We start from the raw sequence: 72,089 nt of genomic DNA on the forward strand, positions 1-72,089 counted from the left end.
TGATGTTGAGCATTTTTTCATGTGTCTGTTGGCCATCTGTAAGTCTTTGCAGAAATGTCTGTTTATTTCTTCTGCCCATTTCTTGATTAGATTATTTGTTTTTTGGGTGTTGAATTTGATAAGTTCTCTATAGATTTTGGATACTAGCCCTTTATCTGATAAGACATTTGCAAATATGTTCTTCCATTCTATAGGTTGCCTTTTGGTTTTGTCTACTGTTTCCTTGCTGTGCAAAAGCTTTTTATTTTGATGAAGTTGCCCCACACTTTTTTAAGGCTTTTTCATTTTGCTTTATTCTTTTTGTCTTTCTCTTTTTCAGACTGGATAGTCTAAAAACAAATTATCTTCAAGTTTGCTGATGATTTTTTCAGCCAGCTCAAATCTTCTGGTGAGCCCTTCTAGTGAATTTTCTATTTCAGTGATTGTACTTTCAACACCCAAATTTCTGGGGTGCCTGGGTGGCTCAGTTGGTTAAGCATGTGACTCTTGGTTTCAGCTCAGGTCATGACCTCAGGGTCATGGGATTGAGCCCTGCGTCAGGCTCTGCGTTCAGCATAGAGTCTGCTTGGAATTCTCTCTCTCCCTCTGCCCTTCCCGCTCATGCTCCCTCTCTCTCTAAAATAAATAAATGAATTTTTAAAAATAAACACCCAGTTTTCTATCTTTTTAAAATAATTTCTCTTTATTGATATTATCTATTTGGCGAGGTATTATTCTCATGCTTTCCTTTTTTTCTGAAGACATAGTTTCCTTTAGTTCTTTGAACATATCTATAATAGCTAATTTAAAGTCCTTGTCTACAAAGTCCAATGTCTGGGTTTCCTCAGGGGCAGTTTCTATTGACTGCTTTCCCCATGGCTGCATATGGGCCATACTTTCCCATTTCTTTGCTTATCTCATAATTTTGGTTGAAACTAGACTTAAATTAGATTCTCCCCTGCTCAGCATTTATTGTCATTTCTGTTTGTTTAGCGACTCTACTGAACGGATTCTATAAAGTGTGTATTCTTTGCCATCTGTGGCCACTGAATACTCTGTTCAGTCAGCTTCATGGTCTGTTCATGACTGGTCTGAGATTTTCTTAAATGCCTTGAACCAGCAAGTCTCTGAGCTTATGCTAAAGGGCTCTGTGTTTATGTGGGGGCATGTTTTCAGTGTTTTAAACAGTCTTTTTTTTTTTTTTTAAAGATTTTATTTATTTCTTCATGAGAGACAGAGAGAGAGAGAGAGAGAGAGAGAGAGAGAAGCAGGCTCCCAAGGAGCAGGGAGCCCGATGTGGGACACGATCCCAGGACCCTGGGATCATGACCTGAGCCGAAGGCAGACGCTTAACCATCTGAGCCACCCAGGCGCCCTGTTTTCAGTGTTTTAGAAGGCAATTTACAATTCTGGATTGTGCAGAGCATCAACATTATCTGGAAGTGAGAGACCAGGGCCTTCTCAGTCTTTCCTGAGCATGCACACAATTCTGCACAGGCATGTGGCCTTTTAGATTCCCAAGAATATGCTGGAGGTTTTCAGAGTCCCTATGGACATTTTATTCTCCAGCTTTTCAAGGGTTTTCTCATTTGCCCCAACTGTTAATACCATCTCAGGTAACTGAGAAGTTAAAAAAATAGCTGATTATTTTTTTTTCCATCTTCTTTTTTTAATTTTATTTTACTATGTTATGTTAGTCACCATACAGTACATCATTAGTTTTTGATGTAGTGATCCATGATTGTTTTCATATAACACCCAGTGCTCCTTTCAGTACGTGCCCTCCTTAATACCCATCACCATGCTAACCCATCCCCCCACCCCCCTCCCCACTAGAACCCTCAGTTTGTTTCTGAGTCCATAGTCTCTTACAGTTCATCTTCCCCTTCGATTCCCCCCCTTCATTTTTCCCTTCCTTCTCCTAATGTCCTCCATGCTATTCCTTATGTTCCACAATAAGTGAAACCATATGATAATTGACTTTCTCTGCTTGACTCATTTCACTTAGCATAATCTCCTCCAGTCCCATCCATGTTGATGTAAAAGTTGGGTATTCATCCTTTCTGATGGCTGAGTAATATTCCATTGTATATAGGGACCACATCTTCTTTATCCATTCATCTGTTGAAGGGCATCTCGGCTCTTTCCACAGTTTGCCTATTGCGGACATTGCTGCTAATTTTTAATAAAGGCCCTGGGAAAAGGCTGTTCTCACTGAACAAGCTCTGAATAAGGTAATGACTTTTAATAGAGGAGGGTAAGACTGCCCAACAGCCAATATTTTTAACTTATTCACTTAAAATATGTATTGGAAGATACTGTGTCCTAGGGCCGTACTACTCCAAGTGTGGACTGTGTCTGGTGCTGGTCAGTGAATTGCTTGTTAATGGTCCGACATGAGACAAAGAGCTTGTACCAGAGTGTATGTAAATCAATGTACTGTTTCCTTTATAGTAAAAGTCTTGATACAAAAAGAAAAAATTTCAGCTAAACTGGGCAACATGCTTAACGATGTGGACCATACTTTGACACCGTGGGGCACTGGATGAGGGAATGCAAAAAGAAAGATAAGCTTCCTTACGACTGAGTAGTGGAGATAAGATGTTCCTATTCCTATGCGCTGTTACTAGGTAAACTGTAGTAGGTGCCATAAGAAGCAGCCATCAATAGTGAGAGAGCTTCCAAGGAGAAAAATCTGGCGATGCTTTACTGACGCAGGGAATTTGAACTAAACTTTAAAGGATGGCTAAGATTTTCTTAGGGATAAAAGTAATTTTTTCCAGTTTTATTGAGGTATAACTGACAAAAATTGTATATGTTTAAGGTATACAATGTGACAGTTCGATTTACTCATAGATTGTGAAATGATTACACAATCAAGTTAACACACCAATCACCTCAAGTAATTTTGTTTGTGTGTGGTGAGAACTCCTCTAAGATTTACGCTCTTAGCACCACGAGAGACTATGGACTCTGAGAAACAAACTGAGGGTTCTAGAGAAAGGGGGGTGGGGGCATGGGTTAGCCTGGTGATGAGTATTAAAGAGGGCACGTTCTGCATGGAGCACTGGGTGTTATACGCAAACAATGAATCATGGAACACTACATCAAAAACTAATGATGTAATGTATGGTGATTAACATAACATAATAATAAAAATAAATTAAAAAAAAAAAGAAAAAAAAAAGATTTACGCTCTTAGCAAGTTTCAAGTATACCATACAGTATCACTGTACGTTAGCTCCCCAGAACTTGTCCCTCTTATAACGGCAAGTTTGTGTTCTTTGACTAGCATATCCTCATTCCCCCCAACCCCTAGCAACTATCACTCCACTCTGCTTGCATGAGTTCAACTGTTTTAGATTTCACATGTAAGTGATATCATACAGTATTTATCTTTTGGTGTCTGGCTTATTTCACTTAGCATAATGCCATGTTGTCCCAAATGGCGGGCTTTCCTTCTTTCTAAATGGCTGAATTTTATCTCTCTCTCTCTCCATATATATAATTCACATATATGATTGATATATATGATATATGATTTTTATACATAATGTGTGTAATATTTTCTTTATCCATTCATTCATTGACACTTAGGTTGTTTCCATACCCTATATTTCCATATATAACTAGCAATGGGATTGCTGGGTGATATGGTAGTTCTAGTTTTAATTTTTGAGAAACCTCCATACCATTTCCCATAGTAGCTAGTTTATACTCCCACCAACAGGGTTCCCTTTTCTCCACATCCCCACCAACACTTGTCTTTGGGGTATTAGCTATTCTAACAGGTGTGAGGTGATATCTCATTGTGGTTTGAATTTGTGTTTCCCTGATGATTAGCAATACTGAGCATCTTTTCAAGTGCCCTCTGACCATTTTTATGTCTCCCTGGAAAAATGTCTATCAAGGTCCTCTGCCCATTGCTTTATTGGGTTATGAATGATGGTTATGAATGGGGTGGGTAGGGTGAAAAGATAAGGCATTTGAGGTAGGACACAGTAAAAGAAAAAGTTTGGAAGTGGGAAAAATGAGGGTTGTGTTTGGAGACTAGTAAGTAGCGAATTTTGAATGGAAAATAAGGTATAGAAGTTAGAGTGAGGTAAGGTCAGAAAGTATTATTTGAGGCCTCATTAGAAAGGACTTGGATTCCACACCATGGGGTTTGTCCTCTTGGTGGACAATAGGGACCCACTGACATTTTGTGAACCAGGAAATGACATGGTTCCACTTTGATTTAAAAGACTGACCTCATATCTTTGAGGAGTAAGTATCTAAAGAGTGAGAGACTAGAGTGAGGGAAAATAATTAAGATGCTATTTAATAAGAGACCAATAATGAGGGACAGAAGCAGGGTGGTGGTAGTGGGATCTGCCAGGGCTATGATTGAGGCAGCATTTACAGGTCTTAAAACTGCTCAAATATGAACAACATGGGAAAGAAAAGGTGCTTGAAAGAATGATGGTGCCAAACCAAGGCAGAGAGGCAGCAGGTAGAACTGGTTTGGTGGGAAGATAATGAATTGGCTTGGATTGAGTTTGAGGTTCCTGGCAAGCCATCCAAGTAGAAATATGCAGGGACAATGTAGGTCAGCAACTTGAGAGAAAGGAGAGGTCTAGCGATCCTAATTTGAGAGGTAACAGCACCGAGATGATTAGGGAGCTATGAGGATTGAGATGCTCACAAAGAAAACTACTTGCAGAGAGAAGGTAGAAAACTTTGGGGGTATGTTCTCTACCTTTAGCCAAGCAAGAACCTTAGGGGAAGAAGGAATGGTGGTTGGCAAGGGCAAGAGAATGAAGAAGAGACACTGAAAGTGGCAGATAAATGTTTAGATTTCTGAAGACCACCGGGAGCCTGAGTCTAAATCCAAGAATTAGCAGAAGTAGGTGTCATGATCACCCATGTGGGGTCCACGGAGGGCAAAGTGAAGAAAACAGTGGGGTCTTCCAGATATATGTTCTAGTCAGTTATCTATATATTTTACATTATCACTGCAAGTGAAGAGCAGGTTCATACCTTACTTGGCATTGTAGTCCCAATACCCAGTACCATTACCATGTTCATATTTAAGAGTTTATTGAATATAAGGGTTTATGTTCATGTTCATATACAGGTTTACTGACTGCATAAACCGACTATGCAGCAAGATTAAAATTCTCATTAACTGGCTACCATAGAGCAGAAGGAGAGGATGGAAAGTGATAAACAGTGTTATTACTAAGGCTGAGTCAGTGCCCCATCAGCAGCTGCCCATCTCCACATGCCAGAGAGAAGATGCCAGAATCTTGGATCCCTCTTCCATGTAGAAGCTCAGCACGCCCACCAGTGGTGCAGAAGAGATCCATAAAGCCTCCCCCACAGCCTCCTTTCCTTGGTCACCATGCTTACCTTGCAGCTTTGATCTCTAATTCTGCTGCCTCAGATCTATGAGGTCTAATATCAAAGCCACATCGTGGCTTACTACAAAGATTGTATCTTCTTTAACATTAATAAATTAGCATGATGGCTTATAAACCAGTCTTGTGTGAATTTGATTCATGAGAGGCATATTAATTCATGGGTGAATTAATAGAACAAATTCAAAAGTTGCAAAGCTGGGCATCAGCATCATGATCACAGGCAATTTTACTGTAATTATACTTTTGCATTGCTACGATTGAAGTAAAGAAATATAGAATTTAGTGCTCTCTTCAACTAGGCATATATATATTTTAGCCAAGGACATGGGCTTTTCTTAAAAAAAAAAATCAGAAACCTCACGAGGAAGGTATAAGACAAAATGAATAATCATTTAGACCTAGATAGTCAACAGACCTAGATTCTCAGAATTTCATAGGCACAGATGACCATGAGCCTGCTGTGGCCCTACAGTGAATCTCATTGACCTCAAACGGCAGGGGTGTAACTGACCGCTGCTACTGGCCTACTCCCAGCCAGTGACTGGGTGCTTCAGCCAGGGAGGTGGAGGCATCCACATTGTTGGAAGACATGGATCTCTTCTGATGGCCAACTTTGGTTGGAAGGCTCTCTCCTTTGGCAGAACCTTCCTTACATCACACAGAGGTCTAGGATACCTCCAGCCAGTCTTTCTTCCCTGTCTTCTTCACTCAGGGTCAAATTTGCATGGGTATTAATGTTGCTTCCAGACTTTCCCAGTTCCCTCCCCTTTATCTCAGGGTTGGCTTCTTGGAGGACCTGGACTGACGCAGAACCTTTGCATCAGGATCCAGAGGCCAAGAGGGACTGATGGCAGGTGAGAGTTTCCATAGCATTGCTCTAGCCACTGAAGAGGCTCATGGTATTATAAGAAATATAGATTTTGGTCTTTGTCCTTGGAAACTGATAGCCCCAATCTGAGTTCAAAAGCTTGAGGATTAGGGGGCTGACAGTATTAAGTCCTGGTCTGAGTCCAAAGGCCTGAGAAACAGGAGCACCAATGTTCAAGGACAGGAGAAGGTGGATGTCCTAGATCAAGCAAAAGAGAAAATTCACTCTTCCTCTTCTTTTGTTCTTTTCAGACCCTGAATGGATGGGGTGATGCCCAGTTGCATGGGCAAGGACTATCTTCTTTACTCAGTCTAGTGATTCAAATGTTAATCTCTTGGGAAATATTCTCACAGACACACTCAGAAATGATGTGTAAGTAGCTATCTGGCCATCCCCTAACCCAGTCAAATCAACACATGAAATTAGCCATCACATGCAGGTTTCTTCTCCTTTTAACTGGTAAGAAGACAAAGGGACAGTGTCAGTGAATTAAGATTTGATTGGCAAACATATTTCTGTGACCAAATCACTGAGCTAAGTGTAGTGGACATCTGTTGGGTGTGCCTGCCCAGAGCCCAACTCCTGTTCTTCTGCTAGGAGCACCACTGCTTTGTTTTGTGGAAATAGGCTTCTACATTGGATACAGTCTTTTTTTTTTTTTTTAAAGATTTTATTTATTTGAGAGAGAGAGAATGAGAGAGAGCACATGAGAGGGGGGAGGGTCAGAGGGAGAAGCAGACTCCCTGCCAAGCAGGGAGCCCGATGCGGGACTCGATCCCGGGACTCCAGGATCATGACCTGAGCTGAAGGCAGTCGCTTAACCAACTGAGCCACCCAGGTGCCCTACATTGGATACAGTCTTGATAGGAGTGTCACTCAAGATGCTTTCCCTCCCTCACTCAAGTATTGGCAGGTAACTCAAAGAGGGGCTCTCTCCCAGAACCTGAATTAGAGCAGTACAAAACTGGAGATGGTTAGAGAAGATTCATTCAGAGGCCAGGACTCTGAAGAGCCTTCCCTGGGCTCCTGAACCAGACCTCTAGAAACCAGGAACTTTGGCTTTCTTTCAAGTCTGTGGCCATCCCCAAAGCATCCCAAGACTTTCCTTTGCTTAAATTAGGCAGAGGTGGTTCTCACGGGTTGTACTGTATTCCATCTTTCAAGAAAGTCCTTTCAAGACAAAATCAGAAAGGAATAGCAAGGAAACACTGAAGTTTCTCCCCTCACAAGTAGGATCACCTTTCTCTTTAAAGGCGCCATCATATTCAGTGTCTCAGTGGAACCTCTCAAGATCCTCCTCCTTTTCCTCATGGGTTAATAGAGCCTGCCCAGAGTTATATAATTATGGAGCAATGGGGTTGGCACATATATTTAGTTATCTGACTCAATGATGCTATGCTGGGATCTCTCAAGTCACACTTTGGAGTGCCCACCTTGGTCTCAGGTTGTGATGTGGGCCCCACCACTGTTACCCTGAGGGGCCTCTTCTGGGCCTCCATTTCTGTGTCTCTAATGTGAAGATTGGATTGTCTGCCCCATAAGGCTCCTTCCCCACTCTCAAATTTTCTCTCTTTCTGTGTGACATTATGGGTAGAAAAAGGAATGTAAGAAAAAACATTTCCTCTGTGCTTAACATATGTCAGGTCCTATTCTATGTACTTTGTATGTATTAACTCACCTAATTGTCACATTGCCTGCCTCTGTGACAGAGGCTCTGTGAGGGCATGGGCTTTGTTTTGTTCACTGTTGTAGCCACTCTGTGCTTGGCATAAAAGAGACGATCAATAAATGTTACAACAGATGAATAAACAAGTTGAAAAATAAGAAAAAAATCGATGGATGAATGAGTAGAAAGGAGAAAGAGAGCAGTTTTCTCCCCCCCAAATCTAGTTCTGTGGTCTTTTGGCTTTCTTGAAGCTCAGTTTGGGTTCTCATTATTTCTCCAGTAGGCTCAAGGTGTCTTGAGGAAATTCCTGAAATAGTTCTTTTTTTTAGCTGCTGTGAAGATAATTCTGCATCTGCTTCATTTCTCTTTTTCTTCTTTCAAGTAGAACCAATAACTGAGCCCAATGGTGCAAGTACTTAGCTGAAGAATGGGTATCATTTATTTTACCAGGTTCTAGATAAGAAAGGCTCTTCCGTTTCTGAGATGGCAGGTGACAGCCCACATAACCTAGTTCCAAAGGGGAGTTTTCTATGACCAGATCACTGAGAAAAAACTTAAGCTTAGTTTTTTTGTTTTGTTTTTTTTTTTTTAAGAGAGAGAGCATGTGTGCTCATGAGCAGGGTGGGGAACATGGGGGGAGGGACAGAGGATAGAGAGAGACAATCTTAAGCAGACTCCCTACTCAGATTGAGCTGGATGTGGGGCTCAACATTCACGACCCTGAGATCATGACCTGAGCCAAAATCAAGAGTCAGACACTTAGCTGACTGAGCCACCCACACACCCCTTAAGCTCAGTTTATGATATGTGGCTGTCAGTCAGAAGTGGACAGCTGCAATGTTGTGGCTTCACCCAGGAGGGTGTCTGAAAGACGACACGGAAGACTAATCCTGGGCGGGACTGCCTGGATGGGGAGACAGCCAAAGAGATGGTCTATAGTGTTAATGATTTGGCTAGATAGCCAGGGACCTGGAAAATAAAAGACTGGGGACAAGGAGGTCTGAGAAGGGGAAACGTGCGTTGACACCTTGGAATGGGCAAAAGTTGGGAAAATATCTAACACCCCATGTGAATGTGCACCAAAGAGCAGAGGAGGACCCTAACAATCAGAAGAACAACATGCCCTATTCTGTGGATGTCACTTAGCCTCTTTTCCCTATCACCCCTGCCCTTGCCCAGTGCAGACAAAGGGGACATGGGCAATGCTTGGACTCAACAACCTATGCTTCCTTTCACTAGAGTGGTCCTGCTACTGTGGCTACTGCATGGTGGTTCAGCCACTAACAGATATTGATGCTTGGTTCCCAGTATGGCACCATCCCCAAAGGGGTCAGCCATCCACCTGGTGGGCAGGTCCATTATGGGGACTGTCATTGACCATGAGGGCTCTTCATGCCCTTGAACCAACAGGCAGGTTGTCTGGGTGACTGATCCTGATTACCAAGGGGAAAGGGCTCCTGATACACCAAGGGAGCATGATGTGTGGAAAACCTTCTAGTAAAACATAAAGGAAGGCTACAGCAACCAATAAAGATAGGACACTAAAGAACCAGTCGTTTCAATAAAGAAGGTTGGGGTCACTCCTCTGAGTGAAGAAACTCACCTGAACTGCTACCAGAGATGAAAAGGAACATGAAATGGATAGCGGAAGAAGGAAGTTAGGCTTATCAACCATGAATTGTGACCAGTTATATAACAAGGACTTGAGCCATTGTTCTATTTTCTTCCTTATTTGTTGTTTTTATATTCATCTGTAAAAATTTCCCTCCTCCTTTTCTCTATCATTTTATATGAGGAGTGATGGTGATGATTAACTTTATAATTTGGGCAGGAATTAATATCACCCAGGGTGGGATACAATGACTGATGGGCCTTTAAATCTCTCCTTTTCAGGGAGAGAGAGAGATAATCTTTATTTGTATAATGTGTCCTTGCATCTTGTAAGGTGGAAGCACGAGGTTTCTTGGTGGTGGTGAATGGACATTTAAACAATAATCAAAGGGGTAGACTGTGCCAACTATTGACCAATTGTCTCTTATAACTGCAATGTCTCTTTTCTAGTTGGTTCTGTAATGTGAAAGCTAGGAGTCTGAAAACTCTCTTGGAGTGTGGGATCTTAGAGTCCCAGGCTGTCTTGCCCCCTGACTTCCTATCACCTTCTGCCAATAGGAGGCTCCAATGGCAGATCCAAAGGTGGGAGAAGGGGAGAAACTGCTCCTTCAGTAGGTGAAATCCTGTGAGTATTCAAGAGTGTCTATGTTCAAATTAACTGGAGAATAAGAAATCATTTTGTCAGCTTTTCCAAATATTTGGGTCTTATATTTGAAGTTGCTAATTGACTGAAAAAGTGCAAGACCAAATTACATTGCACTAAAAATTACAAACATCAGCATGGGATCATTATCGCTAATGTCATGAATACCTAACAAATTTACCCCGGAAATTATGACTGTTCTCTCTTGAAAAGCCTGTGAAACATTATCCACCCAGTTGGTCATTGGGCATTACTGACTTATTAAAATGTGTAAAGACAGCATACATTTTTTTTCTCAGCGGTAACATTAGGAACCTCTTGGATCTCTGTTGACTTTTTAGCTGAAGGGATTTGGACATCTTTGTTGGCTTCAGAAAGGACAGAGTTGTTACTGTTTGATAGCTATTTGATATTTGATCTCTTTTAGCTGAAATGATTAGAGTCTTTGTAGAAATCATGTATTAACACTTTGTGAATAATTCTGTGTCTTAAAGGTCTGTGCAAATACATAAAAAACATAATTTTTTGGTTGCACAATATTGGTGAATGTACTGTCACTGAATTGTACATTTTAAAATGGCTAATTCTAGGGCACCTGGGTGGCTCAGTCAGTTAAGCGTCCTGATTTCAGTGCAGGTCATGATCTCAGGGTCGTGGGATTGAGCCCTGTGTCGGGCTGGGTGTGGAGCCCGCTTAAGATTTTCTCTCCCATTCTCTCTCATGCCACAACCCCCTAAAAAGAAAAAAAAAAAAAAAGGCTAATTCTATGTTATGTGAATTTCGCTTAAATAAAAAACTTAACGTATCTTTTTCACATTGAAAACTTATTTGCCTATAATTTCACCTAGATTCAAGGACATTTTAAAAGGTTCTCTTTGCAACAACAACAACAACAAAAAGTTTCTCATTGCCTATTTCAGCTTATCCTTAAGCTGTAGAGCCATTTCATAGGTCTCAGATCTTGGATTTTTTTGTTTTCGGTGAAACTCATGATTTTCGATCACTTAATAGGTGAAAGAGATATGGAGGACTTGTTGCACTGGTTATTTAACCCAACTATTTCAAAAGGCTCAAAATAATCAATTGTGAAAAATACACAGAAATCCCAGGATACTTCCCTATGCATGCTCAGAAAAATCACCAATTTTAAATTTGTATGAATTTGTAGGAAATCATTAAAAAAGAATTTTGGGAAAAAAAGTAAATTGTGGGAATTTAAGAGGGTTATAATGAAATATTATGACACGAATGCAAATAGTTCTGAAGCTTGCTATTTATTAATTTTATTTTTCACAGTTTCTGTCTCTATACATAGGAGATTGTTTCTTTTTCCAAAATAAAGCCGTAGAGAGGGCTCTGCAGGAAAATCATGTCTAATGGAATTATCATTGCTCTGCTTTATATGTTGCTGACGATTTTTCTAATATCAAATTATGAGGACCATCATTCAAAATTTGTTTAGAAATTTTAACCTTACATGCGTGGGCAGATATATCCTTTGTTTATTATATATATATATATATATATATATATATATATTTTTTTTTTTTTTTTTTTTTTTTTAAGATTTTATTTATTTATTTGACAGAGAGCGACACAGCGCGAGAGGGAATACAAGCAGGGGGAGTGGGAGAGGGAGAAGCAGGCTTCCTGCCGAGCAGGGAGCCCAATGCGGGGCTTGATCCCAGGATCCTGGGATTGTGACCTGAGCCAAAGGCAGCCACTTAACCGACTGAGCCACCCAGGCGCCCCATGTTTATTATATTTTACCTTTATTCTAGGTTCCAAATTTCAAAATCTACCAGACTTAACAGTTTTTACAAAAATCGTATTTCCTTAATAGTTATACCAATTTATATTAAGAAAACCTTTTATTGTATGTATGTAGGGGCTACATTAGACTCTCTCATTTCTCCCCATTTTTACGACTTAAGTCTCTGGCATAATGAATGAGAACCAATTAGCATTATTAGTTTTTTAAAAAGTAAAAAAAAAAACTAATTTAACAGAACAGAGCAAGATCCAATCCATTCATGTGAACTGAGTTTTGGTTTTTCTTTCAAAGATTTTATTTATTTATTTGACAGAGAGAGACACAGCAAGAGAGGGAGCACAAGCAGGGGGAGTGGGAGAGGGAGAAGCAGGCTCCCTACTGAGCAGGGAGCCCGATGCGGGGCTCGATCCCAGGACCCTGGGATCATGACCTGAGCTGAAGGCAGACGCTTAAAGACTGAGCCACCCAGGCGCCCCCTGAGTTTTGTTTTTAACTGGGTCTTATCCTTCACATTTTACTCCTTTTCAATAGGAGCTAATTTGTCACAAATATGTACTACATTAGTTTCCTCTGGCTGCCGTAACAAATTATCACAAACTTAGCGGCTTAAAACAACACAAATTTATTGTCCTAAAGTTTTGGAGGTCAGAAGTAAAAATGGTTCTCAATGAACTTAAATCAAGGTGTCAGCACAACTACATTCCTTTGAGGAGGCTCTTGGGGAGAATCCATTTTCCTTGCCTTTTCCAGCGTCTAGAAGCTGCCTGCATTCCTTGGCTCATGGCCCCTTCAGTCTCAAAAGCCAGCAGTAGCTGACTGAGTCTTTCTCACATTGCATCACTCAGACTCAGACTCTCTTGCCTCCCTCTTTCACTTAGAAAGACTTGTGATGGGGTGCCTGGGTGGCTCAGTTGTTAAACGTCTGCCTTTGGCTCGGGTCATGATCCCAGGGTCCTGGGACTGAGCCCCGCATTGGGCTCCCTGCTCTGTGGAAAGCCTGCTTCTCCCTCTCCCACTCCCCCTGCTTGTGTTCCCTCTCCCGCTGTGTCTCTCTTTGTCAAATAAATAAATAAAATCTTAAAAAAAAAAAGAAAAAAAGAAAGACTTGTGATTACATTAGCCCCATCCAGATATTCCAGAATAATCTCCCCATCTCAAGATCTTTAACTTAATCACAAAGACAAAGTCCCTTTTGTGAACCCAGTCACAGATTCTGGGGATTAAGATGTGAAAACCAATGACAGGCCATTAGTCTGCCTACCACACGTACCATAAAATAAAGCATAAAAACATAATGTTACAGAAGGATACTGACAACAAGATTCAATTATATTAATTTTTAAAGCACATAAAACAATACTATATACTGTGTGGGGGGAACACATGATTTGTGTAAATGATATACTTGCCATCTGCTGGATAGCTGTGACCCTGGGGAAAGGAAGAAAAAAGGGAGAGGAAAGGATCAAGGGTATCACTTTATTTCTTTAAGAAATCTGAAGCAAAGGGTGCCTGGGTGGCTCAGTTGGTTAAGCGACTGCCTTCGGCTCAGGTCATGATCCTCGAGTCCCTGGATCGAGTCCTGCTTCGGGCTCCCTGCTCAGCTGGGAGTCTGCTTCTCTCTCTGACCCTCCCCCCTCTCATGTGCTCTCTCTCTCTCATTCTCTCTCTCTCTCTCAAATAAATAAATAAATAAAATCTTTAAAAAAAAAAAGAAATCTGAAGCAAAATGTTAACATCTTATAAATCTAGGTGGCTGTTACATAAATGGATGTCTGTTATATCCTCTTATGTGTTGTGTTGTATTACTTCATAATTGATAACTAAAAAACATTAAGATAGTATCCAGTAACATCTCAGTGCTGGATAACCTGAACTAACTCCAATTTGATTTTGTTGTCATAAAGAAACCAGTTTTCCATAACTTTTACAAAGCATACTGGAAAGTGAATAAAATTTTTTTTTTGCTTTTATGACATTTGTTATACAGTCTGCTTCTCCATACAATATTTAGGTTGCTACTTAGAACTTATATGTTTTAGCATTTAGCATTCAAATTGATATTTCAATTCAAAGTGTTGATCTTTTCTGATTCAAGCACATGACTATCTAGTTAGTTGTAGAATTTGAGTATTGATCTGATGACTGACCAGAATGGCAGGAAGAAATGAGAAAAGACCTATCCATTGTATGGCCTCACTTGGTGCTGGGGAAATTACCCCAGAGATATCAATTCTGAGACACTTCCTAATAAAACTATTAGATTTCAAAGAAAAAGATAAAATCTTTAAGGCCTGCAGGGAAAAATATCAAATAAGTTACAAAAGAAAGAAGAATTAGTCTGGCAGCAAAAGAATTAGTCTGACATCAAACTTTTTGGTCTATATACCAAGAAAGCAACAATGGACACCATTTAAAAAAACAAAACAAAACAAAACAAGAAAACCCAAGGGTTTTATACCCAACGAAGTTGCCCTTCAAATATCAAGGCTAAAGAAAAACAGTTTTAGACATAATAACATAGAGAAATCTGCACCCATCAATCCTCCTTGAGGATTTGCTACAGGATGAGTATTATTTAACCAAATGATGACTGGGAAAACTTCAGAAAACATGATGGTGAGTATTTTGAAGTATATAGACGTACCTCTAAGATTAAAACAAAAATGGGGACAAAGGTAGAAGACCAATGTACAGATGTTATATATTATGACAAACTTGAAATACAGAAAGGAGCAATAGGAGAAGGGAGCAAGAAAGTAGAAAGTAGAATAAGCTTATTAGTTATTGTAGACAATAGGTGGGCTTTAAAGGATACTGATTTAAAAAATGAACCAGATCATAAAAATTAAATAAGAAAATAAAGGAGAGACCTAAATATGAGACTGAAACCATAAAGCTCCTAAAACAAAACATAGGCAGTAATCTCTTGGACATCAACCATAGCAACATATTTATGGATAGGTTTCTTCAGGCAATGGTAACAAAAGCAAGAATAAACTACTGGGACTACACCAAAATAAAAAGTTTTTGCACAGCAAAGGAAACTATTGACAAAACAAAAAGACCACCCACTGGATGGGACAAAATATCTGTAAATGATGCAACCAATAAGGGTTAATATCCAAAATATATCAAGAATTTTTACAACTCACCACCCAAACCCCCAAATTATCCAATTAAAAAATGGGCAGAGAATCTGAATTGACATTTTTCCAAAGAAGACATCCAGATGGCTAACGGACCATGAAAAGATGCTCAACATCACTCATCATCAGGCAAATGCAAATCAACACCGTAATGAGATATCACCTTATACCTGTCAGAATGGCTAGTACAAAAAGACAAGAAATAGCAATTGTTGATGAGGATGTGGAGGAAAAGGAACCCTATGCACAGTTGGTGGGAATGCAAACTGGTACGTTAGCCACTATGGAAAACAGTATGGAGGTACATTAAAACATTAAAAATAGAAATACCACACAATCCAGTAATCCCACTGTTGGGTATTTACCCAAAGAAAATGAAAACACTAATTCAAAGAGGTACATGCAGGCCTATGTGCATTACTTCCCATAGCCAAGATATAGAAGCAACCAAAGTGTCCATCGATAGATAAATGAATAAAAAAAGATGTAGTATGTGGTACACACACACACACACACACACAGAGGAATATTACTCAGCCATAAAAAAGAGTAAGATCTTTCCATTTGTAACAACATGGATGGGCTTGGAGAGCATCATGCTAAGTGAAATAAGTCAGTTGGAGAAAGACAAATACCACGTGATTTCACTTATATGTGGAATCTAAAAAGCAAAGCAAAACAAACAAACAAACAATAAAAGACTCTTAAATACAGAGAACAAACTGGTGGTTACCAGAAAGAAGGTGGGTGGGGGAGATGGGTGAGATCGAGGAAAAGGATTGAGATATACAAACTTCCAGTTATGAAATACAGAAAAAAAAAAAAGGAAAAAAGAAAAAATAGGGGAGAAAGGGCATTAAAAACTTCTAAAGAACTTCTGCCTCTAGCATGACAGAGTAACAGGGACTGGATTCACTTCCCCCGCCCCCTCCCGAAATGACTAAAACAAAGACAAAATACGTGACACAATGGTTTTCAGACATTGTACCTCAGATTATGAAGAACAGGGATTCCTGAGAGAGGAAACCTACAAGGAGAGAGGAGTGAGTGCTGCCCTTGCAGTCTGGGGACGTCTCCAGGTTGTGGGGGAATGCAGCTCGAGCCCAGGGGGTTCCCTGAGTTGAGGAAATGGGATCAGGAGTTCTGGGAGGCCAAATGGCTAGAGTGTGCAGGGCAAGAGTCAGAGAGGAGACAGCTGCACCAGAAATCTGCAGAGGGTCTTTTTCTAGTCTCAGTGCATGTGTACAAGGAAAGTACTCAAAGGCTGTGGAAAGAATCAGCCTTTCAGATTAAAGGGTACAATCCTGAGAGGTCACACAGGGCTAGGAATTGTTCTTGCGCTCACGAGCTAGAGTGGGAAGCCTCACAACTCATGGTCAGTGAGTAGAGTCCTCAGAAAATTATTGCCTCAGTAACACAGTCATATTAGTCACAGACTAAACGCTGCTTTGATCCCACCTAACCAACCCAAAAAGCAAAATTGAAAGGATCAAACTGTTTCTAAATAGCTTAACTTCATCCCAGAACAAAGCTCAATGATATTGCATGAGTACAAAAACATCTAGTACTCAAAACAAGATACAATATTCAGTAAAAAAAAAAAAAAAAAATGCTGGTGTTCTGGTATTCAATAAAAAATTTCTTTTTTTTTCCCCAAACCAAATCATTTTTTTTCTTTTTTTAAATTATTATGTTATGTTAATCACCATACATTATATCATTAGTTTTTGATGCAGTGTTCCATGATTCATTGTTTGCATATAACACCCAGTGCTCCATGCAGAACGTGCCCTCTTTAACACCCATCACCAGGCTAACCCATCAATCAAAAATTTCTGAGCATACAGGGGAGCCTGGGTGGTTCAGGTTGGTAGAGCATGTGACTCTTGAGCGTGGGGTTGTGAGTTCGAGTCCCACACTGGATCTAGAGATTACTTAAAAATAAAATCTTAAAAAAATTTTTTCTGGGCACCTGGGTGGCTCAGTTGGTTAAGCAACTGTCTTCGGCTCAGGTCATGATCCTGGAGTCCCGGGATCGAGTCCCGCATCAGGCTCCCTGCTCAGCGGGGAGTCTGCTTCATCCTCTGACCCTATCCCCTCTCATGTGTTCTCTCTCTCTCATTCTCTCTCTCTCAAGTAAATAAATAAAATCTTTTAAAAAAAAATTTTTCTGAGCATGCAAAGGAGCAGGAAAATATGACCCACAGCGAGGAGAAAAGCAAATGAATAGAAACAGACCCAGAAATGACAAGATGATTAAATCAGCAGACAAAGCAAACCGTTAATAAAACTCTTACTATGTTCAAGAAGGAAAAGCTTGAATGTGTTAAATAGAGACAAGGAAGATATAAAAAAGACACAAATGAAAACTCTAGAGGGACACCTGGGTGGCTCAGTTGGTTGGGCATCTACCTTCGGCTCAGGTCATGATCCCAGGGTCCTGGGATCGAGTCCCACATTGGGCTCCCCGCTTGGCGGGGAGTCTGCTTCTCCCTCTCCCTCTGCTGCTCCCCCTGCTTGTGCTCTCTGTCTCTCTGATTAATAATAAAATATTTAAAAAAAAGAAAACTCTACAGATGAACCATACACTAGAATTAATAGCTGATTAGACACTGCAGAAGAAACAAGGCCTAAGTACAGAGGTAACCACCAGAAGAAAACATGAACTTTCCTAAATACTAAGAATGTTTTAATAAATAAGAGTAAAAAATGCACTTTTTTTTTTTTGGAGAGGGAGAGGCAGGAGGAGAGAGAGAATCTTAAGCAGGTTCCGGGCTGGATCTCACAACTCTGAGATCATGACCTGAGCGAAATCAAGAGTTAGACACTTAAAAGAGCCACCCAGGCACCCCAAGAACGCACATCTTGTAGAAAAAGAAGTATAGTAAATAAAATAGACATCATTATAAAATTTGACAGACCAAACATACCAGTTGTGAACAGGCCTAACTCACCTACTACAAGAGTAAGATTTTCACTTTGAGTCACAAAACTAGACCCAACTATATGCTGCAAACAAGACACGTACCCCAAACAAAATGATTCAGAAAGACTATGCATAAAGGTATGGACAAAGCTTTATCAGACTCACAGAGAAAGAAAAGGAAACAAAATATAGAATTTATCACAATAGAGCTTTATGCTTACCTGTACACGTTCATTAGCATTTATTAACAGAATTTTTTAACTTCTCAAATCGACCAATGGACATTAAAAATGGTTCTATGTTTGTACTTGGCTTCACTGCCTTTTTTATGCGGGACCGAATATAACTACAGCTACCACTTGAAGAATGACTGACACATCAGGCACAGCACCAAGAGGCTTTACGTACACATCTCATTCCATCTTCAGAACAACTCTATGGCATTACGTATGTATTATGTATATTACTCCCAGTTTACTAGGGAGAAAATGGAAGGTCAGAGAGGTCAAGTACTTTGCCCATGGTCATACAGGAGTCAGGGGCATAGCCAGTACTCAGCCTCAGGCTTGCCTGAGTCCCTCGCTCTGGACTCATCCAGTAGTCCACACTGCCTTATCTTTCATGAAGCCCTGATGAGTATTTAAAAAATATGGACAGGTTACCAGAATGCATGTTAAATACTAATTGAATATAAAAATATGCCACATAGAATAAATACCATTCATTTTATTGGGTTTTGTTCTTATTTTTTATTTTTTTAAAGATTTTATTTATTTATTTGACAGAGAGAGAGAGCACAAACAGGGGAAGCAGCAGGGAGAGGAAGAAGCAGGCTCCCCACTGAGAAAGCCTGATGTGGGGCTCGATCCCAGGACCCTGAGATCATGACCTGAGCCGAAGGCAGACGCTTAACCGACTGAGCCACCCAGGCGCCCTGAAATACCATTCATTTTAGAGAAGACTTTAAAATGCCCATCGTGGAGCTCCAACTCATGACCTTGAGATCAAAACTACACACTCCACCGACTGAGCCAGCCAGGCACCCCTGACTTGCTCAACTTTTGAACTGTACAATTTCCATGGGTTATGGATCCTAACACAAGCTGCATTTGTATTCCTGACCTGAGGAATGTCAATACGCTGACTGTGCATACGAAGACACACAACAATAAAGGCTTTCATAAGATTGCATTTATGCTAATGTAATTTAAGTACATAGTATCTCCATTCAATTAGGAGTAGTATCAACTTATTTTTATCTGGATTTAAATTCCCTAAGAATTCTAGCAATGTCCATAACGAGAATTCCTGGCCTCAGGAACCGTGTGACATGATAAATGTTTGTTGTGTTCAATTGCTGAGTTTGGGGGTAATTTGTTACACAGCAATAGATAACCAAAACATTGTGATACAATCTACATCAACTAAGCAGATGATATGGAAGTTATTGGTTATCATGGCAGGACATCTCAAAATTTACTGAGTGGTTCTAATTAAATCAATACTTAAATTATTGGAGACAGAATGTCTCATGGCTCACAGAACGGTGCCTTGGAATACAGCTCTGTCAGTGATATTAAGCATTTACTCATCACCATCTTCTAGGGAGCGAGCCACTAAATCTGGATTATAAGAATAATTTGGCTGCATTCTCTGTTGGGGAATAAAGACGATCTTGTTTTCCTATCTCTGAATTTAGACGAATGACCCCTTCCAATCTATTCTACTCTTTTGATCTGTTTTATGCCTGTCAAACAACTCTGAATAATAATTCAGCTTTCCTGATGGCTGGGAAGGAGGGTGGGGTGGGGTTCTTCACTGTGAGGCAAGAACATTTGGATCTGTGGATGCTGTCCTAGCCTGCTCAGCCAAAGGCCATCTGGACAAACCCCAAGTCTGACAAAGTCAGGTTTATTGGTTCAAGGAAATAGAGCCTGCCTATCAGCAGAGCCCTGGGGCATTTCACCAAAGAAAGAAAGAGATAGGTTATTATGTAATTTGGGGGAAGGGAGTTTAGGTAAAATTTAAATGAAGTAATGTTTGGATAACTTCAAGCAAATAGGGCTGTGTGTAAGGGGTCAGCTTTGGGTGTAAACTGCAAATCAGTCTCAGGGCTTTGCTTCTTGGAAATTAGCAAATGAAGATAGCTATATAAATTTCTTATCTAGAAAACCCTTATCTGGAGCCTACATTTGGGTTGAAAGGCAGGCTGTTTCTCTATGTTAAAGACATAGATCTTCCTGGCAGAGGTGGGATCTTTCATTCTCGCTGATTGGATTTTAAACAGCAAAGTTTCTGACAGCTGATTTTAGGTTTCTCACCAAGAAAACAGAAGTCACTCAAAAGGGGGTTTGTTATGACATTTTACAGCTTTAGCATGACCTTGGGAGTAATACTGTTTCCAGTTAACTTTGTAGCTGGCTTTGTGTCTGTTCTGCTAGCCAGATTCAGGGTAGGGCAGTTTTTCCTTTCTCAGTAGGGTGTCCGGAGAGAGAATTGTTTGAATCTTTATTAAAAAAAAAAAAAATCATCAGCTACTTTGCTGAATGTAGTATACCACAGATGAATACAATAAAAAATAATTGCTATGTTTCAAAACCAACTAACCAACCCCAAACAGTCATACTGTTTCCCTGTTCCCAAGTACTTTTAGGTCAACTACATCATTCTTTCACAATTATCTATAAAAAAGTAGCATTCACATCAGAGAGATCCGGAGCATGATCTTAAAAGTAACTAAAATATTGTATGACTTGGGAAACATGAGTCAAGACAAAACAAATGTTTTTTTCTTATTCCATGAGAACCTGAGAGGTCAATGCCAAGAACATGTCTTTCTTGTTAGAAGGTGTTAATCGGTGTCCAATCAGAAAAACAAACACTCTAGATAATTCTAGTAAACAGCGATTTAATGCAGGGACTTGGCTAGAAAGACGCTGTAAGGGCTGGAAGAGCCTAAGACCCAAGAAGTGGGGATTATGGCAAAAGCCCCGACTGCCTGGCTGGGGGACGTGGGTCTGTGTTACCATTCTTATCTTTTTTTTCTTTTTTAGATTTTATTTATTTATTTGTTAGAGAGAGAGTGTGTGGGCGAGAGTGAGTGAGAGTACAAGCAGGGGGAGCTGCAGGCAGAGGGAGAAGCAGGCTCCCTGCTGAGCAAGGAGCTAGATGCGGGACTCGATCCTAGGGCACTGGGATCATGACCTGAGCCGAAGGCAGTCGCTTCGACTGAGCCACCCAGGCGTCCCTACCATTCTTACCTTATTGAATCAAGATAAACATTTGAATCGCAATTTGATACTGAAAAATCCACAGATAAGCCTGTTGAGTGGTGGTTCAGAGCATGGACTCGAGCAATTCCTAGCTGCGGGACTCTGGGCAGGTTTTCTCACTTGGCAATTAGAGGAGGACCTACCTCCCACGGTTGCTGCAGTGGCTAAAGAGGGCACAGCTTGTGAACGGCTCATAGCAGGCCTGGACCGTAAATCAGTGGTCCTTCAATCTGGAAGCAGTACCTGCCTAAACCCAAGGCCATGCCAGGGACGGCCACCCACCCTTATGGAGAATGGAAGGAAAACTACATGGAAATGACGTGGATCTTCCTGAAACCCCTACAGCTTTGAGAGGAGGGAGGGGCGGTTGGTGTCTGACAGTCCTGGGTTTAGTACCCGCTGGGCTGCCTACCTGGTCGGGGCACCGGGAGTGCAGGTCTGAAGAGTTTGCTGAGCTGCAGGTTTCCCATGTGGAAAACAAGCATTTTCTTCCTTACAGGACAGATGTAAAAACTAGAAGAGATTTTTTTTTTAACGTTATGTTAAGAACCTAGCTTATAACAGTTCAACGACAGGAACTGCCGTAATTGAATAATTATATTATAAATAATTAACATGTAAATAATTAAAAATAATTGAAATAATTAAATATTTAATTAAAATCACTATCAAAATATCATAATAAAGTATTGTGTCTGTCCTGTCATCATGTGCAGGGAAAACACTTATCTGCGCTTGTTTTCAAAGGGAGAGCGTGGTCTGCATGCCTGTCCACCACGGATACTTCATTAAAGGTGGCTCGGGGCCGCACTCTCTCCGGCCTGAATCTTGCATTCCGGGTTTGGGATTCTTTGTCCCCGGATTCCAGGTTCTGGAAAAGGGGAAGTTCCCAGGTATCGCCAGCAGGGGGCGCAGCGATCCTTTGCCAGGCTATCGTGAAATATCCGCCGGGTTTGGAAGCCTGGGAAGTTTAGTCAGAAGCTCTCGTAGGGTCACCAGTTTATCTGCAAGTGGCCAGGAGGATGCACGACCTCAGTGAGGGGCAAGAAGGCTAGGGACGAGGGTCACAGCAGGAGAAGGAGTAAAGAAGATGTGTCAGTGAGAGGTACCCGTGGGACTTGGGGCGGGGCTCTGGCCCAAAGCCCACAGATAATTCATCCCTGCTTGCCAAAACATGTGTCGAGTGCTTACCGTGAGCCATAGACAGGGCACAGTGTGAAATCAGGCCCCTCAAGCAGCTCACAGTCTTGCTGAGGAGTTTGACACAGGGACAAATGGCTAATATGTAATGTGAAAATCACGGGACAGCATGCCACCATCTCTTTAACCCTTAGGACGAGCCAGGCACTTTATGATACTCTTCCTACTTCGCCCATGAAGAAACCGCTTTTAAGGGATTCACTCATTGCCCAAATTCACAAAGCTGAGAAACAACGGATTCAAGCCATGCCACTCTATTTTAAAGGCTATGGTTAGTAGCGCTTTACAAATCACTACTCCTCCACTAAAACGAAGCAAAAGAGCCCCGCTCCGATAAAGCTCACCCCTCCAGGTTAGTCTCGGCAGGTGTCGTCGCGAACAGGGCGGGCATCCCCCTCCCCCACTGGGCTCGGGTGCCCCTCTTTCCCTCCTCCCTGCTGGCACCTCCCCACCTCCTGCTCACTGTTCACTCTCTAAGGCATCTGGCTCACCTTAACCACCATCTTCCGGTCGCTTCAGCGGCCGCTCCCACAGCCACAGCCTGGCCTTGGTGATCACTGACAGATGGGCTCCAGAGAGCACTAGTTCCCACACTTCCCTGTTGGCAGCGACTTGGCCTTCCTGCTCGTTGGCTCAAGTGCCCCCTTGCAGCTGTGAAAATTGGTAGAAGGAAACCTCATTTAACTCGGGGTGAGGAGGCCAGCAGGGGGAGCGCTCACGCCCTGCCACGGGTTGTCAATTGCAGACCCAAAAGGAAGACTTGCGCAGACAGGTAATTGAGTTCGCTACTACTTCACTCTGCAGGCAGGAGGGAGAAAGGGTTCTCCCTGCTCCCACAGCCCAGCCAACGGGAGATGTCACACTCAGCCAATGAAGAGCCACTGCACTTTGAACTCCCAGTTTACACCAATGAACATTTTGTAACAGCTCCACCAACTCCCCCCATTTCCTCCAGGAAAGATCCGTCCTCCCCTTTGTTTGGGGGGCTTGCCTAGGATTTTGCCACCGCCTGCTTGTCCCAAGTTGCCATTCTCTGCTCTTCCTGAATAAACCCATTTTTGATGGAAAGATAGCGGACAGTTTTATTTTTAAGGTTAACACAGCTATTCTTTGCTTTACTGGGTCCCCTGACAGCTGGTCTAGCTTCTCCCTGCAATCATCTCTCCTGACTTCACTTCCTTCGTTCTCCAGCTTAGTTCCCAGGATGTGGCATGTCAGCTACCCTTAAAGAGCACCCGAAGCTCCTGCTTGTCCCACCCTCCTCCGTGGTGCTGGCTTCTACCTCCGATCACCTGTCCTTGCCCATGACTGCATTCCGCAGCTGTGGTGGGAAACCTTGCAGCAGGGGAGCCTGTTGGAAGACGGGGGAAGGCAATCGGCGATTCTGAACGGAGTTGAGGGAGTGCTCATCTGAAGGCTTCAGCGTGCCCTGGGAGAGGAACGAGGGTGTGGGCTCCCAGGGCTGAAGGCTGTGGAGGGGCCCTGACAGCTGCTTGAGAGAATGGGGAGCACCCAGGAGGAGGGGGGAGTTTGGTGGCGTGGAGGCCCCAGGGAGGATGTGGACCCTGGATCTAAGGTGGGACCGATTCTGTGGTTGTGGCTTTCCTCTGTTACCACTTGGTTGCAGAGATGAACAACCAATTTATCCAACACAAAACAGTGGGGATGTTGGGGATACTGGCCAAAGTGTTGGAGCAGAAGCTACAGAGATTATCAGATGACCTGGCTTAAAAACCTGATTGTTTACGGATTGTTTACAAAACAGAAGCTTTCTGAGGGCAGGGCCTTGTTCTGCATGGAGTCCTACCCTGTTGTGGGTCACTCCTTGAGCAGGTGAAGTGAGACGATGAGAAATCAAGAACCTCAGGGCTCTGGCAGCAGGAGAGAAGGCTGAGGGAGAGAGGGTGCGGCTGCAGGAGATGTCCGAAGGCACAGAGTTGGAGATGGGTCACTTCTGGAGATGACCTGCTCAGGACCCGAGGCCCTGAGGTTGAGTGCAGGTGGGTGACCAATCCATCTCTGTTTGCCCAGACCTTCCTAACTCAATCACTGAGAGCCCTGTGCCCTGGAGAACCTTCAGTCTTGGGTAAATGGGCCAAGGGGTCACTAAGTGGTAGACGGCAATATCTCTGAGAAGCCAGAATATCAGTCAGTGGTCTATGGAAGCCGCAGGATTGATCACTCTTATGGGCCTGTGTAATTTTTTTGCCACACTCAATGTGGGACTCCTTGGGCATGTTTTCTCAGCAGTGAAAGGGAGATTTTTCATAGCCCTTAGCTCTAGGAATAACAAGTATGCTAAAAATGGCAAATACTTCCAAGAGTGGGAATGCCAAAGTGTGGCTACATCAGCTTTTTCAAGTCTGTAAGTTAAGTGCTTTGTACTCAGAGCCTTAAAGAATCCTATCGACAAAGGGAAAAATGAAGGGGGGGAATCGGAGGGGGAGACGAACCATGAGACTATGGACCCTGAGAAACAAACTGAGAGTTCTAGAGGGGAGGGGGGTAGGGAGATGGGTTAGCCTGGTGATGGGTATTAAAGAGGGCACGTTCTGCATGGAGCACTGGGTGTTATACGTAAACAATGAATCATGGAACACTACATCAAAAACTAATGATGTAATGTATGGTGAGTAACATAACATAATAAAATAAAATTAAAAAAAAAAGAATCCTATCAACAAAGCTCTCCCGCTAATTCTTTTCTTTCTAGTGGAAATTTAAGTTGATTTATTATAATAGTATCTATTTTCTTTGGAATATAATAATGTCAATTTGCAATATTATATGAAAGGACTATATATAAATAATCATAATTTTATTTAATTGAGCATGAGAATCATACCAAGAATGAAATAGTCTTTGGTTAAATAGACATGACTAGTGTTGAAAATAGATTTCACACTCCACATGCATTACATAGCATAGACAAACCATAGCTTCACTATAATTCAAATTTTCTAATAACTGACTTGCTGTTATAGCAATCAAATGTGCATCAATAAATTATCCTAGAGATGTTTTATTTTCAGAACAGCATTTGATGGTTAAATCATTAAAAGTGAAATACTGACTTTCTGGAAAAATTGCAGAAATACATCTCAACCAAAAAATAACTCTTTCATAATGCATCAATACATACAAGGTATATTGAAATAACATCAGAATTGTATTCTCTATGTCAACATCATGGACATGTACAATCACTATAAATAAAAACATGGGGGTCAGGATATAGTTATTCACAGAAACAAAAGAATTATTTCCCAGAATATTTAGGAATATTCCAGGAAGATTACCGGGAATACAGTTCTTTGCTATAAACATCAGGGGAGAATCACTATGTACAGACTTGGATTCCTATATGTACCTATAGCTTACTCAACATGCTTATGTCAGAAACTTGAAGATATCCTCCCTTTCTAAGTGTCCCACATAAAATCTATATAGAGATTTGTTGAATTCTTATTAATTTGTATTCAATATTAAATTGAATACATTTAAGGAAACTTAAATCTTCTCCCTCTTTCACAAATGCATATATTAATGGTTAACCAAAGACAACTAATGTCTGTTCTGCTAGATTTTGGCATAGTTCAGTTCTTTGTTTTCATTAGGGACGAACAAGATATAGCATAAATGCCTTAGCACATAAGCTAAACCTTATATTTTGTTTGTACTAAACTTTTTACTCTAAGATAATTGCAGATTCTGAGATAATTGCAGAAATTGTCGCTTCACATGCAGTTGTAAGAAATAATACAAAGAGATCCTGTCTGCCTTTTACCCAGTTTTCCTCAAGGGTAATATCTTGTAAAACTATACCATATCCCAACCAGGATTTTGACATTGATACAGTCAAGACACAGAACGTTTCCATCGTAAGGATCCCTCGTGTTACTCACTTCTCTCCTCCACCCTCCTCCTTAGCAACCTCTAATCTGTTCTCCATTTCTAGAATTTTGCATTTCAAAATGTTGTATAAATGGAATTGTACAGCATGTAACCCTGTGGGATTGACTTTTCACTCAGCATAAATCTCTGGAGATTCATCCAAGTTGTTGCTCATGTGAGAAATTATTTTTATTGCTGAGTAGTATTCCATGGCATGGATGTTTCACATGTTTAACCAGCCACCCGTTAAAGGACATCTGGTTGTTTACAGTTCTTGAATATTATGAATAAAGCTGCTATGAACATTCATGTACAAGTTTTTGTGCGAACGTAAGTTTCCATTTCTCTGGGATAAATGCCCAACAGTGCAATTGCTGAAAGGTATGGCATCTGCATGTTTAGTTTTATAGGAAACTGCCAATGGTTTTGCAGAGTGACTGTTCCATTTTACATTCCCACCAGCTCTGTTCGACTGATCCAGTTTCTTTGCATCCTTGCTAATATTTGTTGTTGTTACTTTATCTTAGCAATTTTGTTAAGTGCACAGTGGTATCTCACCGTGGTTCTAATCTGCAGTTCCCTAATGATCAATGATGTTGAGTATCTTTTCATGGACTTATGTGCCATTTGTGTATCTTCTTCAGTGAAATGTTTGTATATATCCTCCAGTTTTGAAATGGAGTTTTTAGAAAAAAAATTGTTGAGTTTTGTGAGTTCTCCATATATTCTAGATATTAGTCATTTGTCAGATATGTGCTTGCAAATATTTTCTCTCAGTCTGTAGCCTGTCTTTTCATTCTCTTAACATGGTCTTTTTCAGAGCCAAAGTTTTAAATTCTGATGAATTTATCAAGCTTTCCTTTACGGATTGTGCTTTTTGGTGTCAAATCAAAGTACTCTTGAGGCTTAGCCCTAGGTCCCTACAATTTTCTATTTTTTTAAAAAAAGTTTTATAGTTTTACATTTTATATATAGGATTATGACCCATTTTGAGTTCATTTTCATATAAGGAATGAGGTTTAGGTTGAGGTTTTTATTTGCCTGTTGATATCTCATTCTCTAACACATTTATTGAAAAGATTATCCTCCCTCCATTGAATTACTTTTGTACCCTTATATAAAACCCAATTGAGTATATTTGTGTGGTTCTATTTCCAGATTTTCTATTCTGTTCTATTGATCTCTGTGCCTTCACCAATAAAAACCATATTGTCTTGATTACTGTAGCTACATAATAAATTTTTATATTGAATAGAGTGATTTCTCCTACTGGTTTTTCTTTTACAAGACTGTTGTTAGCTATTCCAAGGCCTGTGCCTTGGAATTTTTAGAAAAACTTGAATATGTCTACAAACTTTGCTGGGATTTTGACAGAAATTGCATTAAATCTATAGGTAAATCTGGGGAGAACTGACATCCTTGCTATTATGTGTCTTCCAATCCATGAACATGGTGTATCTCTTCATTTATTTAGGTCTTTGATTTCTTTCATTAGCATCTTTTAATTGTCAGCATATAGATCTCATACATGTTTTGATAAATTATACCTAAATATTTATTTTCTTTGGAGTGACTGTAAATGGTATTGTGCTTTTAATTTTGGTTTCCACTTTGCTCATTGTTTTTTTTTTTTTAAAGATTTTATTTATTTATTTGACAGAGAGATAGCGAGAGCAGGAACACAAACAGGGGGAGTGGGAGAGGGAGAAGCGGGCTTCCTGCCGAGCAGGGAGCCCGATGCGGGACTCGATCCCAGGACCCTGGGATCATGACCTGAGCTGAAGGCAGATGCTTAACGACTGAGCCACCCAGGCGCCCCACTTTGTTCATTGTTAATATTTAGAAATGTGATTACATTTTGTGTGCTGACCTTGTATCCTGAAACCTTGCTGAACCCACTAGTTCTTTGACTTTTTTTTTTTTAAATAGATTCTTTGGAATTTGCTATGTAGACAATCATGTCATCTGTAAACAGAGATACTTTTATTTCTTTCCAGTCACATGCATTTAATTTCTTTTCTTGTTTATTGCCATGTGCAGAATTTCCAGTACACCCTTCAACATTTTCATCAAGGTAAATTTTCAGAGATTTGCTGAAACCTACTGGCTTGAATGGGGCCAGATACACTTTGAACACTCTTATCATCCAACCTGTTTAGACCTCATTTCCTATCATTTGGATAAATAATTGATAACATTCATTAGTGGTTATAAATGGCACCCATCCTGCAAAGCCCCCTGAAGCAGCAAAGAGGGCTTTAATGAGCTGAGTGGAACCTGATTATAAAAGCAAACTTAGCATACGAACATTATTCATAAGAAAGAATCAAGAGGTAGTGATGCCCAAAGAATTAAGGTATGAGGTTGACTTATGGAGTATGTGGTTTATCCTTCTGGTTTTCCCCTCTTACCTCTAAACTGGGGGTAGCGATAATTTTTAACTCAGAAATACAAAATACCATCAAAGTGACCTTATTCTTATGTATTAGAAATTGTTATTGTTAGGAACTCTTTTGAGAATTGGCTTTTGACAAAAAAGAATTCTGTGCATCTTACCATGCTTTTTGTAACAGGCACTTAAAAATATTTTGACACCTCAAACTCTGTTCATGTCTTAATTTTTTAAAGTAAAATCATTAATAACATTTTACTTATTTTAAAAAATGTATATTTCCTATAGTGTATTTTTATGTTATACAACACACCTAACCCACCACAGAGGGTTCATAGCCATTATAAAAAGACAGAAAACTGGGTACTACTAGATCTTTACAGACTTCAGTGTAAGAGGTCTTGGATGTATACACATAGGTCCTTTATAGGCCTTAGATGTGTACTCAGGTACAATGTCGTTTCTTGAAAAACCAGGAGCTCCTGCATATAATTTGTAGAAAATTTTAAATCTGTAGTAACAATCAAATTTCAAAGACTTTTTTTTTTTTTTATAGTTAACCGTGGCAAATCAGCCTAGGCAGGTTAATCCTCACTTTACTGATTTTGCTGATTCAATGACCACCCATGCATTTCAGTGACTCTCTTGTTCTCAAGATTGGAACTTGTCTAAGTACCACTCCATCCATTGTGTGTGGTGAGTCAGGCCCTGGGACGCTGACCTAGCCTGTCTGAGCCCCAATTCTCTTGTATGTAAGTGGCAACAGTGATGTGACTCTCACTGGTTGTCAGGCTGACATGAGATAATCTTGCCAAGGCCCTGGTCCAAGGCTGGGCAGGGAGTATGCTTCCAATTACTGACTTCTTTGCTTCCTTGCTTCCTTCCCTGCTCCTCTCCTCTCCCCTGTCCTCTCTACATGCCACAGAATGAGATGCTTTTTTTTGGATGCCACTCCTCGTGCCTAAGGGACGGGAACCCTCTGTCAGAAGCATTAGCTGTGGGGATCTGGGGAGCTTGGTGCTGAAGCTGTCCCACCCGATGAAGGAGTCACCACGGCCTGCTCACACAGAACGGGGCTTCGCCCAGGACTCTGTGTTCACAGGTGGTTTGTCAGGTTGTAGTGGGACAAAGGCTTCCTACGTGACCAGGACATTCTAGCAAATGTGACTTGATCATGCATCTGCAGTCCAGTAAGTAGCATGATGAGCACTCCACAGACAACCAGTCCTGCGTGCTCACCCCAAACACAAGACCGTGGCCACGCGATGCACGTTTAGCTCCTTTGTGCTCGCGGTGAGCTCCGAACCAAGACTGCTTTGGGCACAGCAAGCAACAAAAATACTCTCACAATACAATGCAATCACATGGCACATACTTTTTTTTTTTTTGTTCTAAGGAATGGAATGGCAACGGTCTCAGCATGTCGCTTTGAGAACCATGAGGGTTCCCTAGTCGGCGAGACTGGGTGGAATACGATACAAACGGAGGCTATATATACGTGAGCACCTGCGTGAACTGGGGGCTTGCAAATGACCACTCTAATCGCCAGCCAGGCCCAGGGTTCCCCGGTCACCCTCTCTCGTTCTGCGGTGAGGGTGACAGGGCGGCCGGGAAGCTGGCAAGAGACAGACAGCCGTCAGGCACCGTGTGGCAGCGTGACGGAAAGGGGTCTCGTTTCCTGCAAACCCCGAGGACTTTCTGCTCACTGCATCAGGCCTTGCGTGGGACTGCTTTGAAGTAGTCCTCCTTTTTAATGTCGGATACGCCTCCATACCATTTCTGAAGCCAGATATGTTCTATCCTCATCTTCATAAAGAACCACTCATACTGACGAGGCCACTTCCTCATCACGGGGTGTCTGCAGAAATAAAGGAGAGGTCACGAGAGAGCTGCTCCCATCAGCAGGTGGGCCCTCCCGGGACCCCGGGCCCGCCTCCGGGGCATCGGCCAGGTCATCGGGCCTCCAGAGCCCAGGCCTCGTCTGGGCCGAAGCCAGAGGCAGAAGCCAGGGAGCCGGGGCTGGGGTCCGGGACAGCCTCGGGAAGGCAGGGAGCGGCCACCTCCACAGAGGGGCAAACCCGCCTTGTCCTAGGCGCCTTTGTTCGAGTCCCAGGTCAGCGGCGGATGAGCAAGAGGCTTTGTGGGCCATCTGCCGTCTCAAACCCTGGCCTCCTTACCCGTCATGGGGGACAAGGGTGGCGGTGCTTGGATCATGGGGCTGCGTGGGGAGCAAACAACTCTGCGCACAGGAAGCACCTGCACAGAGCAAGTGTTCAGTGAACGCCGGTTGCTGATGGCAGGAAACATCAAGAAAGGCTTTCTGCATCTTCGGATGAAAATTCAAAAGAATTGTGAGCCCCGAAATAAATCTGCTGGTGGGAAGACTGGCACCGCTGCTGCAGGCTGAGAGATGTTGGGCCACGGGGAGAGTCAGCCAGAATGCACAGGGCTCGTCACACTCCGCCTTCTACTTACCGACTTGCTTTCTCCCTCACGTGAAACCCTAGACATATGCGTCTTCTTAAGGGCAGGTGCTTGGCTCATTTCTTGTAAAGTTCAGAAACATAAAAAACTAGATTCTTACCTAAACATGTCAAAGACAAAAGTCAAAGGTCAAGTGCTGACTAGGGAGGCTATTTGCAACAATGTAGAAGCAATAATAGGCCGATGACCTTTTAAAAGAGACAATTTGTTTTGAAATAACTGTAAAAGCCCAGAGAAGTTGGAAGTACAGGGTTTTGTTTTGGGTTTTTTTGTGGGGGGGGAGGGACACTCTTTTTTTCCCTAAACCATTTGAAATGAAGTTGCTGATCTGATGCCCCAACACTCCAAATACGTGTAATGCCAAGATAATAAAAGGATTGTTGCTATTTTAAGCAAACGCAGTTTGTACTTGGAACCGGAACACATTTTGGCACCTGCAGGTGTGGCTCAGATGTTAATAAATCCTAATCCAGGGGGCACCGGCTTTGCATCCAGACAGTGAGGGGCAGGTGGAGGGAACTCCAGGAGACTCACAGTGGGGGGCTTAGAAGAAGGTAAAGATGAGGTTAGTGGAGGCGGCGGGGGGGGGGGGGGCGGCGTGTAAAGGGGCCCAAAAAACATAGTGGTGAAAATTTGGCAACACAGCACCTGCCGTGTTTCCTGCAGAAAGACACAATGGTCTACCTAAGATTCTGGCCTCTTCTCACTGCCTATTATAACACGAAAGAGGAGTGTTTAGAAGTAAAGAGGACAGCGGGGTTCAAAAATATGTCACCGGCACACACACACACGCACACAAAACCAATGTTCTTTTCTCAGCCTATGTTCTGAAAACCCTGCATTCATGTTGATGTATCCAATTGCAATCCAATTCGAGTTCATTCCCATTTTCTCTGTGCACGTGAAACCCTTTTCCACAGCAGTGGGAAACCAGGCTTCCCCTCTCCGTTCTATGCTTACTTATTTGATGGTTCCCCTGTATGGAAAAATCATCCCTTCTCCGAGGGGGTGTGGGTGCGCTCCCAGTTTACCACCTGCTGTCGTGTTAGTCTTCCACGTACTTAGACAAAGAGTTAATCTGCCTGTTTTCAACCCCTGCACCCCAGGGAGGATACCTGCCAGTCCTTGGCCCAGTTCTGACCTTGCACTCCAGGCGGTCCCCTGCGTGGACGCGTCCCTCACTCCAGCCCCCCTGGGAGACCACCCCTCCCTGCACACACCCTCCTCACACCTTTCGCAAGCTCTTGACCTCCCGCCGCCTCTCACAGGGCTGCCCTCTTGCTCTCTTTGACAGCCGTGATTCTTAAACTTCAGCATGCATGCTCATTTCCTGGGACATGCTTTTAACATTTCGAGTGAGTCTTCTCTCCCGAGGATCTGATTCAGTAAGCAGGCCGGGGCGGGATGGCGGGGGCAGAAAGCCCGTGGCCGCCAGCATCCTCAGTGGGTCAGACATAGGCAGCAGAGGACCACCCTGAGCAAGGCGCTCTTTCACTCTGCACTGTGCTTTGCTTAGAGTGGACGTTTGAAAATGTTTGTTGTGTTGCCTTCTCTGCAAAGTCCAGTTATTTCCATTTCAAGGCAGGCTGTTGTGGAAGGCAGCAAGTGCGCAGGGAAGAGTGCCTGGGGTCCCTCAATGCAGGATGCTCTCCAAAGGCAGCAGGGGGTGGGAGGGGGACTGCAAGACCACCTGCAAGGCCTCTGCTGTCCCCTCCCCCGCGCAGCCACCACGACAGCCAGCGTGAGGTTGGCAGCCCTGCCCGCCACCCAGGGCAGCTCAGACCATTACTATCATTGCTTCAGGGGCATCAAAGGGCACAGTCCTCACCTCTGCTTTTTTTTTACGGTGTATTTCTGGGCAAACCGACTTTAAAGCATATACAAACCTTGAAAACATGGCTTGCTTGGCAAATTCTACTTCTTCTGGAGACACGGCGATCATCTGGCCGGTGAGTGTCAGGCGGGCGCATCGGGGGTCTTCCGGGTCGACGATATTTTTTCTGCATACGAAGAACGTTTTTCACATGTTAAAAGGATGATAGAACGTCGGCCTGAAATACCAAGGATTTTATTAAAAATGAAAAATGGTCACGTGGCTGGTTATATCATTCAAGTTTTTACATTGTGTGTAATTCCCTTAACACACTTTGGCGTGGGCCATGTGAGGGGTGTGCTTGGGGGAGTTACATACCGGTCTGCACCCACGGGGCAGCAAACACCCGGAGTTCCCTCGTCAACGGGGCCAGTGCGAGCCTGGCCTCTGCAGGATGGCGGCCGGGAGCCACCGTCCAGAATCATGTTGCTGCTCTGCACACCTCTAGGGGGCGCCACTCGCTTAAAGACAACATGAGCAGTGCTCCTGAGGTCATGCAGTGCATCTGCCTGGATCCAGCGGTGACCGAGGTGAAGGGTTTCAGATATGTGGAGGCTCCTCGCTCAGCATAAGGGACATTGGAAATCATGAGAATGTTCGTGTGACTGCATGTGTGACTGCTTGCTGGAAGTGTTCCCGTGGTGGCAGAATGCTTCTAAGACTTGCTTTCATTGAAAGAGTCACCTGGCAGTGAGGGTGTATTTTGTATTCTGGATATCACTCTTTCTCTGGATAAATAGAATTCCTTTTTTTTTTTTTTTTGGCTGGGTACAGTATACTTTATTGATGGTACAGGACAAGGTAGGGCTCCTCTGGATAAATAGAATTCTAATAGAATATATTATGATATGGTATGACATGATCTAATATAATTCTCTTAATTAAAAATTCTCCTCATTAGGGTTGCCAGGTAAAATATTGCAGGACACAAAGTTATGTGGGAAAAATATTTGTTTATCTGAAATTTAATTTTTTACAGCTTTACTGATATATATTTACATATATATTTACTGTAATATATATATATATTTACATAAACTTCACCCTTTTAAAGTGCACCATTGAGGGTTGTTAGGATATTCAGAGTTGTGCAACCATCACCATAATCGAATTTTATTTTATTTTATTTTTTCAAATTTTTTTATTGTTATGTTAATCCCCATACATCACATCATTAGTTTTAGATGTAGTGTTCCATGATTCATTGTTTGTGCATAACACCCGGTGCTCCATGCAGAACGTGCCCTCTTTAATACCCATCACCAGGCTAACCCATCCTCCTACCCCCCTCCCCTCTAGAACCCTCAGTTTGTTTTTCGGGGTCCATAGTCTCTCGTGGTTCCTCTCCCCCTATGATTTTCCCCCCTTCATTCTTCCCCTCCTGCTATCTTCTTCTTTTTTTTTTTTCTTAACATATATTGCATTATTTGTTTCATAGGTACAGATCTGAGATTCAACAGTCTTGCACAATTCACAGCGCTTACCAGAGCACATACCCTCCCCAGTGTCTATCATCCAGTCACCCCATCCCTCCCACCCCACCCCCCACTCCAGCAACCCTCAGTTTGTTTCCTGAGATTAAGAATTCCTCATATCAGTGAGGTCATATGATACATGTCTTTCTCTGTTTGACTTATTTCGCTCAGCATAATACCCTCCAGTTCCATCCACGTCATTGCAAATGGCAAGATCTCATTCCTTTTGATGGCTGCATAATATTCCATGTATATATATACCACTTCTTTATCCATTCATCTGTCGATGGACATCTTGGCTCTTTCCACAGTTTGGCTATTGTGGACATTGCTGCTATAAACATCGGGGTGCACGTACCCTTTCTGATCCCTACTTTTGTATCTTTGGGGTAAATACCCAGTAGTGCAATTGCTGGGTCGTGCAATAGCTCTATTTTCAACTTTTTGAGGAACCTCCATACTGTTTTCCAGAGTGGCTGCACCAGCTTGCATTCCCACCAACAGCGTAGGAGGGTTCCCCTTTCTCCGCATCCCCGCCAACATCTGTCATTTCCTGACTTGTTAATTTTAGCCATTCTGACTGGTGTGAGGTGGTATCTCATTGAGGTTTTGATTTGGATTTCCCTGATGCCAAGAGATGTTGAGAATTTTTTCATGTGTCTGTTGGCCATTTGGATGTCTTCTTTGGAAAAATGTCTGTTCATGTCTTCTGTCCATTTCTTGATTTGATTCTTTGTTCTTTGGGTGTTGAGTTTGATAAGTTCTTTATAGATTTTGGATACTAGCCCTTTATTTGATATGTCATTTGCAAATATCTTCTCCCATTCTGTCAGTTGTCTTTTGGTTTTGTTGACTGTTTCTTTTGCTGTGCAAAAGCTTTTTATCTTGATGAAGTCCCAATAGTTCATTTTTGCCCTTGTTTCCCTTGCCTTTGGCGATGTTTCTAGGAAGAAGTTGCTGCGCCTGACGTCGAAGAGGTTGCTGCCTGTGTTCTCCTTTAGGATTTTGATGGACTCCTGTCTCACATTGAGGTCTTTCAACCATTTTGAGTCTATTTTTGTGTGTGGTGTAAGGAAATGGTCCAGTTTCATTCTTCTGCATGTGGCTGTCCAGTTTTCCCAGCACCATTTGTTGAAGAGACTGTCTTTTTTCCATTGGACATTCTTTCCTGCTTTGTCAAAGATGAGTTGAGGGTCCATTCCTGGGCTCTCTATTCTGTTCCATTGATCTATGTGTCTGTTTTTGTGCCAGTACCATGCTGTCTTGAGGATGACAGCTTTGTAATAGAGCTGGAAGTCCGGAATTGTGATGCCGCCAGCTTTGCTTTTCTTTTTCAACATTCCTCTGGCTATGCGGGGTCTTTTCTGGTTCCATACAAATTTTAGGATTATTTGTTCCATTTCTTTGAAAAAAGTGGATGGTATTTTGATGGGGATTGCGTTGAATGTGTAGATTGCTCTTGGTAGCATTGACATCTTCACAATATTTGTTCTTCCAATCCATGAGCATGGAACGTTTTTCCATTTCTTTGTGTCTTCCTCCATTTCTTTCATGAGTATTTTATAGTTTTCTGAGTACAGATCCTTTGCCTCTTTGGTTAGATTTATTCCTAGGTATCTTATTGTTTTGGGTGTAATTGTAAATGGGATCGACTCCTTAATTTCTCTTTCTTCTGTCTTGTTGTTGGTGTAAAGGAATGCCACTGACTTCTGTGCATTGATTTTATATCCTGCCACTTTACTGAATTCCTGTATGAGTTCTAGCAGTTTTGGGGTGGAGTCTTTGGGGTTTTCCACATAAAGTATCATATCATCTGCAAAGACTGAGAGTTTGACTTCTTCTTTGCTTATTTGGATGCCTTTGATTTCTTTTCGATGTCTGACTGCTGTGGCTAAGACTTCTAATACTATGTTGAATAGCAATGGTGATAGTGGACATCCCTGCCATGTTCCTGACCTTAGGAGGAAAGCTCTCAGTTTTTCCCCATTGAGAATGATATTCGCTGTAGGTTTTTCATAGATGGCTTTTATGATATTGAGGTATGTACCCTCTATCCCTATACTCTGAAGAGTTTTGATCAAGAAAGGATGCTGTACTTTGTCAAATGCTTTTTCCGCATCTATTGAGAGGATCATATGGTTCTTGTTCTTTCTTTTGTTAATGTATTGTATCACGTTGATTGATTTGTGGATGTTGAACCAACCTTGCAGCCCAGGGATAAATCCCACTTGGTCATGGTGAATAATCCTTTTAATGTACTGTTGGATCCTATTGGCTAGTATTTTGGTGAGAATTTTTGCATCCATGCTCATCAGGGATATTGGTCTGTAATTCTCCTTTTTGATGGGGTCTTTGTCTGGTTTTGGGATCAAGGTAATGGTGGCCTCATAAAATGAGTTTGGAAGTTTTCCTTCCATTTCTATTTTTTTGGAACAGTTTCCGAAGAATAGGTATTAATTCTTCTTGAAATGTTTGGTAGGATTCCCCTGGGAAGCCATCTGGCCCTGGGCTCTTGTTTGTTGGGAGATTTTTGATGACTGCTTCAATTTTCTTAGTGGTTATAGGTCTGTTCAGGTTTTCTGTTTCTTCCTGGTTCAGTTCTGGTAGTTGATACATCTCTAGGAATGCATCCATTTCTTCCAGGTTATCTAATTTGCTGGCATAGAGTTGCTCATAATATATTCTTATAATTGTTTGTATTTCTTTGGTGTTGGTTGTGATCTCTCCTCTTGCATTCATGATTTTGTTGATTTGGGTCATTTCTCTCTCTTTTTTTTTTTTTTTTAAGATTTTATTTATTTATTTGACAGAGAGAGAGATAGCGAGAGCAGGAACACAAGCAGGGGGAGTGGGAGAGGGAGAAGCAGGCTTCCCACGGAGCAGGGAGCCCGATGCGGGGCTCGATCCCAGGACCCTGGGATCATGACCTGAGCCGAAGGCAGATGCTTAACGACTGAGCCACCCAGGTGCCCCGGGTCATTTCTCTTTTCTTTTTGATAAGTCTAGCCAAGGGTTTATCAATCTTGTTAATTCTTTCAAAGAACCAGCTCCTAGTTTCGTTGATCTGTTCTACTGTTCTTTTGGTTTCTATTTCATTGATTTCTGCTCTGATCTTTATTATTTCTCTTCTCCTGCTGGGTTTAGGCTTTATTTGCTGTTCTTTCTCCAGCTCCTTTAGGTGTAGGGTTAGGTTGTGTACTTGAGACCTTTCTTGTTTCTTGAGAAAGGCTTGTATTGCTATATACTTTCCTTCTAGGACTGCCTTTGCTGCATCCCAAAGATTTTGAATAGTTGTGTTTTCATTTTCATTGGTTTCCATGAATTTTTTAAATTCTTCTTTAATTTCCTGGTTGACCCATTCATTCTTTAGTAGGATGCTCTTTAGCCTCCATGTATTTGAATTCTTTCCGACTTTCCTCTTGTGATTGAGTTCTAGTTTCAAAGCATTGTGGTCTGAAAATAGGCAGGGAATGATCCCAATCTTTTGGTACCGGTTGAGACCTGATTTATGACCTAGGATGTGATCGATTCTGGAGAATGTTCCATGGGCACTAGAGAAGAATGTGTATTCCATTGCTTTGGGATGGAATGTTCTGAATATGTCTGAGAAGTCCATTTGGTCCAGTGTGTCATTTAAAGCCTTTATTTCCTTGTTGATCTTTTGATTAGACGATCTGTCCATTTCAGTGAGGGGGTTGTTAAAGTCCCCCACTATTATTGTATTGTTGTCAATGTGTTTCTTTGCTTTTGTTATTAATTGCCTTATATAATTGGCTGCTCCCATGTTAGGGACATAGATATTTACAATTGTTAGATCTTCTTGTTGGATAGACCCTTTAAGTAGGATATAGTGTCCTTCCTCATCTCTTATTACAGTCTTTGGTTTAAAATCTAATTTGTCTGATATAAGGATTGCCACCCCAGCTTTCTTTTGGTGTTCATTAGCATGGTAAATGGTTTTCCACCCCCTCACTTTCAATCTGGGGGTGTCTTTGGGTCTAAAATGAGTCTCTTGCAGACAGCATATCGATGGGTCTTGTTTTTTAATCCAATCTGATAGCTTGTGTCTTTTGATTGGGGCATTTAGCCCATTTACATTCAGGGTAACTATTGAAAGATAGGAATTTAGTGCCATTGTATTGCCTGTAAGGTGACTGTTACTGTATATTGTCTGTGTTCCTTTCTGGTCTATGTTGCTTTTAGGGTCTCTCTTTGCTTAGGGCTGGTTTCGTGTTTGCAAATTCCTTTAGTTTTTGTTTTTCTTGGAAGCTTTTTATCTATTTTCAATGACAGCCTAGCTGGATATAGTATTCTTGGCTGCATATTTTTCTCATTTAGTGCTCTGAATATATCATGCCAGTCCTTTCTGGCCTGCCAAGTCTCTGTGGATAGGTCTGTTGCCAATCTAATGTTTCTACCATCGTGGGTTACATATCTCTTCTCCCGAGCTGCTTTCAGGATTTTCTCTTTCTCTCTGAGACTCGTAAGTTTTACTATTAGATGTCGGGGTGTTGACCTATTTTTATTGATTTTGAGAGGGGTTCTCTGTGCCTCCTGGATTTTGATGCCTGTTTCTTTCCCCAAATTAGGGAAGTTCTCTGCTATAATTTGCTCCATTATACCTTCTGCCCCTCTCTGTCTTTCTTCTTCTTCTGGGATCCCAATTATTCTAATGTTGTTTCGTCTTATGGTATTGCTTATCTCTCGAATTCTGCCCTCGTGATCCAGTAGTTGTTTATCTCTCTTTTTCTCAGCTTCTTTACCATAATCGAATTTTAGAACATTTTCATCACCCCCCAAAAAACCCCAGCGCCCATTAGCAGTTATTCGTCATTCCTGACCCCACACCCCATCCCGAGCAACTGCTGGTCTTCTCCCACCTCTACAGCTGTGCCTGTTTTGCCGAGACAGATGGAATTGTGCCGTTTGTGGTCTCTTGTGACTATCTTCTCTCACTTAGCATAGTGACTTCGAGGTTCATCCATGCTGGAGCCTGAATTAGTATTCATTTTTTCATGGCTGAATATTATTGCATTGTATGGGTAGACCACGTTGTTTACCCATTCATCATTCGATGGACATCTGGGTTGTTCCCGCTTTGGGGCCTTTACCAATAATGCTGCCACGCACATGTATGCACGTGTTTTTGTGTGGACATGTTCAGCGGTGGAATGGTGAGAAAGGGAATCCCCAGCTCCCATGGCAATGCGACGTATAACTTTGTGAAGAACAGCCGAACTGTCTTCCAAAGCAGCTGCACTGTTTTACCTTCCCACCAGCAGTGTGGGAGGCCAGTTCCTCAGCATCCCCACCAACACTTGTTTTAGTCTGTCCTTTTCATGCTAGCCAGCTGAGTGAATATGAAGCGGTATCTCGCTGTGGTTTTTATTTGTGTTTCCCTGATGGCTAATGATATTGGCCATCTTGTCATATGCTTGTTGGCCATGTGTATGTCTTTGGAGAAATGTCTGTTCAAATCCTATGCCTGTTTTAATTCGGACTTGATGAAAAATTTTTTTAAAAATTTTCATCAAGTCCGAATTACCTATTTTGCTTTTGTTTCCATTTGTGATTTTTTTTTAAAGCTCCCAGCAACCTAGGGCAAAGAATATTTATCAAAATCCTATACCTATGTTATATCTCATGGAACAAGATGAGCATGTCCATATTACTGGATATTGTGGTTTTTGTAGTAAGACAAGAAATAGAAATATGTATAAAGATTGGGAAATAATAAACGAAGTTATAGTTATTTGCAAATGATATGACTGTATACAAAGGAAAATGCAAGAGAATCCACACTCGGAACATTAATATTGAGGAGAAAGCTCAGCAAGATTGTTGAATTCAAGAACAATGATTCTAAAACAACTGCATTGCTACTTATAAGCAAAAAACTATTTTTAACTATTAGAAAGTATGGAAGAAAGGGACACCTGGGTACCTCAGTCGGTTAAGCGTCTGCCCTTGGCTCAGGTCATGATCCCAGGGCCCTGGGATGGAGTCCGAGTCAGGCTCCTTGCTCAGCAGGGAGGGGCTTCTCCCTCTGCCCCTCCCCCTGCTTGTGCTCTCTCTCTCTGACAAATAAATAAATAAAATCTTTTTTAAAAAAGTATATAAGATGGTAACAAAACCTATAAAATATCTAGAGATAAATTCAACAAAAATTGTGTAATATCTTGGTGGAAAAAATTATGACTTTATTGAAATACATAAATGGCCTAAAGCGAGAGTTATCCCATATACATGAATGGGAAAACCCAATTTAATGGAGATGTCAATTTTCCCAGAATTAATCGTTATAGATGATGTAATTTCAATTCAAATTCTTTTTTTTTAAAGATTTTATTTATTTGTCAGAGAGAGAGAGAACGGCAGGCAGAGGGAGAAGCAGGTTCCCCACTGAGCAGGGAGCCCGATGTGGGACTTGATCCCAGGACTCTGGGATCATGACCTGAGCCAAAGGCAGCCACTTAACGACTGAGCCACCCAGGCGTCCCTACTCTCATTCTTTTTTTTTTTTTTTAAGATTTTATTTATTTATTTCAGACAGAGAGAGAAAGAAGTGGGGGTGGGGAGGGGCAGAGAGAGAAGCAGGCTCCTAGCTAAGCAGGGAGCCTGACACGGGGCCCGATCCCAGGACCCTGGGGTCATGATGTGAGCCGAAGTCAGTCACTCAACCAAATGAGCCACCAGGCGCCCCCTACTCTCATTCTTGATTGATAGTTTGGCTGGGTAGTAAATGCTATGTTTGCAATAATTTCCGCCAAATAATGTTGAATGCATTGCTCCATTCCAGTGTGGCTATTAAACAGCCCAATGTGATCCCCTTTCTTGCTCTTTTGTATGTGATCTTCCCCTCGCTCTTTTGAAAGCTTTCATAAACTAACCTTGACCTATGAGTTCCTGAAATATCATGATGATGTACCTCAATACAGACTTTAAAAATAAAATCCACTCTTCTGGGTACTTGGTGGATAGTTTTAAATCTGGAGATGTAGGTCCTTTGGTTCTGTGGAATTTTTCTCCAATTATATCTGACAACTTTTTTCTTTTATTTTCTCAATTTACCTTTTCTGGAATTCTTTTATTTTGACTGTTGGACCTTTTGGATTAGTTCTTTAATTTTCTTATTGTTCAGCTCATATGTTTCATCTATTTCTTTTTATTCTACATTTTGGGAGATCACCTCAAATCTACCTTCTAATGCTTCAGTTGAGTTTTTTATTTCTGCTATCATAGTTCATCTTTAAGAACTCTTCTTTTTGTCCTCACTGAGCGTTTTTATTTTAAAGCCCATTCTTCTGCAATATATTGTCTTCTTTCCTGAAAAATTGCTTCCTTCTCTTTGTATTAATTTTCCCTAGTTCTTTTTATCTGTTCATTTCACATGGTAGAGATTTTCCTCAAATACTTTCCTTGGCTGTTTATTCATATTTAAAATGTGGTATCCCAGAGCCACTTAGAAATTCTGACTGCATAGGTATGGCTTTCTGACTAGTGGACTTTAAGGTGATCAGCTTTGATGGTTTTGTTGAGGGACCCTTAACTATTCAGTATCTGTGTTTTGTTTTCTCTTGGACTGTTCAGTATCCCTGGGGAAATCCTGAAAGGATTGATTCTTAGACAAAGCCTTGTTAAAGATGAGCTCAGTCCATAATTCACAGGAAGAAGCAAGAGCCAGTAGAAACAGAAATATTAGAAATAGATACCCAAGATACACTTCAATGATTATAAGATAAGGATATCTAAAATGAATAAGATCTCCCAATCTTTAAGTGAAAGATTAAAATGTAGCTCTTTGGAGGTCTGATTTTATATAGGGACTTTATTTCTAACTCTTCATCTGACCTAGCCCAAGCTATTGTTTCTTCTTTCTAGTTGTATTAAAACCTAAGCCTCTGGGCGCCTGGGTGGTTCAGTCCGTTAAGTGTCCGCCTTTGGCTCAGGTCCTGCTCCCAGGGTCCTAGGATCGAGTCCCACATCGGGCTTCCTCTCAGTGGGGAGTCTGCTTCTCCCTCTCTCAAATAAAATTAAAAAAAAATCTTTTTAAAAACCCAAAAAACCTAAGCCTCTATTTTTCTCAGACTGGTAAACCCCACTAGAGAAGTTCTGGTTTTTTGTTTCATCTTAATTTTTGACCCCTGGGGATGTCTTTTTGTTTCTTATGAGTGTGCATTTAAAAAAAGGTTTTTCTTCCTACTATTTTTTTAGATTGATGAAGTCTGTAGTTGTATTTCTTTTTTTAAGATAAAAACACTATCAGTTTCCATATAGAAGATTTGGAAACTATAAAAATATGTTAGAAAATAAAAATAAGTGTGTTTTAAAATAAGCTTGGGATTATATCATACTTAGAGCTTTTATCTTATTTTTTCCACCTAAAAATTAAATTGTGAACATTTTATTTGGAGAAGTACATGCTGTGAGGTCTATCTACTCACAGAATTCTCAAACATTTTTCTACCATTTCTGTCCACTGAGCATAGAGAAGGGGCTGGAAAACTGCAGCTCTGATGTTGAGTGATGTCACGCTGTATTGTGGGGCTGTGCGGAGCAGCTGAATCACAGGAAGTGCACGGTGTCCGCTCTCAATGCCGCCACTGACCTTGTGAGCTGCAGCCCCATGGACAGAGCCTCAGCTTCCTCTTCTGTAAAGTGAGGACATTAATTTCTTGCCCGCCTTCTTCACAGAGTTCAAAGGTGTGTAAAAGCACGAGGAGCATCATAAGGAAGTAATGAATGGTGTTCTCATATAAACGTTAATGTGGGCATGTTAAAGATAGAGCTCTTCGAGGCAGACTGAATCATTTCCCTTCCCCATCAGTCTATAGCCTTGAAAGATTTTCTGGCACCATATTTCATTATCGAAGGCTAAATGAGAAAATGGACTGTTCTCCACCACATCAAAGGAGAGAAGGAAGCGGGAGACAGCTTGCATTTCCCTTTTGCTTAAGGCCAGGTACAGTCAGAAAAAAGAGAGATAAAGTACTCTTTCCTTGTCTGTCTTGTACAGTCTGTAGGGCTGAGCATTCTGATATATGGTAAATACAGGAGGACGTGAAAAGCATATAGTGAGGTGGTTAAGAGCATGGGATCCTGGGGCACCTGGCTAGCTCAGTTGGTGGAGCGTGTGACTCTTGATCTCAGGGTTGTGGGTCGAGCCCCACGTGGGGGACAGAGATTACTGTAAGTAAGATCTTTAAAAAACAAAAAAGCGTGGGCTCCTAATCAGCCTCCTAAACTTGAATCCTGTCTGTGACTCAACCTCTTTATGCCTCAGTTTCCTCACATGTAAGAAACAGACATGAAGAGTCCCTGCCTCATAGTGGTGTTGTGAGGTGTCGGTGTGGGGAGATAGGGAGACTTGTTGGTCCTGTGATGAGGGGGGTTCCCCAGGATAACACTCTTGACTCTCTCCACTACTCAGACTTCAATTAATTGGCGAATCTGAAAGAAGATACTGGACATCTCCCTACAGGAAGTAACCATTCTATTCTACTTATCTCTGCCGTAAACTGGAAAGACCAGCCACAGCTCAGGGAGGTCTAAGGTGAAGCGTGGCAGACTTTGTAAATCTGTCAATTCGGGAGTTTCTTTGCCCACATTCTCCACATTGGCTTGATCAGTGTTAAAGGTGAGACTTTGCTTTACTCTTTTATTTCTCAATTGGTTTAGACCAGGCAAATGATTGTCTGTCACCTATTTCTGTTTGGTGTGACAGAGAAGAATGGATTTTACATTGTTAGAGGATTGAGAAAAATCAAAAGAGTACTATTTTAGGACACGTGAAATCTATATGAAATTTGGATTTCAGTCTACTTGAAAAAAGTTGTTTTGGAGGACAGTCACATTCATTTGCCCGTGGCTGTTTTCACACCCCAATGGCAGAGTTCAGGAGTCATGACAGGAACTGTACGGCCTACCACACCTACAAAATTTGCCATCCTCCCCCTACAGAAAACATTTTCCGACCCCTGGTTTAGATTGTGAGACTGTTCATCGGGTCCCCTGGAACCCCTCCATGAGGATTAAATGCACGAATTCACATAACGTAATGAGAACAGTGCCTGGCGTGTAGCAAGCCCTCAGAGAGTGTTGCTGTTGCTTCTCATCTGTCTTGGGGGCTGAAGGGATGGAGTGGCTGGAAAGTTCTGGAATTGTACAGCCTCGATTGGTAGTGGTATTGATCATGAAATATCAAGAAGATTGCTATGGACTGAACGGTGTGCCCTTCAAATTCCAATGGTGAAGCACAAACTCCCAGTGGGACTGTCTTTGAAAACAGGGTCTTAAGAGACGTAATTAAGGTTCATTAATTACTTAAGGCTAATGAGGTCATACGGGTGGTGTCCTCATCCGATGGGACTGCTGATCTTATAAGAAGAGAGCAGGGAGGGGCACACAGAGGGAAGCCCACGTGAGGACCAAGCAAGAAGGACGCCATCTTCAAACGCAGGAGAGAGGCCTCAAGGGAAACCAACCCTGCTGACACCTTAGTCTTGGACTTCCAGCCTCCCGACCTGAAAAAATGAATTTCTGTTGTTTCGGCCTCCCAGTCTGCCAGTTTGTGACGGCAGCCTGGGCTAATACAAAGATGGTAGGGACTGAACGGTGACTCTGAAATGGTGAGCACCAAAAACCTCCTCCTCTGCCTCTCGGGCCACATTTGTTGCAGAGGGAGGATATTATGGGCTGGAAGGGATTAAATTAGGACTGTAGTAAATAATATATAATGTAGATGGGAGTTAACTTATAAAATCTTAGAAGTATTTTCTTTTTTAAGCTTAAAATGGAGACCAATTATGTGTGTGGCAGATCCTCTCCCTCCATTGGGAGCCTCAGTGTCTAAGGAGCCCAGGGAGATGTGGGAAAGACACACTCTAGCTGGCTCCTAGAAGTGTATTTTTTTTTAAGATTTTATTTATTTCAGAGGGGGGGAGAGAGAGAGAGAGAGAGAGCAAGCATGAGTGGGGGCAGAGGGAGAAGCAGGCTCCCCACTGAACAGGGAGCCCGATGTGGGGCTTGATCCCTAACGCTGTGATCATGACCTGAGCTGAAGGCAGATGCTTAGCTGACTGAGCCACCCAGGCACCCCTGTTTGTGTATTTTTACCATCCTAATACTATGATATCCCCCGGCATCATGGTAAAAGCTGTCCCCACTAGAAGAACCTCGACAGTTTCTAGCCGGGCTGTGCATTTCATTTCAAATCTATCCACCTAGTTACCAATCCATTTGTTTTGTTTTATAATTGATTACTGCTTGAGAAAATGCTATCATTTCTATTTTCCTCTTTGAAATCAGGTATCATTATTTGACATTTACGTAACTTCGTTACATAACATGACCTATCTTTTAAGGCATCTGACTTGCTTAATCCTCACGATATCCATGTGATGTAGGTCCCCTTTCATGATGGCCTGGTACGTGCTAAAGAGCTAACTCAGCGGGTCGCAGCTGCCCAAACCCTGCGCATTCCACAGAGAGGCCTGCTTCAGGAGGACTGGCCCTCGACTGGCTCCTGGAAGATCACTTCTGAGCCCCTGACACATCCTCCTCCATGAGAGTGTTTTTGTATGTCCGAGGCCCTGGGCCACACAGGGTCAATTTAACCTCATGGGGCCCAGAGACTGAGTAGCTAAAATCAGTCCTGCGGACACTGTAGCACCCACGTGACTGAATTACAGGAAAAACCCTGGGTCTCAAGGCTCAGGTGAGCTTCTCTGGTGTGTTGTCATGCCCCGTTGCTGGGAGAATTAAGTGCATCTCCATGTAATTCCACGGGGAGGGACTCCTGGAAGCCTGGGCCTGCTTTCTCTTGGACTTTGCCTTTGATGACCTTGATCTGTATCCTTTCACAGTCGTCCTGTGAGTCGTCTTAGCGAATCCTCGCGCCCCGGGGAGGTTTGAGGGCTCCTGACACAGCTGGCCAAGCAGACTCTCCTAGATCCTCTTCTCCCAGATGGCTTGTATCATAAAATGGAAGCTTCGAGGCACAATTCATTAAAACTCATTCTCACCCATTAAATTGCATTAAAATCTCGAGAAAGGTACATTTGTTGAGCAAAGCATATGTTTTGCTTATATTTAAGGAACTTGTTTTCACCTGTCTGAAAGCTTTTCTCTATTACACAGCCTATTGAGTTTTAACAAGAGGAAGAGTGGGCATGCCCACATTTTCATGTCAGTTGCTTCATGTGAGAACACTGTACCATTTGAAAGTGTTATAGTCTGCTGTGTTTAGGACACTGCAAAAATGTAGCTGCTGAATTGTGAATTTCTCTTGTGGGTTAAGATGAAAGAATTTTGGGAAGCAATCCACATAATAACTACAAAAACCGAATCTATATTGAACTTTGTAAAAATACCTGCGACAGGAGAAAATAAGCAAGAACGGTAAACAGGAACTAAATCTGCATCTACTGGACAAGACTGTCATCAGTTGTACCTAATGCTTTGTTCAGTAGTAAAGCTAATTTCTTCACAGAATTGCTCTTTGATGAAAGCAACGAATTAGTATTCATAAGTAAGTCATTACCGAATTTAAATAGGGGCCATCATATTTAAATAGGGAGCGTTTTAGTTCTCCACTGGTGGTGATTACACAGAATAGAAAGGAGATTATGTAATGATGTACTCTATGTTCGCTAACTGAATATAATAAAAAAAAAGGAGATTATGTATTTAAATCAGTAAACAGAAAACTTTCCCTTTCCACAGTGGGCAACCCAGGCTAGACTCAGTATAAGTTCCTTTCCACCTGTGGTAGGGAGGATAATGCCATCCCCACCAAGATGTTTGCATCCTAACATGTGACTGTGTCACCTTACATGGCAAAGGGAAATTAAGGCGGCTAATCAGCTGGTGTTGGATAGAGAGATTATCCTGGATTATCCGGCTGGGCCCAATGCAGCACAGGGGTCCTTAAAGGTCTTGGGGAGAGACAAAACAGAGTGTCAGAGAGAAAGACAACCAGCCATTGCTGGCTTTGAAGGTAGAAGGGGCCACAAGCCAAGGAATGCAGGCAGTTTCCAGAAGCTCGAAAAGGCAAGAAAATGGGTTATAGAGTGAAATAGTGAAAAAGACCTTGCTGGTGTGAAATCTGGAATCCAGAATCTGGCCCTTGTTCTTTCTGGATTAGTCAGGGCCCTGCTGGTCCATCCCCAGACTGGGGATGTGTGGAGCACTGGCAGGAAAGGAACTGCCTCTCCTACTGGACTCCCCCACCCACGTCTGTCCGTTTACTTCTTGCTCCTGGTTATCATTTTGCACAGGGCCCCCTTCTGATACCCCATCTGCTATTTCCTGACCTCTGACTCCAGCTTCACGGCATTCCTTGGCTCCTGATGGAGCAAGACAATAAAATCACTCCTAAAGAAACAATAGCTGACTGCAGCTAGCCAGGAATTGCTGCGTCTCTGTGTGACTGGGGGAGAGGACCCGGTTGGGTGGGGAGGTGGAGGGTAGCCAGCACAGCTCAGGAAGGGCTGTTCTTCTGTTTAGGAAAGCACATGAATGAGTCTTGATGATCAGGACAAGGCAAGGCCCCCTCCCTGGTGCACCCAGGCTGGCGTGCGGGAGGGAAGAGAAGTAAATGTGTACAATCCTGTAAATGGCAGCCTCCTTGATGTTGCATTTTGGATCCTGGTACCAGCAGGAGACAGAAGAGTTTGGTTTTGTTTGCAGAGGTTGCTGAGACTCAGGGAAGAAAAGAAAAGCACAAGCAGGAGACATGGAGCTTGGAAGGGATGCCCAGCAGTGCGGTGGGAGGCTGGAGGTAAGGAGCAGAGGTGTTCTCCATGCCTGCAATGAGGGGCGGCCAGTGACTGGAGCAGGGACACCATGTGATCTTCTGAGATGGGGGCTGGGGGACCCTGGCAGCTCCTCAGCTGCAGGGCTGGCCTCTGATTGGATGCTGCCCTGAAACCACTTCCAAGATTCCACCCAAGCCCCCTCTGCCATTCTGCCCGCACCGCCGGAAGCCCGTCCTGGGCTCGCAGGGCTCGTTGCTCAGCTCGGGCGACCTGTGCTTCTTAGATCCACCACAGCTCCTGCCTCAGAAAGAGCACGGCATCTCCCTGCAGAGGCTCCACAGACCACAGGAGCCCTCAGAGTGTGCTTTGCTTTGGCCCTTATCCTGGTGTTACAATGACCTAGTCGTTGGGGCTCTAGCCTCAGAGGTCACATCCACGCTCTCTGATGACGCTGTCTGGCACTGCACGTTCAGTTGTCCTTCCCCAAGTCCTACTGTCCATCTTGCCCAGAGATGTGCAGCGAACGGTGAGTTAAGCAAGAGAAGCTGCCCGGCACTCCGACACTTCACTCACTTGAACGGGGAGAAGCGAAGAAGGCAGCTCCCGAGGAGCCGGAACCGGAGGTTGTGTGCGCTCAGTGAGGAGCAGGGCTGTCTGTCTGCACAGACCATGCATGGTGGTGGCGGTGGGGGGATGACCAAACCCTGCACCCTCCACGGCTGCCCTCCAGCTCTCAGCCCTCAGCTCCTAACCTGTAGGATGGAAGGCGGCAGCCTTGTCGCAGGCCCTCACAGGCTGTAAGTACCGCTAAGCACGCCGGAGCCCCGGCCCCTCTTACAGGGAAAGCTTTGCCGCTTCGAGAATCCCAAGTGCCCGCAGCCCGGTCAACCTCAGCGCTGCCTGCTCTGCAGACACCTCAAGGGGAACGGGGCAGGACGGCAGTGGAGAGCGAACTAGGGTCAGCAAGTGGGGAGCGGGCAAACACCCTGCTGTCCTGGCAGACCTGGGCGCAGGGGCGTGGGCCTCTCCGAGCAGGGGGTCCTGGGCCTGGGCAGTCCGCGGGGGCTGAGACCTGGGCTCCTCTCGAGGCAGAAATGAAGTGCACCCTGGGGAATGAACTAACTGGTAATTACTGGGACTAGAAAATGTGAACACAGCTTTAACATGGGAAGGAAGAGGCAAAGAAAGGAAGCGACTTTCAAGAGGTTCGTGTCTTCATTGTTTTTGTTTCTTAGGTTTATTTATTTACTTTAGAGAAAGAGAGGGAGAGACAGCGTGCGAGCGGGGGAGGGGCAGAGGGAGAGGGAGAATCTCAGGCAGACTCCGCCCCGAGCGCAGAGCCCAACCTGGGGCTCCATCTCAGGACCCTGAGACCATGACTTGAGCAGAAATCAAGAGTCCGATGCTTAATGGACTGAGCCACCCAGGCTCCTCAGTCTCTTAATTTTGAAGGACAGGTCAGGTTGGCTTGGATGAGATGAAAATGGTGGACAGATGCAAAGTGGAGATGCTAAGCTGGTGGAAACCACAGCTACCGTGTGGATTTCTATTCATCTCCCCTACTGTGGAGAGGGTGGCTTTAACAGTTAGGGGCCCTTTACGCACATGGCCATTGCCTGGCACACAGGCAGTGCTCGGTAAATGTCGTTTGAAAGAAAAACTTCCTAGTCTCATCACAATATTTAGGATGTTCCTTTGTACACAGTATGCCTAATTCAATTCATGTTTAGTTGAACTTACTGTTATCTCCCCACCGCATCCCTACATTATTAGAATAACAGCTTTCCCTCACAAATTCCTTTGTAATCCAATTAATTAAAATCTTTTTTCTTAGACATTCCTTAACATTCTACATTAGATAATTTAGGTACACTTCTGTATTATCTCAGGAAAGTTATCTCAATTATGTCCTTTTCTGATGGGGGAGACCCAGCTTATAGAAGCAAAAGGACACTACCAAGACTATATAGAATATATTTATTTAAGATCTTATTTATTTTTAAAAAGATTTTATTTATTTATTTGACAGAGAGAGAGATAGTGAGAGAGAGCACAAGCAGGGGGAGAGGGAGAAGCAGGCCCCCTGCTGAGCAGGGAACCCGATGTGGGGCTCAATCCTAGAACCCTGAGATCATGACCTGAGCCAAAGGCAGAAAGCCACCCAGGTGCCCTAGAATTTAAATGTCAATATTGAATCCTGAGTTTTTCTATTTCTTCCAATGACAAAAAGAAGAGAAAATTAGATAAAAATTATTTAGGAAAATATCTGCAAATTATACATCTGATGAGGATCATATCCAGAATACAGAAAGAACTCTGGCAACTGAATAATAAAAAGAGAAATGGCCCAATAAAAAGTGGGCAAAGGCATAAAATAGTTCTCCAAAGAAGATATACAGATAGCTAATAAGAACATGAGAAGACACTTAACATTAGTAGTCATTAGGGAAATGCATATCAAAACCACAGTGAGATACCACTCATAGCCACTAGGATGGACATCATAAACAAGTCAGACAATAACAAGTGTTGGTGAGGATGTGGAGAAACTGGACACCTCATACATTGCTGATGGGAAGATACAATGGCACAGCCGGTGAAAAAAACATTCAGTCCCTCAAAAAGTTAAACATACAGTTACCATATGACACAGCAGTTCAGTTCCACTCTTAGGTGGGTACCAAAGAGAATTGAAAAAAAAAAAAAAAGTCCATACAAAAATTTTCAAATATTCATAGTAGCATAATTCATAATAGCCAAAACATGGAAGCAAATGTCCACCAACTGATGAATAGATCAGTAAAAATAGATAAACAGAATGTGGTATATTCATACAATAAAATGGGATTTGGCCATAAAAAGGAATGAAGTATTGATACATGCTAAAACATAATGAACCCTGAAAGCTGATGAGAGAAAAACTCTCTAAAGACCCACCAGGGAAACCATTCTAGATTTCTTTCTATGTCAGCATGACTGTACATAAACTTTGTTCAACCTAAAAGCCTGATTTATGGCCCACCAGGCATGCACTGTGCATCTGCTTTGTGAAGGAGTAGTCTAAAGGAAAACCTTCTTGTCCTTGAGATATTGATCAATGTTCCTGTTCCCTGAATTCCTTGATGACAAAACTCTTGATTCCTGCCTTTATGCTAATCCATAATCTTTTGAGCTTCTACAGAATGTAAAAAGTATATAACCTTGTAAAAAGGATTCATTCTCCAGAGTACTTTCTTCCTTATGAAGAGCATATTTCCCAGCAGCTATCCTAACTTGGGCTCAGATAAAATGCTCTTTCTTCCTGTTGGAGATTCTAAAAGATTTGCTCATTTTGCATTGACAAAGCATCATGCTAAGTGAAAGAAATCAGTCATAAAAAGCATATATTATATAATTCCACTTATAGGAAATGTCCAGAATAGACACATTGAATAGATACACAAAATGGATTAGCAATTTCTTAGCTGCATGCCAAACACCTACATCAGCTTTGATGACAACAAGCTTTTAGGTTAAACCTCTCAAATTAATAAAACTGTGATATCAGTCCACTATTAAGTCAATTAGCAAAGACTCAGGCTCTCTTATCTATTTTGAGAGGGAGGCAGGCTCCCAGCTGTGCAAGGCCTCTTAGGCCATTACTGAGGATTTTGATATTTTTTCCCAGTGAAAGTATTTCAGCAGGGGAGATCCAGGATCTGATGTGGGTTCTGAAAGATCACTTTAGCTGCTGGATTGAGGATGCATTCAAGGTGACAGAGTGGACTGGGAGGGAACCAGTGGGGGTGACTGACGTATATGCCCTCAGAACAGGTAACAGTCGGATATGCGCGTCATAGCACACACACGTGCGTGCACGCAAGCACACGCACACGCACACACACCCAGCTAGCTGTCTGTGTGTGGAGCTCTACAAGCAGAGGGTCGATCAGCCTGCCTTCGCAGTAGAAACAGATGCACTGGGCTCACCCTCGGAAGGGAACCGTGTTCAGCCCTCATTCTGCGGCTGTGCCCTGTCCGTAAAAGTGGGCTCACCAGCCTGTCCCGGTGCAGACTCTGCGGGCACCAGGGCCAACCGTGATGCACGGAGAGGCAGGCTGTAGCCGAAATGCCCCATGGGCCATTCAGGAGAGGGCTGGGAAGGCACTTCTTTCCTTCAGCAGCCACGTTGCTTCCTTCCTGACTGGCCTTGATTTGTGGTTCAGTTGCTGCGGGCTCTTCACCCTTGCATGACCCTCGGGGCCTGCAGAGCCCTGGGATGCATCACACGGAAAGAACAGGTTCTGGATATGTCTGCCCACTTGGGAGGAAATGGGGTAGCCCCGGCCCCTCCCCAGGGACAGAGAGCGGCAGAAGACCACGAGCACACAGCATGCACCAAATGTGATGGTAAAAATGCTGTTGCATGTTTTCAATTCCCAAGGACACCAGCTTTAAAGAATGAAGGCAATGCTCGTTTTTGAGGATGAGCGGCCTTCTGAACGTGAAAGGATCAGGTGGCTTTGATTTATCATCATCATGAGAAATAGGAGTTGTTTTTTTGTTTGTTTGTTTTTGTTTTTGTTTTTTTAATCCCACTGCTCTGCGGGAAATGCTTTGAAGTGCTTGACAAAGAGCCCTGGTCTCACTGGCCATCCCTCTAGGCCCTGGGATCAGATAGGAGGGCCAGGCCGTTATTGTCTTGCCAGCCCGAAACCTTGAACTTCTTGCGTGTAGGAGTAGTTCTTAGCTACGGACATTTCCACCTGATGCCTTGCTATGCTCCTGTGGCCCGACGAGTTCCCGCTTGGCTTGATTATTCAGGGCTCCAGTGTTGGCCTGTCTCTCTTGTGAAGTCTCTGTGCTCGACATCCCCAAGATTCTGGAGGCAAAACCCGAAATGTAATGCTGAACTTGGACAATGAAGCTCACCCAGAGGAAACACACCTGGACGCAGGCAGTTCATATTGGGAGTAGGCGCCCTCGGGGTGACAACGAGCCCCACTGCCAGTCACCTGAGCTTCGGTGCTTCCTGTGCCTAAACTTGATTTTTGTGTGTAGTTCTTTAAGCTCTATTTTAATGCTTCAGAAGCTTAAGCAGGACGGGGGGCGGGGGGAGCAGTTCTGAGAAGTGGTTTCGCATGAGGATCTAGACACAGGGGTACCAAGGTGGCAGCTCATCCCTCCTCTTCCAGGCCAGACGTACAAGCGTGCTGAGACACCGTGGCCCTGGGGCCTGGGGGGGGGGGGGCCGCCTCGGGTCCCAAGCTGCCTCGGCCAGCTACCCTTGTGGTGCCCTGAGGTTTGCGCTTCCTGTAGGGGGTCTGCACACCTGAAGATGGTCAGCACACACGGTTCCAGGCCGCGCACACGGGCTCGCCCAGTTCTTACGGACCTGGATGCCCCGCAGCGAGGACCTCTCGAAGCCGGATTTCTCATGGGTGCCAGCTTTCAGCTCCGGCTGGCCTCCGCCGGGGACCGTCCAGTCGACAATTCCTCCCACACCCTGAGCACTGCCGCGGCTGCGCACTCTGCTCCGTGTCTCCCAGAGCAGGTGTGGCGTCAACATGCCCCAGCCTGGTGACGACTTTTAGGATGCCTGACTTAGGAACTCCCCCGATGTTTAGAAAGGTACCCTGGGAATAGACTTCTGGTGCCAGCAAGCTTGGCTGGCCAAGAACAGAGAGAATATTCCATGAAAGAGGAAACACCCCTGTTCCTGGCTTTTTGCCAGACGGTATAGGGAAGTGGGTCAGCTGAACTGTCTCCAGCCGGATGCAGTCCCTCCTTGTCAGTGTCCCAAGGGTAAGCGACGGGTCTTTTATCTGGGTGGCATTTTACAGCATGTTGTTGCTTTGATTATTAACACCCCCCAAACCCTCAAGGAACTAATCAGTTTGTTTGTTTAATATGTTTTTTATGCTTTGCATAAAGAATAATAGAATTTTGGGGCGCCTGGGTAGCTCAGTAGTTAAGCGTCTGCCTTCGGCTCGGATCCCAGCGTCCTGGGATCGAGCCCCACATCAGGCTCCCTGCTCCGCGGGAAGCCTGCTTCTCCCTCTCCCACTCCCCCTGCTTGTGTTCCCTCTCTTGCTGTGTCTCTCTCTGTCAAATAAATAAAATCTTTAAAAAAAAATGATAATAGAATTTTGGAATTGGGATGAATCCCATCCTAGTTCCTAAAGCGACGGAGTCCTGGGGGTTAAGGGACTGCTGAGGCCCCCTGCTGCATTTGCTGCTCCCCAGGGGGCTCCTGCCATGCGGCCCCCACACAAGCTTGGTGCAGACATCTCCCTGGCAGGATGCGATTTCAAGCTCTACACAATGGTGCTGGGTTAATGTTCCATCTGCACTTAAGTGTCTTTTCTTTTAGAGTTTTTGAAAAAGTGTATTAAAGAATTCGGGGTCTTTGTGCATACACATCTTGGGTGGGGGATGGAGGGTTTGAAATTAATCTGAAAAACGATAAACAGAGAGTGAACTAGGGAGCCCGCTGGGGGGCGGTAAATGGATTCCATGCTATGTGGGCCTCACAGACCAACTACTGGATCCTTCCTTCCCCAACCTCCCCTCCCTACCCCTTTTCCATCATAACAAGAGCTGCCATTTGCCCACCGGGTATTGTACAAGACCCTCAACCCTCCCAGTCACCCTATGATGTAGGGATTATTATTCCCATTTCACAGAGGAGGACGCCGAGGCTCCCAAAGTTGAAGTCACTTGCCCCCAACCACACAGCTTGGTGAGTGGCAGAATTGTATTTATCTGATTCCAAGGAGTAGAAAGCCCCTCTTTCCACTTCAGGTTGGTGAACACATCACTTTGCATCTCAGGGCCCTGCTAAAGTCCTGCGACGCAGAGAGGTCCCACCCCATAGTCTCCCTGCTTTATGCAGAGGACCTGTGCTGGCAAGACCGACCCCTTTGTCTACCTGCAGAACTCTCCTTCCGATTCCGGCAGCAGGAGGGAGGCCATGGGGTTTTTCATCAGATCGGCCACTGCAGGGTCCCTGGGTGTCACATAGAAGAAAGGAACCCCAGTGCTGTTGTTCAAGGGGCCATCGCTGATGGGCAGGCAGTTCCCAAACGGCAGTCCTGGGATCTAACAAACAGCGAAAAAGGCTTTTTCAATGCAGGGTTTTGGATTGAGCTGAGGCAGGAGCTTCCCTTGTGTCTCTGGCCAGGAAATATAGCCACGGGGATGGCATGGCATCACCATGGTTTCGACAGGTAGTAAATGAAGGCACAGTGGTTCCCAACTGACCCAGTTCACCCAGGGATGGCTCCAGAATTTCTACAGAGGAGCTGAGCAGGGGCATTCTGTTTGGAAGAACAGCTAGGGGGTTATTCTTGAAGCTCCTGCATATACATAGAAAAATGCTCCCTTTATGAAATTTAAAGTTATTTGTGGGAGGGGCGATGAAATTTATGGAGGGGTTCTAGAACTCTTTCCACAAGCTGCCGTGGAGGCCCCACTCTCGCAAGGTTTTGAAAACTTCAGGGATAGAACTTAGGTCTTAACTTTAATATCTTCTGTGATTTTTGGACTCCGGGAACTTTCTATTACTGTTTCTTTTAGAGCCACACCATTTTCTTTTTTTTTTAATTGTAATCAATATTTCATTATATAATTCAGCAACTCACCCTGAAGTCACAGAAACATGCTACACTCATTTTTGTTCATGATCATCCTGTGGAGGAGGTGAAGTTCTCAGACATATGTGCAAATATTTCTTAGGTTTCCCCAAGCCCTGCTGCGTCCTGCATCCCAATCTTCATGAGCTTTATTTACCCTTTACAGAGTGCTCTTTATTGTCACTGAGCTCAGAACTCAGGGGCTGTCTTTGCATAAAGCGTTATATGGTAGCGGTGTGTGTAGACTTGGAATAAGGGATGGCTTTCATCTTTGAAGAAGACACAATGTTCAGGAGTCTGCCAAAATGGTAATATAAGTTCAATTCACAGATTCTGTTTTTCAGCTTGTCGTAACTGCCTAGAGTCATGCTTTGCACATGTGATGTGTACATGGGAAATGTTCCCTGAATGTATTGAATTTGGATTAAATGTCAATACTGGAAAGGGGAATTCCTAACAAAGCTAAGAAAAGAGATGTTGAAAGTCAAAGTATCTTCAGTACATTGGCACTAGACTTTTAATTGCTTGTAACAACCTGTGTATTTTTTTTAAACATTCACTCTATCTTTTTTTTTTTAAGTTTATTTATTTCTTTAAGTGATCTCTACATCCAACATGGGGCTCAAACTCACAACCCCCAGATCGAGAGTCGCATGCTCTTCTGACTGAGCCACCCACGCGCCCTGAAATAATTTGTGTTTTAAACCAAGATCAGCCTCATATTTAAGCTTCATATCTGTGTAAGGTGTGTCTTAGGAGCATAATACATAACTGTGAGAAACCATTTGGATGCTAGTGGTTAAGACCACTACCATCATCAGAATAAACTTACTTATTTTTTAAGAGTAAAACAAGAACTTCAAAACTACATAGTCAACCACTAAGTTTCATATAGGAGGAAAGCAAAGTGGACAACCCAGTGACTTGGCCAGTTTCCAGAAGGGTGAGACCCCCCAGCGACCTACACATTCCAAAAAAATTGGTTTTGCATAAATTCAATAGGATTTCAAACTACCTCCCTGTAATAAAACCCTTATATGGATCTGACCAGCCCTGAAAGCTTTCTGGAGGGTGTGTAATTATGGATGGCACATCCTCATATTTACCCATGTCATTTTGGCTCAAGGTGGAAACCTGGCTAACAGGTGAGTAAAACATTTGCGAACTGAATGATAAAACTGCAGCTGAAAACAGCTCATGCCAGCATGTATACACTTTGCACCCTAAGCCTCCTTTCCAGAAAAATTCTTGAGTTCCATATTTCAAAATGTCAATTTCCACCACAGACCCCGTGGTGTCTTTCTCCCAGTGCCCAGTGTCAGTAGGTGACGGCGAAGTTCGGGTCTGTTGGGAGCCGCGGGCTGGGAGGCTGCCCGCCCCAGTCTTGATGCCGAAGGCGGGTCTGGCTTCTTCCGTGCAGGTGTCGGGTCAGGCGCTGGTTATGTGTCCGCCTCTTTGACCACCTCAAGACTGCACTTCAGGGGCCATCCACCCGGCAGGATGCCTGGCTGTCAGCACCCTCCCCCCCTTTCCCGGGTTAAGCAAAGCACAGTCTGGTTCCGTTATTTATGCGCTGTCCACCGTGCAACCCAGCCCGCCGGGCACGTCTGTGAGACCCGGGGCGGAGCACGGCTGTGGGGGGGCGGGGGGCGGCCGCCAGCGTTTCCCCGTCCCCAGGCGACCGCGAGGCACGCACCTGCAGCCGGCTCCCGGCGCGGCGGCTTACCTTCTCGTGGGCGGACACGGTGGCCAGACAGCCCCAGGCGCTGGCGTGGGCCAGGAAGCGGGCGGTGCCGGGGCGCAGCCTGGGGCCGCTCTCGCGCCGGTAGGAGAACATCCCGGGCGGCGCGGGGGGCGGCCTGGCGCGGGCGGCGCCGGGCGGGGGCGGCAGGTGCGCGTCCTCCTTGTGCGCCGAGGCCGGGAAGCTGCGCTGCCAGATGCTGCCCGAGTCCTCCAGCAGCGCGGGCAGCGCCTCCTCGGTGGAGGCGCTGTCCAGCTCCTCGTCCACCTCGTTGGTGACGGCCCAGGACACCGAGCTCACGATCACGTAGCCCGCGGCCGGCGACAGCAGGGCGCTGCAGCACAGCAGCCAGGAGAGGCGGGTGGCGGGCCGCGCGGGCCGCCGGCCGCGGCGCACCGACATCTTGCAGCGGCGCGCCCTGCCGCGGGCACCGCCTGGAGCGCGCGGGCGGCCGGCGAGAGCGGCAGCGCCCCCCTGCGGCGGGCGTGCGGAACTCCGGACTCGGCTTCCGACCGCCGCAGGATTCCCGGGCGAGGTCCTCACCCCGGGAAGCCCTCGCCGCCTCACGCCCGCCGTGAGAAGTCCAGGCTCCCGGGAAAGCGGATTCCACTCGCACGCTGCACGTCCCGCAGCCGCCGCGCGCAGAGCCCTCACCGCGTGCCAGGCCCGGGGATGGGCTCGTTTCCTGTTGGATGGCACGGGTTCTGCAGCCAGACGGTGGTGGGCGTTCAAATCCCGAATCAACACACTCCCCCAGTCACCAGCTTTGTGACCCTGCCAAGTCACTTAACCTGTCTGTGCCTCAGTTTCTTTATTAGAAAAACAAGCAAACCACAGTATCTAGCTCAGAGAGGTGATGGATGGGACAATTAAATAAGTTCACCTCTGCAGAGGCTTAGAACAGTGCGTGGCATGGAGCAGGCGTTATATTTTGGTAATAGACAAAGGGAGAGATTGTTACCATTTTAGAGAGGAGTAAACAGTGAAGGTAAGATTAGCACCGAGTCAATCTGATGCCAAAGCCGATTCCCTTGCTCTGTAAGGATAATGACCGTCTTAACGCTTTGCTCGGACAGGAATGCATTGCTGCCAGTTCATCTGAAAGCAAAATCAAATGTTTACATCATCAACCAAAGTAAAAGGGCACAGACACCCGGAGACAAAGTAGCTGGGATGGACGAGGCAGAGAACTGTATGAATGTACCACAGTTAAGCATTCTCTCATTGGTGGAAATTTGGGCTGTTTCCAATAGTACAGTTTTATAGATAACAACATAATTCTATGTCATTTACACTTTTGAACCTCTGCTTATGGTATTCCCTTATCTGCCCATAAGGAGACATATTCTGCCCTAGATTTCCTATCTAAAATCTAATAGTCCTACTTTCAATTTGTTATGGATCAAAGTTACAAGAATTAGCACCAGACTTTTTGTAGACATTTTGACAAATGTTCCATTGTGCAATAACCAGAAGAGCCGTTGTCTACCCTGCCCTCCATCTACCTCCTCCTTTTTCCTTCTCTTCAAAGCCATTTTTCTTTAAAAAGTCTTAGTCTCCTCAGTGCACATCAAGCTGGCCTCCTCCCATCCCACCCCAAAACACCCTTTCCAGGATGCCCTCTTTCTCTTGATAGTCTCAAGGGGAGTTCTGGTATTCTTCTCCCCACGATCTTGTCTCCTCCCGTGGCTCTGCCGTCCCTATATACCGCTGACTTGCCATCTCTCTCCCTCGCCCCCAGAATGATGTGTGCCACAGTCTTGCAGAGGCGGTATAAGCAAGTCGTTAAAACATGAGCTGTCTCAAATGACTTCAAATGAATTCACATCCTGTTCTATCACCTACTGGCCGTGGATGCAAAATAAGGACAGTTGCATCTATCCCAGTGGCCTAGGAGAAGCACAGAGCAGACCTGCCAGAGATGCACAGCGGTTTGCTCTTCACATGCTCCGCAGGGAGCTGGGCAAGCCTGGCGGCTGACTCCGTCCACCAAGGCTCTTGCTCTTGACGGTGAGGGGTTATGTCTTCCTTTGAGGCTCTGGTGAAGGTGGACGTTTTCCTCCGCCAGCCCCAGCACACGATGTGAAGAAGAAATGCCGGATTCTTAACTGTTCATTGCCAGCAGGAAAAAGTCTAAGCTCCTTAATCCAGTGTATAGGTCCCCTGTAGCCTGGTCCCTGCCTGTGTGTTTGTCCCTGTCTGTCCCCACTGCATCTCCCTTCCAGACTCTGCTGCAGCCATGCCAGCCTCTTTGTGGTGCTATAGTCAGCGAGCACCCGCACTTGGACCAGGTAGATAATACAATTAACATTTTGATCCATTTGTATCCTCACTCTTTATCCCTCTGTTCATTCATCAAGCTACATGATAACAATTCAAAAATATTTTAAGAGATAGGACATATGCAGCAAATACATAAAATACATATGTATAATTTAAAGAACCACTAAAAAGAAAATCTGTTAAAATCACTCAGTGAGGAAATATTACCATGACCATTATCAGTTCCCCAGAAGCTCTCCATCTGCCCCTCTCCCCAAATCACAATCCCCTGCCTCCTCTCCTGGAGGTAATTACTATCTTGACATTTGTGATACACATTTCTTTGCTTCTCTTTACAGTTTGACTTCCTATGTATGCATCCCTCCATGCTATAGATTCATCTTACCTATTTTGAACTTTATATAAATGAAATCATACTTGATGTATTTTTTTGTGTCTTTGTATATTCAGTCAAAATTCTGTTTGTGGGCATCATACTTGTTTTGTTGTTTGTGGCTATATATGGCCGTGTGGTATTGCATTGTGTAGCTATATGACCATTTATTCAAGTATTCTCAGTAGATGTTTTAATAGGTTTTCTTATTCAGATAGGGTGAGGCCAGCAGATCAAGAAATGACAGCCATGGCGAAGGTCATTTATTCTACTCATAGATCCCAAGAAAAGGGATCTTTGACCAATGAGGACAGGAGCCAAAGGATAAATAGTCCCCATTTCCAGGTCACAGGTGGACAATTCACTTCACACAGCTTCTCAGAGGGTGTCCAGCAGGATTGAGCCCCAGTTGCTCGCAGTGCTAACAACTCAATGACCCCCCTTTGAATGGCTTTCCTTCCTCCCTGGTCTAATCATTCTAGTGCACCACTCCTGTTCTTTAGGACTACATCCCAAGAGAAACTACCCGAGTGCCAAGTCCTTGTCTAGACCCAAGCTAAGGCGCTGGTACACACATTCAGGAGTTTCTCTAGAGTGTATACCTTGTTGTAGAATTGCGGCTTGTGCGGTGCAAGTATGCTTAATTTTATTACATAATGTCAAACTTATTTCCAAAGTGATCGTACCAGTTTACATTGCTGCTATCACTGTGTGAGGGTTTCTACTGCTCCACAGTCTCACCAACACAGATTATTGTTAGATTTTCTGGGTTTTGTCTCCTCCCCCCCCCCCCCGGGCTGGTGGATAAGTAATGAGTAATTTTTATTTATTTTTAAGATTTTATTTGTTTATTTGACACAGAGAGACACAGTGAGAGAGGGAACACAAGCAGGGGGAGTGGGAGAGGGAGAAGCAGGCTTCCCACGGAGCAGGGAGCCCGATGTGGGGCTTGATCCCAGGACCCTGGGATCATGACCTGAGCCGAAGGCAGATGCTCAATGACTGAGCCACCCAGGCTCCCCGAGTAATTTTTATTTTAATGACTAATGTGGTTGGTTGATCACCTTTTCATCCTTTTTTGGCCAATTGGATATCCTCCTTTGTGAAATGCCTGTTAATGTCTTTTGTCCATTTTTATTGGGTGGCCTGTGGGGTTTTTGTTTTTTTTTTTTTTGTAAGACTTAATTTTATTTTCTGTATTCCAGTCTTTTGGTGTTGAAAAGTGCCAGAGCTTGTCTTTGGGTAGTTGTTAATGCTAATATTTTTACCTATCAACTTCACGGGGCTAAGGGAGGCACAGACAGCTATGAAACATCATTTTTGGGTGTGCCTGTGAGGGTGTTTCCGGGAAGACATTAGCATTTGAGTTAGTAGATGAGGAAAGAAGATGGGTCTCACCAACAGGGGTGGCATCACTCAGTCCTTGAGGGTCTGAATAGAGCTGAGACACCCATCTTCTCCTGCGCTTGGACATCAGCACTCCTGGTTCCCAGGTTTTCCGTTTCAGGCTGGGATTGACTCCATTGACACCCCTGGTTCTCAGAGCTTTGGGTTTGGACCCGGACTACACTGCTGGTTTTCCTGGGCCTACAGCTTGCAAATGGCAGATCTTGGACTTCTCAGGCTCCATAATCACATGAACTAATCCATGTTGTTCTATGTATCAGTAGTGTTTTCCTTTTTATTGGCGACTAATATTCCCTTGTGTGGACATAGCACATTTGTTTATTCATTCAACAGTTGATGGATACTTGTGCTGTTTCCTTTTTTTTTTGCCATTATGCATAAAGCTGCTAATAACATTCACATCCAAGTCTATGTGGGGACACATGTTTTCATTTCTCTTGAGTAAATACTTAAGAACAGGATTGCTGGGTTGTATGGTAATTATAGGTTTACCTTTATAATAAATTGTCAAGCTTTTCCCCCCCAAAGTATCTATACCAGTTTGCATTCCCACTGACAACACATGGCAGTTCCTGTTGCTCTACAGCCTGGGCAACACTTGGTATTGAGTGGCTTTTAATTTTAACCATTCTACTGCATATGTAGGGATGTTTCACTGCAGTTTTAATTTACATTTCTCCAATGGATTATTAGCATTGGGCAGCTTTAAAAAAATAAAAAATAAATAAAACTGAGCAAATCTCATGAATAAGTTAAGCCTTATGCCCAACTACTCAATAAAAATATGTATTCTCACCAAAAAACAATATAATGGACAGATTTTTATGTGCTTACTTACTTTTTGTCTATCTTCTTAGGTGAAGTATCTGTTTAACTCTTTATTCATTTAAAAATCTGGTTGTGTCTTCCTATTGTTGAGTTGTGAGAGTTATTTTATATATTCTCCATACCAGTCCTTTGCCAGGTACGTGTTTTGCCAATATTTTCTCCCAGTTCATGGCCTGCATTTCCATTTTCTTACCAGTGTCTTTTGAAGAACAAATATTTATAATTTTGATGACATCTAATTTATCAATTTTTTTCTTTCAGGGTTTGTGCTTTCTGTATCATTTCTAAGAAATCTTTGCCTGACCTAAACCCATGAAAAATATCTTTGATGTTTTATTCTAGAAGCTTAATAGTTTTATCTCTTACATTTAAGTCTATAATCCATTTAAAGACATTTTCTGTATATGGGTGAGGTTCATTTTGTCCCTGCACAGATCAAGTTGATCCACCACTCTTGGTTAAAAAGACTATCCCTTCTCCTGACTTTCATGTAATTATTGTTTTAATGCTGTATTTCTCTTAATTCAATGAGACATTGTTATTATTCTTTTATTCAGTCCACACTTATTTATTTTTAAATATTTTATTTATTTGAGAGAGAGAGCTTGAACAGGGGAGAGGGGCAGAGGGAGAGAATCTCAAACAGACTCCCCACTCAGCATGGAGCCAGATTTGGGGCTTAATCTCAAGAGCCTGAGATCACGACCTGAGCTGAAATGAAGAGTTGGACACTTAACTGACTGAACCACCCAGGCACCCCTAGCCCATATTTATTTGGATTTAGCTACATATTCTCCAATTTCCTCACTCTTCATCTTTTCTTGTATCTCAGATCTTCTGTGATCATTTTCTTTCTTACTGAAGTATATCCTTTAGAATTCCCTTTAATGAGGGTCTATTAGTGGCAAACTCTCTTTTGTTTGTCTGAAGTTTACTTCTCTTTCACTCACAGAAAATATTTCCCCCGAGTACAGAATTCTAGCAATAGCAATGTCTTCAACACATGGAAGTTATCATTCCACTTTTGGTTTCCATGTTGCTACTGAGAAGTCAGATTTCAGCCTCAAGGCCACTCCTTTGAAGATGGTGGCTCTTTATTCCTCCTGTGGCTTTAAAATTCTTCTCTACGTCTTTGGAATGCATCTAGGTGTGGGTTTCTTCCTTCCTCCTTTCTTTCCTTCCCTCTTTCATTAGCAACATTTAACACCTCTCTGGTCTCTAACCTGTCTTTCATGTCTGTGTCTATCTTTGTGTTACACTTTCGATAATTTATTGTTGTGGACAGAAGCTTTGTGTCCACCCCCCACCCACAATTCATAGGTTTGGGGGTTGCCAGATTTGGGGATAAGGCCTCTAAGGAAATAATTAAAGTTAAGTGAAGTTGTAAAGGTGGGCTCTGATCTGGTAGAATTAATGCCCTAATAAGGACACCAAAGAACTCTCTTTTTTCCCGTGTATGCGCACCAAGGAAAAGCCATGTGATGGCATAATGAGAAGGTGGCCATATACAAGCCAGGAAGAGAGCTCTTACCAGAAACTGAATCAGCTGGAGCCTTGATCTTGGATTTCCCAGTCTCCAGAACTGCAAGAGAAGAAATTTCTGTTCTTTAAGCCACCCAGCCTGTGGTGCTTTCTCATGGCAGCCCAAGCACATGAATATAATGAATATACTGAAATGGGTTTGTCCCTTATCCTACTGATGGATATTAGTCTTGTTACCAGCTATTGTCTACTATAAATAAAGCTTCTATAAGTACCCTTGTACAAGTCTTTTTGTGAATATAGGTTTTCTTTCTTTTGGGTAAATACCTAGGAATAAAATCGCTGGCTGATAGAGTAGGTATATGTTTATACAAAACTGTGTCATGGGCTGAATGTTTGTGGGTCCCCCGCCTTCATATGTTGAAGCTCTACCCCTCATTGTGATGGTATTTAGAGATGGGGTCTTTGGGCGGTAATTAGGGTTAGATTAGGTCATAAGGGTGAGGCCCTGTGATGGGATAATGGCCTTACAAGAAGAGGAAGAGAGAGAGTTCTTCCACCCACCTTCCTGCCCCACTGTGTCTATGCATCCAGGAAAGCTGTGTAAGGACACAGCAAGAAGAGAGATAGTTGAAACCAGGGAGAGAGCTCTCACCACAAATCAAGTGACCTGGCATCTTGATCTTGCACTTCTAGCCTCCAGAACTGTGAGAAAATAAATGTTTGTGGTTTAAGCCACCCAGTTTATGGTATTTTGTTATGATAGCCCAAGCAGATGGAAACACTGTCAAACTGTTTTCCAATATGATTTTTACCGTCTTATAGTCCCACAAGCAGTGTATGACTACCACATGAGGTCTCTAAATGATGCATGTGGTCATAGCACTTAGCCAGAAGGAGCTATTTTGAATTGGAACTCAGTTACTTGGCTTACTGACATTTTCCAGAGATTTTAGATTTGTTTACTGTAAGCAATCCAGAACCATCTGGTATTTGCTGCTATCGCGAAGGACTCTCCCACTAGCAAATACTCTCAGGTTTGGTTGCAGGAGACTGGCCATCGGTATCTTTACAAGAAGATATGACTAGTAATAGGAGAGAATGGGTTGCAGATCCACTGCTCACCCTTACTTCCCACTCACAAATACTTTGTCAAGAACAATGAGAGGCATGTGGTCAGAGGTAACAAAGCAAGGTTTAAAGTTTGGGGCTGGGAATGTACAAGACGCGCCTGGGATGCCTTCTCGAGTTAGAAAAGAAACAGAGCTAGAAAAGATTAATGGGTCATGTCAGAAAAACACAGGGGGCAACTCAAAAGGTCTTCCACTGGGAAAAGATGGAATAATTTAAGCATCAAAAAGAATAGTGGTGGAAGGAAGTTATTTTAAAAACTAAACATACATTTATTTACCGTACTCCCTGGCAATTGCTCTCCTGGGCATTTTTCCAGAGAACTAAAACCGTATGTCTCCCACAAAAACCTATATACATCACTGTTCATCGCAACTTTATTTGTAACAGCCCCAAAATGGCAGCAACCCAAATGTTCCTCAATATGTGAATGGCTAAACAAATGGGTATACCCATACCATGGAATACTACTCAGCAATAAAAACTGATATATGCAACAACTTGGGTGGATCTTATAAACATTATGTTGAGTGAAGAAAAAGTCCCAGACTCAAAAGGTCACACATTGTATGGTTTCATTTATATAACAGTCTCAAAATGACAAAGTTATAGGGATGGGAAACAGACTAGTGGTTGCTAAGGGTTAGTGATGGTACATGGGGGGTGGTGTGTAACTATAAGGGGGTAGCATGAGGGAGCTCTTTGTGATGGTGGAAGAGTTTTGCATCTTGGTTGTGGTGGTGGTTACACAAATCCACATGTGATAAAGTGTCATAGAACTATACACACACAGCACCAATGTTCAGTTCCTGCTTTTGATGTTGTACAATAATCCTGTAAGACGTAAGTACAGATAATGGGTACACTGGTCTTTTGAGTTAATAATGATTAAAAACAAAAACAAAAGACAAATCCTCAATAGTCATCACTGGGCATCTGATTTATTCTATTTTTTTCTAAAGCAAAAATAATCTAAGCATTTATCCTGCCTTTCCTCTTATATTTCAATTATATTTCAAAGTAACCAAACTGTTGATGAGGGAAAGATTTTCTTTCTAGAAAAATTCTAGCTAATACAGCTAGAAGGAATTAGAAAATTAGGGGAAAAAAAATCATTTTGCAACCCCTAATGGAGCAATCAATATAGGCAACAATAATCAATATATAAAATAATAGTGAAATTTTGAGTGGAATCTTATAGTGGATACATCTGCCTGGCAACACTTGAGCCCTGTGATCAATCTTAATTCTTAATTTCATCAAATGTGGGACAAAGGACAGTCTTAGTCTGTTTGGGCTGCTATAACAAAATAACATAGACTAGGTGGTTCAAACAACAGACATTTATTTCTCACGGTTCTGGAGGCTGAGAAGTCCAAGATCAAGGTGCTAGCAGGTTTGATGTCTGGTGAGGGCTCTCTTCCTGGCTTGTAGACGGCCACCTCACTGTGTTCTCACATGGCCTCTCCTCTTGTTCTCTTTTTATAAAGGCACCTAATCCCATCATGAGGGCCCCACCCTCATGACTTCATCTAATCCTAGTTGCCTCCCAAAGTCCCCACCTTTAAACACTGGGGTCTAGGGCTTCAACCTATGAATTTTGGAGGAACACAAACATTCAGCCCATTATAGTGACATCAAGTATTTCCTGATGTGATGTAGTAGTGTGTACACAAGTAGGAATTGCAAAGGGCTATCTATGAAGTGTTTTATTATTTTTATTTATTTATTTATTTATTTATTTATTTATTTATTTATTTATTTATTTTAAAGATTTTATTTATTTATTTGAGACAGAGAGAATGAGAGAGAGAGAGCACATGAGAGGGGGGAGGGTCAGAGGGAGAAGCAGGCTCCCTGCCGAGCAGGGAGTCCGATGCGGGACTCGATCCCGGGACTCCAGGATCATGACCTGAGCCGAAGGCAGTCACTTAACCAACTGAGCCACCCAGGCGCCCTCTATGAAGTGTTTTAAAAAAATTTGGCCTGACCTATGAAATGGGAGAAGATATGTGTGAATGACATGTCAGATAAATGGTTAGCATCCAAAATCTATAAAGAACTTATCAAATTCAACACCCCAAAAACAAATAATCCAGTTAAAAATGGGCAGAAGACACAAATAGACATTTTTCCAAAGAAGGCATCCAGATGGCTAACAGATACATGAAAAGGTGCTCATCAGGGAAATACAAATCAAAACTACGATGAGATGCCACCTCACATCTGTCAGAATGGCTAAAATTAACAACTCAGGAAAGAACAGATGCTAGTGAGGATGTGGAGAAAGGAAAACCCTCTTATACTGTTGATGGGAATGCAAACTGGTGCAGCCACTCTGGAAAATAGTATGGAGGCTCCTCAAAACGTTAAAAATAGAGCTACCCTATGACTCCACAACTGCACTACTAGGTATTTACCCAAAGGATACAAAAATACAGATTTGAAGGGGTACATGCACCCTGATGTTTATAGCAGTATTATCAATGATAGCCAAATTATGGAAAGAGCCCAAACGTCCATTGACTGATGAATGGATAGAGAAGATGTGGTATATATAAACAATGGAAAATTACTTAGCCATCAAAAAGCATGAAATCTCTTGTCATTTGCAATGATGTGGATGGAGCTCGAGTGTATTATGTTAAGTGAAGTAAGTCAACCAGAGAAAGACAAATATCATCTGACTTCACTCATATGTGGAATTTCAGAAACAAAGCAGATGAACATAGGGGAAGAAAAAAAAGAGAGGGAAGCAAACCATAAGAGAGTCTTAACTATAGAGAACAAACTGACGGGTTGTTGCAGGGGAGGTAGGTGGGAGGATGGGCTAAGTGGGTGATGGGGATTAAGGAGGGCACTTGGGATGAGCACTGGTGTTGTATGTAAATGATGAATCACTAAATTCTACTCCTGAAACCAATATTACACTATATGTTAACTAACTAGAATTTATTATTTTTTTGTTATTTTCCATAGAACTTTTATTTTTTATTTCTTAATTTTATTTAAATTCAATTAATTAACATATAGTGTATTATTAATTTCAGGGGTAGAGGTCAGTGATTCGTCGGTTGCATATAACACCCAGTGCTCATTAATCATGTGCCCTCCTCAATGCCCATCACCCAGTTACCCCATCCTCCCCACCTACCTCTCCTACCCTCCTCAGTTTGTTTCCTATTAACTAACTAGAATTTAAACAAAAACTTGAAACAAACACATAAAAATTTTGGCTTGAACCCACCCAAGCATCTATTTTAACTTCTAGATAACAGAAAAACAGAATGCAATGGAACAAGTTATATAATTCAGAATGTGGAACACTCCATGGTATGAATAACCCAGTTTCTTCAACAAATAAATGGCATGAAAAATCATGGGTGTATGGTTATAGATATGAAAAGATTCAGGAGACATAAAATGAGGTACAATGTAGGGACCAACTGTTAAAATCTATTATTGAGGTAAGTAGAGAAATCTGGATATGGGCTAAGTATTAGATGATATGAAAGAATGTTGTTATATTTATTAGATGTGATGAAGACTTTTTTGCTAGGTAAAACATTCTGTTACAGAGACATCCTGCAGTATTTACTGTTACAATATGTGCAAATCATGTATCTGACAAGGGACTTGTATCCAGAATATCCAAAGAACATCTACAACTCAATAACAAGAAAACAAATAAGCCTATCTAAAAATATGCAAATGGGGTGCCTGGGTGGCTCAGTGTGTTAAGTGTCCAACTCTTGATTTCAGCTCATGTGATGATCTCAGGATGAGATCCACTCGGCACAGAGTCTGCTTGAGATTCTCTCTCTCCCTCTCCCTCTGCCCCTTCCACTGCTCACATGCTCTCTCTCTAAAATAAATAAATACAGGGATGCCTGGGTGGCTCAGTTGGTTAAGCGTCTGCCTTCGGCTCAGGTCATGATCCCAGGGTCTTGGAATCGAGCCCCGCATTGGGCTCCCTGCTCAGCTGGGAGCCTGCTTCTCCCTCTCCCTATACCTGCTGCTCCCCCCTGCTTGTGGTCTCCTCCCTCTCTCTCTCTGTCAAATGAATAAATAAAATCTTAAAAAAAAAAACCATAAAATCTTTAAAAATAAATAAATAAGAAAAAATGTGCAAAAAATTTGAATAGACATTTCTCCAAAGAAGATATGCAAATGGCCAATAAGCACATGAGAAAATGCTCAACATCATTAGTCATTAGGGAAATGCAAATCAAAACCACAATGAGATACCACCTCACACCCACTTGGATGCCTATGATCAAAAAGGCAAGTGATAGATATTGGTGAAAATGTGGAACTGTTACCCATTTCTGATGGGAATATAAAATAGTGCAGTCACTTTGGAAAATAGTTTGGGTGTTCTTGAAAATGTTAAACATAGAGTTAGCATATGAACCAGCCATTTCATTCGTAGGTATATATACCCAAGATAAATGAAAACGTATGTCCACACAAAAACTTGTACACCAATGTTTGTAGAGGCCTTATTCAAATGGAAATGACATTATTTATGTTTCCATTCAGGGAAAACAACCTAAATATCTATCAAATGATGAATGGATAAATAAAATGTGGTTTATCCATACAATAGAATACCATTTGTCAATAAAAGGAGTGGTTGCTAGGGGCTGGGAGAAAGGGAGAAGAGTGAGTGACAGCTTTCTCCCTGAGCTGATACACACAGCAACCTTCTTTGAAACCTCCTGGATGTGGAGCAGGGGTGGGGTGGAGAGGGCAGAGGCGCATTTACTTCTGACTCACCCTTACCTGGAGTGTATAACCCTTCGGATGTTCCAATTTGTGAGGTCTGCTATTTGACTCCCTACCCTGGGTGGGTTCTGGTATTCGGCTACTGCTCTCTTCACCCTAAGAGGTCATCAAACCTGAAGTTCAAAGTTATGTAGATTGGAAAAAGTAGACTTGGTGCTTGGCTTATCCCACTGAAGTCCACTTTCTCTTAGATTTTGATCTGGAGATTTTTTTTTTTTTTCCTATCTAGTCAGCTTTTTGATGCTTTTAAGAAGACGTTTTCTATTTTTCCCAATACAGATAGTAGTTTTCACCTGATAAATTCATTCAAATAAACAAGCTTGCTATATTTCTGAAACTGATAATTGATTTTAAATCCCTTAATAATTTTAAATTCATGGCCATTAACTTCAAGAAGCCACTGGGGCTGCCTGGTAGTGCTACTCAACAACTCTGATTCATTGTCCCACCCTTCTAGAAGATTCTCACAATTTCTTTTTTCCTACTTTCTTCAGCTCTCTTTTTCAAATTATACCTTCTGAAGGAGACCTTGCTGGCGAACCCTATAAGTAACACCTGCCTCCCCATCACTATCTCCCTTATTGCATGTTATTTTTAGTATTATACTTAGTAATAGCAATCACTACCTAAGATATCAGACTTCTGTTGATTAGTTAAGTGTTATTCTTCTACCAGGAATATAAACTCCAGAGGAGCAGGAATTTGCCTGTTTAGTTCCATGATGATCTGTGATGCTTAAAGAGTACTTGACAAAAGAATATGCATGACAAATATTTAATTTTGGAACACATCGCCATACATTTTAGATCAAATATCTGTGTTTGCAAGATCTGTCTGCTGCCAGAATGTTAGTGGGCTTCCAATTTAACATCATCGTGGGTGCAATTTTATGTTCCAAGATCTATGTGCTATTTGATGTGCTTCTCTTTTTGCAAGCACCATATTGACACTAGTGATGGGCCCTGGGAAGATTTCTGTTTGTACGCGGTCTCATTAGTATTTCTATTTCAGATGACTGTTCCAGAAAATACTATTGCCTCCATGGCAGATGCCTGAGTGAGCCCAGCTGAGGTTCACGAGGTCCAGCCCAGATCAGCATAACCATCCAAGCAACCTGAGGACCGGTGAGGAAAAATACACATAGTGTGGCTGTTTTAAGCCATTAAGGATTAGTTTGTCATGCCCAAATTGTGAAGTGATAGATGGTGCAAGCAGAAAACAATCTTTGCCATTCGCTCTGTGAATTATTTCTGGCTCTTGGATAAAAACCCAAGTCTGGGGAAGGGGCCAGAGGGAGCTCCTATTTATGCTCATGTTCATGTTCACATCATAGACCACCAGGTCACTCTCGATCATAAGACCTGTTATGACTTCAAATCCACTTCTTTATGGCATAAGTGAAGCTGTCTTGATCTAAGGGTGACTTGGTTTACATTTGGGTGGCCATATCAAAAGGAGGTCCCCAAAGCTGCTGCGCTCAGTGCTTATAGATAGGAAACCGTTAATACTAAACATTTGCAAAGACTTACCAAGAGTGTTCCGTCTGGACAAGGCTACTCTTTGGTGATCTAAAGAGCTCTTTGAAGACCTTGGACATTAGCTCCTGCTGTGGCAAGGCTACTCATTGCTGGGGAGCCTCTTCCCCGCCAACACCAGCACCTCGGCTCTGCTAGCATGGTGCTCTAGGAACAAGACACTTTCAATCTGGGCTGGCCCCTGGACGTCGGCTCTTGGGTGGCTCAGCCGACTCTTCTGAGAATCAACTGGTGGAAACGTACCCCTCAATTAAATTTGGACTTTCTTGGGGGCGCCTGGGTGGCTCAGTCGTTAAGCGTCTGCCTTCGGCTCAGGTCATGGTCCCAGGGTCATGGGATCCAGCCCCGCATCGGGCTCCTTGCTCCGCGGGAAGCCTGCTTCTCCCTCTCCCACTCCCCCTGCTTGTGTTCTCTCTCTGTCAAATAAATAAAATCTTAAAAAAAAAAAATTTTGGACTTTCTTTCTTTCATCTCCCTTTTGCCTGGGACAGTAATGTAATTAATCTATCGCTGGTTTGGAGTATGTTCTTTCTTTATTGGCTC

The 72,089-nt window shown here is 43.0% G+C and overlaps 1 protein-coding gene and 1 long non-coding RNA gene across 2 annotated transcripts; both read right to left on the reverse strand.

The window, feature by feature from the left end:
• Positions 1 to 5,666: 5,666 nt before the first annotated feature.
• On the reverse strand, positions 5,667 to 23,652 carry LOC118007477. The gene is made up of 3 exons (XR_004678425.1): positions 22,982 to 23,652; positions 21,703 to 21,782; positions 5,667 to 6,705 (listed from the first exon to the last, which is right to left on the reverse strand). It is a non-coding gene; the product is annotated as an uncharacterized LOC118007477 (long non-coding RNA).
• A 4,703-nt stretch (positions 23,653 to 28,355) lies between these two features.
• Positions 28,356 to 58,121, reverse strand: CREG2 (cellular repressor of E1A stimulated genes 2). Its single transcript, XM_035001814.1, has 4 exons — positions 57,705 to 58,121; positions 55,276 to 55,445; positions 33,147 to 33,260; positions 28,356 to 30,634 (listed from the first exon to the last, which is right to left on the reverse strand). Exons 1-4 carry the CDS (start codon positions 58,119 to 58,121, stop codon positions 30,487 to 30,489), a joined length of 849 nt encoding a protein of 282 aa, XP_034857705.1. The 3' UTR covers positions 28,356 to 30,486.
• Between the last annotated feature and the right edge of the window lie 13,968 nt (positions 58,122 to 72,089).

Source organism: Mirounga leonina, unplaced genomic scaffold (genome assembly GCF_011800145.1).
Source record: "Mirounga leonina isolate KUSES-001 unplaced genomic scaffold, KU_Mleo_1.0 Mir_125, whole genome shotgun sequence".
Lineage (NCBI taxonomy): Eukaryota > Metazoa > Chordata > Mammalia > Carnivora > Phocidae > Mirounga > Mirounga leonina.

What these genes read in the sequence shown, in the direction of transcription:
- CREG2 (XM_035001814.1), bottom strand. Translation starts at nt 58,121, where the DNA reads ATGTCGGTGCGCCGCGGCCGGCGGCCCGCGCGGCCCGCCACCCGCCTC. An exon ending in CCGTGTCCGCCCACGAGAAG is followed by an intron (nt 55,446 to 57,704) that starts GTAAGCCGCCGC and finishes GCTGTTTGTTAG; the next exon opens with ATCCCAGGACTGCCGTTTGG. An exon ending in AAGCAAGCCATGTTTTCAAG is followed by an intron (nt 30,635 to 33,146) that starts GTTTGTATATGC and finishes TTATTTCTGCAG; the next exon opens with ACACCCCGTGATGAGGAAGT.